This window comes from Spinacia oleracea, chromosome 3, assembly GCF_020520425.1.
Source record: "Spinacia oleracea cultivar Varoflay chromosome 3, BTI_SOV_V1, whole genome shotgun sequence".
Taxonomy (NCBI): domain Eukaryota; kingdom Viridiplantae; phylum Streptophyta; class Magnoliopsida; order Caryophyllales; family Amaranthaceae; genus Spinacia; species Spinacia oleracea.
This window is the reverse complement of record NC_079489.1, coordinates 63,838,702-63,908,768: the sequence shown is the minus strand read 5'-3', so window position 1 is coordinate 63,908,768 and position 70,067 is coordinate 63,838,702. Positions and strand designations below refer to the sequence as shown.

General features: G+C 36.2%; 2 protein-coding genes across 2 annotated transcripts; one reads left to right on the top strand and one right to left on the bottom strand.

The window, feature by feature from the left end:
- Positions 1-25,262: 25,262 nt before the first annotated feature.
- Positions 25,263-34,080, bottom strand: LOC110806218 (RCC1 domain-containing protein RUG3, mitochondrial). The gene is made up of 6 exons (XM_022011863.2): positions 33,428-34,080; positions 32,449-32,588; positions 29,690-29,884; positions 26,831-26,959; positions 26,583-26,738; positions 25,263-25,807 (listed from the first exon to the last, which is right to left on the bottom strand). Exons 1-6 carry the CDS (start codon positions 33,973-33,975, stop codon positions 25,608-25,610), a joined length of 1,368 nt encoding a protein of 455 aa, XP_021867555.1. The 5' UTR covers positions 33,976-34,080; the 3' UTR covers positions 25,263-25,607.
- A 6,063-nt stretch (positions 34,081-40,143) lies between these two features.
- On the top strand, positions 40,144-40,647 carry LOC110806220 (uncharacterized). The gene has a single exon (XM_022011864.1). The coding sequence runs from the start codon at positions 40,144-40,146 to the stop codon at positions 40,645-40,647; it is 504 nt and encodes a 167-aa protein (XP_021867556.1).
- The last annotated feature ends 29,420 nt before the right edge of the window (positions 40,648-70,067 follow it).

Here is a 70,067-nt window from a genome sequence, read left to right as displayed (position 1 = left end):
TTGTTTAAGACTTCATGTTAACATTTATTTATAAATTAATGTGAAGATATAAACCACAATTGGTAGTTGGTTAAGATGGTAATGAGAGCTATCATCCACACTTGAGATCTGGTGTCCGGACCTCATTGTGTTAATTTTTGGTTGACCAGGTCATGACATGACATAACATTTGACAAGTGTATGATGTACGTGGCACATAGACGTTTTTCACAACGCCTTTTAATATATTAGTATAGATGGCCTCATATATTATCTTTCTAAAATTTTCCTTAATTTTTCTCATCAATATCCACCCCCTCATCTTCCCATTAATATGAGCTATTGATTTTAAAATATATGATTTAGATACAATTTTAGCTTACGGTTACTGTAAAATGCCATCTTAAAAATTAAAATGACGGACACGTGAACGTGGAAAATGACAATAATAAAATAATATAATATAACAAAAAATATATAATCACAAATTCACAATCATTAATTAAAAAAAATGTCATAAATACAAAGTATTTTATCTTACTTCTCAATTCCAATCTTCTACAAAGTAACCCAATTCATTAATTGCACATACGAAGCTGCATATATCATAAATTCACTTTTTATATTTAAAAATACAAATACATGCTTACCAATTAAGACAAAGGAAACAACAAGAAGATGAGTTACAGATTTGAAGTGTGAAGTATTAACGGCTGAACCACAACAATTGAGAGTGTGAGAGTTTATGTCTTTAAGAATGAGTTTGTGGGTTTACAAAAACGCATTAGACCTTGGAAAAAATTGAGAAAAGAAAGTAAAAATCTGAAAACTTGACTAATATTGAATTATGTGTCCAAAATGTGTCCAACAAGTGTCCACCGCGTATCTGGTTCGTGTCCCCGTGTCCAAATATTTCAAAAAAAAAAAAAAGACTCTTGACTTCGCATGTGGGACACGTATTTTCGCTCCTCCACAAAGTATTTGTATCCAATACGTGTCCGACACGGGATACGCGAGTAAAATGACGTGTTTGTGCTACCTAGGTTGGCACGTAGTACAGTTTAGTAGTCCACAAACCAAAGATTAATGTTGGAGTCTTCCATTCTTCATCTTGTTAGTGTTTAAAATTTTACCAAGTCTTTAAAAAAAACATTTTGCTAAGATTTTGGAAAATTCTTGTGTGGGTCAGATCCACACTGTAGCTAGAGCTGACTTGAGGTCCACACGTGCAAGCTCCATGATATTTCCCTCTCGGCCCGAAATTCCCTCTCTCTCTCTCTGGGAAAGGGGGGGGGGGGAAGCAAACTTGCAGTTGGAGGAGGCTGTTGTTGGCTGAATTGCGAGTATATGGTAATATTATTGTTGTACATTCCTTGAGCTTTGTGAAGGAAATAATGCGCTTGGTCCAAGTATGCATATAATATTAAGTCTAATAAATGCGGTTCAGTATTAATTAACAAGTTAATAATTCAGTGAGATCAAGTGAGCTGAATGCCTAGCTAGAGGCCGCTTCAGTTCAAGTGGAATTAATTATATTAATCCACAGCTTACTCTTGACTGAACCCGTAGGGTCACACAAATAGTACGTAAACGGATCAAGTATTTAATGGCATTAAATACTCCATTTATGGATATTCGGAATCGACGGATCTTGGTTCCAGTGGGAGCTGAGATCGTCAAAGGCAAGAAATGAATACTCCGGAAACGATGATATTGCCGGAAACGGAAATATGGATCGTATCGGAAATATAAATATTATCCAAGTCGTAGATGTTGCCGGAAACGGAAACATGGTACGTATCGGAAAATATTATCGGAAATGGAAATATTGTCGGAATCTGAAATATTGTCGGAAACGGAAATACTGTCGGAATCTGAAATATTATTGGAATCGGAAAATAATTCCGGAAACGGAAATATTAAATATTTGTTCGAAACGGAAATTAATTCCGGAATCGGAAATGTTAAATATTGTTCGTATCGGAAATGAATTTCGGAATCGGGAAATTAATCGGAAGCGCGTCATACGAATTAGCATCGGACGAGACTTGCTAGACGAAGGCCCAGCACGAAGCCATGCCCGCGTCCAGCAAGCCTGCGCGCCACACAAGGCAGCCAAGGCCACGACAGGCCCAGCGCAAGGCCAGGCCCAGCAGGCCAAGGCGCGCGCACAAGTGGGCTGCGAGCTGCGCTGCTCGCGTGGGCCGCAAGGCTTGCGTGGGCTGAGCGCTCGCGAGGGTCGTGCTCGTGGGTGTTTGTGTCCGATACAAATCCTAAATCTAAAGGGGTTTGTTCAAAGATTAATTCCTAATCCTAATAGGATAAAATAGTTAATAAGAGTTTTAATATAATTCTAATTAAGCTAATTAGTATCCTAGTAGGATTCCAATTCTCTTTCCATACCCCTATAAATATGTGGCCTGGGTTCACAATTTATATACGAGTTTTTTAAGTATTCAAAGTGACATTTTGAGAGCAAAATTCAGTCATATTATTGCCCTATAATAGCCGAAAATTATAGTACCTTAAGGGCGATTCTAGTTGGTCAATCTTAAGGCGGATCCGGACGTGCTGTAACACCCCGACTATTCCCATTTTCTAAAATACCCCTTTTAAATATAACTGTAGGGAATTATCAAAGTATTATCGCCCGTGTGAAAACATAACGGCTTATTCAGAATTTTGCAGCGGAAAATATAAAACTAACTTTTAGGTTCATAAATAATCTTATTACATATTAGGTCCAAAACCAATTAACTGAAATAAGGAAATACGAATAGTACGACAAATTTCAAATTTAAGTCAACAAGCCAAATCACTTAATAAAGCAAATATAACTACAAGCTCTCTAATCCCGATCTCAATAATGCATCATCTTCAAACCTGTAGATGGGCAACGCTTATTGATCCTTAGAGATTGCTCACCAAAGATGGGTCATCACAAGATCAATAAGGCATAGCCATGATCAACACACACAAACAAAGCACGTAATCAGCAAAGCTGAGTACTACATACTAAAACAATAATAATCCTAACATGATACTATTAACGAACAACCCTAACATGATACTAATGAACATAAACAAGGGCAGACAAAACATGATAATTTGACGACCATACTTAACTAGACTAGGCTAGACTGGACTTTTATAACAATAATATTATTTTAGTTGAAATAGACAATGGACCGAGTTTTCTAGCTAGAGGCTTCACTAAGGAAGACGAGGTACGGGCGCGACTCCGTAACCTCAGTGACCTGCGATATCGAGGAACGTTTGAATAAAAATAGGACACGGTGATCAATCCGGTCCGAATTAAAGGCCATGGGCTACCACCATGAACCCCAACTCATGTTTGTCCGTCACTTTAGACGTGCACAGTCTAAAGCTATTGCTACTCAGTTTCACTTTACATGATTTACAAATTGACACTCTGTTATGACTCAACAATCACATAAGGCATACAATCCACATTTATTTACAACTGTTTTTATCTTGGAATTAAGTAAGTGATCACAAAGGCATCAAACAAGACTCATTCCAATTAACTCCAATCCTTCCTTTAATACTTATCAACCCTGTATATGGGTATAAGGTTTCAACTTACTAAATGAGGTCCTCGGCCCTCATAAAGTAGTGAAAAGCTAAAAGGGAACAACAATCCACTGATCTGAATTATATACAAAGTAATCTAGTGTTCCCAATCAAACATGTTTGTATCAATCATCCATACTAACATGCTATAATCCTCAAAATGCAATATAGGTTCAATATGTCTAACCAACAGTATTAAACATGCAATATTCAACCTGACTAAATTCATCAACGATATCAACATAACCAAGTTCATCAACAATTCAACATGGTTTCAACAATTAGCACACATTCCAAGCACACAGGTATGTACGTACCTTGTGTAAACAAAGTGATAGGCCACTTTAACACTTTCAAAAGTCGCCTAAAGAGAATTCTCCGCCTAAACAATCCAACAAGTAATCTCAATCAATTTCTAATCATTGACAACCACAATCAAGCATTCTAAATGCATCCTAAACATATTTAGAACTTTCCTAAATATCAAAACTTGAACATTTGCTTTCCTAGCATCATAATTATTGAACTAGTGGTTGAAATTCGTTGAAAACTTTTTGCAATCATCGTATTTTAAATTTTCAGCAATATAAACTCATTTGAAAACTTCACCAAGGTCCATCTACGTTCCTAGTACCTCAAAACAATGAATTTAATAATCCATACTCAACCTACCATGATTTACAATCATAAAAACCTTGAATTTCATACTTTAAACAATCAAAAATCGATATTTCAATGTAATTAGATAATCTGAAAATTAATAACTTTATTATATAATGCGTATAATCTGAAATCAATAATTTAAATCATAAAACTATAACTTTAATTCAAGAAAACGTAATTCGAATTAATAAAACATGATTAAACCCTAACTTATATTTTAATCAACCAAAACTGAAAATAATTCGTTTATAATCTCAAACCAAATCTGAAAATCATGTTCAAATCATAAAAATTATAAATTTAATATCAAGAACATAATTTAAATTAACAACTATAATTAATTTAAAATAATTAGTTACTTAGGGTTTAAGAAATAACCAAATAAGAGAGAACAAGGAGGATGGGCGGCGGTGCACGAGGCGGCAGCGGCGGTGGCTGGCTGCTGTCGTGGGCGGCGGTGCACGAGGCGGCAGCGGTGGTGCTGTCGAAAATCGAACAAAAAGGGAACGGAGTGAGGGAGGACGAACGAAAATGGCACGAAAAGAAAAGGGAGCGACGGAGAAAGGGGATGCGGTGGCTTACCGGCGTGACTGACGACGGTGGTCCGGCGGCCTTGGTGGCTGCAAGAAGACAGCACATTAAAGAGGAGGCAAAATCGCAAGGAAGAAAGAAAAACAGGGAGGGAAAAGGAAGACGAAGGAGAAGGTCGAAGGAAAGGGAAAGCAAGCTTACCGGCGGCGAGCTGTGGTCCGGTGGCTGGGCAAGTCGGCAGAGAGTCGGCGGCTGGGCAATGAACGTGAAGGGAGGAGAGAGAAGCAGCAGTGAGGAGTTACGTGAATTTGGTTTCACGTGAATTAGAAAAGGGGAGGGAGTATTGTTTTGGGTTTCATTGGTTTGGGCTTTACCTAATTGGGCTAGGAGTAGGATTTAGGTTGTTTGAATCCAAAACGGTTAGAATTGTTTTCCAAATTCGATCGAGCGCGTTTTCGTAATTCGAATTCTTTTCAATTTAAAATTCTAAAATTACTTTTAATTTCATAAATCGTTAAAATATTTAAAACGTAAATAAAATAAATATACATTAATTATATATTTATTACTAAAATTCATAAATTCTATTTAAATATAAATAATATATGTTAATATATATTTAATAAAATTTATAAATTTACGGGGGATTACAATCTACCCCTCTTAAAAGAAGTTTCGTCCCGAAACTTGACACGAAAATTCCCACATTTTCCCAAAAGATTTTAACTTATTCTCACTAGAGGAGTACTTGTGCCACCTATGTGCACTCTTTTGCCAACTCAAAGCTGTTTGTGTTACTCATGAACACCCTTTTCTTATGCGGAGAATCTATTTGCTTTACATCAACATGTATAAAATCACCATAAAAACAGGTAAAAAGCGCGAATTTCTATCGCATTCTACCCCTCTTAAAGAAAACGAGTTACGCCCTCGTAACTCATCTCAGGGAATAACTTTGGATAGTTTTCCTTCAACTAATTCTGTTCCCAATACAACATTTTCACGAAAATCATTCCAGCAAGTGGACTTCTACACTTCTTTCCATGCAATTCCTCAAAATGTGACATCGTAATGCTCGTATGGTAACTATTGATGAACGAAAATTCAATCAAATCTAAATGATCTCCCAACTTCTCTTCAAGGTCAATAGTACATGCTCTCAACATATTTTCCGTTAGTAATCTCAGTTTGTCCATCGATCGCAGGGTGGAAAGCAGTACTCATTTTCAATGTCGTCCCCAAGATTCATTAGACCTTTTTGCCAAAGTTCCAGACTTTTATGGTTGGTAAGGATCTCAAATGTTGCCCCATAAAGATAATGTCTCCAAATCATTCAAAGTGAACACAATAACAGCTGACTCTAGGTCATGGGTAGGGTAATTGATTTCATGAGGTTTCAATTGTCGCGACGACAGGTGCGCAGGTCAAACGCTCTTTTAAAATCTAGAAATCTTTCTCACATTTCTTACTCCACTCGAATTTTGATTCCTTTTTTTCGAAAAGTCTTTCACAAACCCCCTATAATAGTCAGCTAGGCCTAGGAAACTTCAGATATCAGACACGTTCCTTTGGAGTAGGTCACTCACTCACAGCTTGATTCTTAGTAGGATCTACAGAAACTCCTTATACTGAGCTTTCCCTTTCTAGTGAACCTCATTACGGCTTTCATGGATGTATATCTTGGGCTTAACTCTTAGCACTTTCACCAATTCATACATTCCCATCTTTTCAAGACAACAATTGATTTCAAACGATCCTGGACCACTCAAATCTTCTCTTAAATTTATTCCCTTACGTAACGTAGTTTCAAACAATTCAATCCTTCACTTTTCCGTCGGTGTCACTTACACACACATAACTTCAAGATTTGTATACTTCATTTAATAAAACTAGATTCTTTCTAAGCGTCTCCAAATAATCCTCAAGTGTTTGTCATGCTCTTTCTCATTCCTTGAATAAATCAGGATATCATCAATAACATAATAACGAACTTAATTCGGAATTCGTAGAAAATATTATTCCTCAAATCTATACTATGGAAGGTGCATTGGTTAACCCAAAAGGCATTTCTCTAAACCCATAATGACAATACGAATCCTAATGAGGTCTTAGGCCCTTATCAGCTATTCTCAATTGGTGGTACTTTAAACACAAATCAGTCTTCGAGAACACACTCGCCCAATTCAATTAATCCAACATGTCATCTATCCTAGGCAAATGGTACTTGTTCTTGATGGTGTTTAGTTCCCTAAATTCGATGCATAATTCCATACTCTTATCTTTCTCCTTAATAAACAACACAGGAGCTCCCCGCGGTGATGCACTAGGCATAATATATTCCTTGACCAAACAACTCTTGCAACTTTGTCTTAATTAGCTCATTTCAGGAGGTGTCATTCTATATGGTGTTCTAGATATATGCGTCATTCTGGGAACTAAGTCTATAGGGGACTCAACGGCTCTTAGCAAGTGGCATACCTGCAATCTCACTAGGAAACACATCCATGAATTCATTCACAATTGAAACATCCTCGATCTTCATTCCGACTTCTTAACTCACATCTAGCTCACACAACCGAAAAATAGTTCACAGGGCAAGTTCTTAAACAATTTGGTACACCTTATGGTTACAACAGTAGGAATACTAATGGGTAAATCAATCACCTCAAAATCTACTAACTTCGGACTTTTAATAAGAGGTGACGAAACAAAAGAATAAGCTTTCCCTGAATCAAATAACTTTCTAACTAGCACGGAGTTAATAGGAAAGTAACAGAAACTAAGTCAACAGGTCGTTCAGCTTCATCTCGACTTATCACATACAGTTTACCCGGGGCCTTGTTATGGTTGTTATTCTAATTAGCAGACTTATGGAGGTTTCCTTGGTTGTCTTGCGACCCTATAGGCTTCAAACTCTAATTTCTTGACTGGTTAAATCCCGACTTCACCTGGTTACCACTCTCATTACCATTTTGTTCCTTTTTCTGCTTAATAAAGCACTCATACTTCCTATGCCCCTTTTTCTGACAATAGTTACAGTTCATTAATTCTCCCTTACAATTCCTACCAGGATGGTTGTTATTGCACATCTTACAGTGATACACTCTCTCAGATTGGTTCCTATTGTTGTGCCCCTGTTTGTTCCTTCCTTGAAAGTTTCCATATCCATTCCCATTCCCATTTTCATTCATATTCCTCTGGAAATTCCTTTGGTTTTCCCCAGCATTAAACTCTTTTCTTTTCTCCCCAAGAACAATATTTTTCTTGTCCCTTCTAGACTGCAAACCATAAATATGAACAACTTTCCCATACACAATATCCAAAGATGTGTAGGTTTCCCCACCTAATCCTAATTGGATCTCCTCAGTCAAACCTTGCTTAAACCTCAGAGCCTTTAGCTCCTCTGTGGCTACAACCTCAGGTGCAAACCACGACAGTGCTATAAATTTGCTATAGTAATCGGCAATGGTCATGCTCCCCATACTAAGGTTTATGAATTCCTAAACTTTTTGCTTTCTCATAACAGGTAGGGTAAAACTTTCCCTTAAGGCAGTAACAATTGAATCCTAATTGAATCTCTCAGCAGTGCTAAGCCTAACTCTATTCTCTCTCCACCATAAATCAGCTTCATCTTTCAAATACATGACAACTTGACCCACTCTCATATTCTAAGGACAGTTCACAGCCTCAAACAATTTCTCAAACTCTCTAAACTAGTTCTCTAAAAAGTAAGATCAGTTTCCCCCTTAAAGTATGGTGACTTAACTTTTACTAGTCTCTCCAACATGTCCCCAGCAGAATCGGGACGCTCAGTTCTCTCTTGGATCAGCTTTTTCGCCAAGAGGCGAATAGCAACAACTAAATCATTATTGTTGGCCATTCTATAACAAGACCTGAAATTAATATACTCTATCTTAGGTTCTAAACATCACTTACATGCCATTCTATATCAAGCAATATTTGATTTGACCATAGAGATCGCCTCAATAAACAATATTCACGTAAAATCATTTACGAAGGTGCAACAATCATTGCAAAATAATTCTCCTCGATCATTCGCGAACGACATTCACATAAAGGACATCCGATCGAGGGAAACAAATCAAATGCAATCATCACAAATAATAATAATAAAAGAAATTATTCCTCTTCGCGTGCCCAAACTAAATCATTGACCACTTGGATAATTGAATATTTAACTTTAATTCCTCAAAAGAAACTTGTATTTCCTAAAAGAAACTTTTATTCCTCAAAACAATATTAATAACAATTTCTAAACCATAATAACGTACTTGTCCCAAAATAAAATAAAAGCGCTATGCAATAAATTTAAACAACCGTTGGGCGATTTGTCCCACATTATTCCCAACATAAATAAATAATGAAACGATCTTAGAGGGAAATATTATCAATCTTGTTCTTTGATTCCTTATAGCTTTCTAGAGTAAAAGGACTCGTATTTAAATTCATCATCATCCTCAGTATTAAAATATTAAGCTAGTTTTCTCTGCCTTGTGGATCTTCGTAGCCTTTGAGACTGAGGTCATCCTCTTCTGGCTCAGTATCACTACATTATAAATATCAACTCTAGTATGCCCTCTAACACGGTCAAACTCACGAATGACTTCCTCATCCCTATCATGATCTCCTGTTCTTAATATATGACGCATAGTGCGTTCAAAGCTGGTGTAACTATTAATGTCAGACTCATAATCCATTTCATTCTCATGATCACTTAATACAATTGAGTTGCTATTGAATCCTAGCAAGATATTCACATCTAAACACCACTTTCTTCACAAAAATATCAGTGATCTCTATATCGATCCTTCTCGAGAGATCCTATGTTGGTATACTTAGAAAGAAATATTTTATTTCTGAAATAAACAATTCCAGGTCTCACTAATGACTTCCTAACCAAATCATAATCAAAATTCGATAACACAATAAGTTTGGTGGAAGCAAACAATTTCTATTATGCACATATAATTACAACATTTAAACAATAAACACTTGCACGTACATAACAATTAATTTCTTATGCTAGCATTAACTAGCTACTAATGCACATGTAATTCTATCTTATATGCCCTTCTTATACTACCTATCTCTCGTAATAAATCAAAATAAGTAAACATTGAAACGCTTAAAATAAAACAAGAATGATTAATAAAAAAGAAATTTTTATTAAACGAATAAATAATAACGAATAAGGTCTTGTTTTTTTTTTTTTGAATATATTTAATTTAAATTCGAAAAGAAGAACGTACTTAATTCACATAAACGTAAAGTTTCGAATAAATAAATTAATTTCAAACTTAAATCAGAAATATTAATATACTTTTTAAACAAAATAAAATGAATTTGGTCCCCCAAAAAAAAAGTACGCATTTTTTAATGATATAATAAGTAGAAGCTCAATTCTAGGAAATTCGTTTTAGGAAACTAGCTAGTTTAGGCGCCTAAAAATCATTGAAGTAAAACCATAAGCTTCTAGATACTACTTTGTAACACCCCGACAATTCCCATTTTCTAAAATACCCCTTTTAAATATAACAGTAGGGAATTATCAAAGTATTATCGCCCGTGTGAAAACGTAACGGCTTATTCAGAATTTTGCAGCGGAAAATATAAAACTAACTTTTAGGTTCATAAATAATCTTATTACATATTAGGTCCAAAACCAATTAACTGAAATAAGGAAATACGAATAGTACGACAAATTTCAAATTTCAGTCAACAAGCCAAATCACTTAATAAAGCAAATATAACTACAAGCTCTCTAATCCCGATCCCAATGATGCATCATCTTCAAACCTGTAGATGGGCAACGCTTATTGATCCTTAGAGACTGCTCACCAAAAATGAGTCATCACAGGATCAATAAGGCATAGCCATGATCAACACACACAAACAAAGCACGTAATCAGCAAAGCTGAGTACTACATACTAAAACAATAATAATCCTAACATGATACTATTAACGAACAACCCTAACATGATACTAATGAACATAAACAAGGGCAGACAAAACATGATAATTTGACGACCATACTTAACTAGACTAGGCTAGACTGGACTTTTATAACAATAATATTATTTTAGTTGAAATAGACAATGGAACGTTTGAATAAAAATATGGACACGGTGATCAATCCGGTCCGAATTAAAGGCCATGGGCTACCACCATGAACCCCAACTCATGTTTGTCCGTCACTTTAGACGTGCACAGTCTAAAGCTATTGCTACTCAGTTTCACTTTACATGATTTACAAATTGACACTCTGTTATGACTCAACAATCACATAAGGCATACAATCCACATTTATTTACAACTGTTTTTATCTTGGAATTAAGTAAGTGATCACAAAGGCATCAAACAAGACTCATTCAAATTAACTCCAATCCTTCCTTTAATACTGATCAACCCTGTATATGGGTATAAGGTTTCAACTTACTAAATGAGGTCCTCGGCCCTCATAAAGTAGTGAAAAGCTAAAAGGGAACAACAATCCACTGATCTGAATTATATACAAAGTAATCTAGTGTTCCCAATCAAACATGTTTGTATCAATCATCCATACTAACATGCTATAATCCTCAAAATGCAATATAGGTTCAATATGTCTAACCAACAGTATTAAACATGCAATATTCAACCTGACTAAATTCATCAACGATATCAACATAACCAAGTTCATCAACAATTCAACATGGTTTCAACAATTAGCACACATTCCAAGCACACAGGTATGTACGTACCTTGTGTAAACAAAGTGATAGGCCACTTTAACACTTTCAAAAGTCGCCTAAAGAGAATTCTCCGCCTAAACAATCCAACAAGTAATCTCAATCAATTTCTAATCATTGACAACCACAATAAAGTATTCTAAATGCATCCTAAACATATTTAGAACTTTCCTAAATATCAAAACTTGAACATTTGCTTTCCTAGCATCATAATTATTGAACTAGTGGTTGAAATTCGTTGAAAACTTTTTGCAATCATCGTATTTTAAATTTTCAGCAATATAAACTCATTTGAAAACTTCACCAAGGTCCATCTACGTTCCTAGTACCTCAAAACAATGAATTTAATAATCCATACTCAACCTACCATGATTTACAATCATAAAAACCTTGAATTTCATACTTTAAACAATCAAAAATCGATATTTCAATGTAATTAGATAATCTGAAAATTAATAACTTTATTATATAATGCGTATAATCTGAAATCAATAATTTAAATCATAAAACTATAACTTTAATTCAAGAAAACGTAATTCGAATTAATAAAACATGATTAAACCCTAACTTATATTTTAATCAACCAAAACTGAAAATAATTCGTTTATAATCTCAAACCAAATCTGAAAATCATGTTCAAATCATAAAAATTATAAATTTAATATCAAGAACATAATTTAAATTAACAACTATAATTAATTTAAAATAATTAGTTACTTAGGGTTTAAGAAATAACCAAATAAGAGAGAACAAGGAGGCTGGGCGGCGGTGCACGAGGCGGCAGCGGCGGTGGCTGGCTGCTGTCGTGGGCGGCGGTGCACGAGGCGGCAGCGGTGGTGCTGTCGAAAATCGAACAAAAAGGGAACGGAGTGAGGGAGGACGAACGAAAATGGCACGAAAAGAAAAGGGAGCGACGGAGAAAGGGGATGCGGTGGCTTACCGGCGTGACTGACGACGGTGGTCCGGCGGCCTTGGTGGCTGCAAGAAGACAGCACATTAAGGAGGAGGCAAAATCGCAAGGAAGAAAGAAAAACAGGGAGGGAAAAGGAAGACGAAGGAGAAGGTCGAAGGAAAGGGAAAGCAAGCTTACCGGCGGCGAGCTGTGGTCCGGTGGCTGGGCAAGTCGGCAGAGAGTCGGCGGCTGGGCAATGAACGTGAAGGGAGGAGAGAGAAGCAGCAGTGAGGAGTTACGTGAATTTGGTTTCACGTGAATTAGAAAAGGGGAGGGAGTATTGTTTTGGGTTTCATTGGTTTGGGCTTTACCTAATTGGGCTAGGAGTAGGATTTAGGTTGTTTGAATCCAAAACGGTTAGAGTTGTTTTCCAAATTCGATCGAGCGCGTTTTCGTAATTCGAATTCTTTTCAACGTAAAATTCTAAAATTACTTTTAATTTCATAAATCGTTAAAATATTTAAAACGTAAATAAAATAAATATACGTTAATTATATATTTATTACTAAAATTCATAAATTCTATTAAAATATAAATAATATATGTTAAGATATATTTAATAAAATTTATAAATTTACGGGGGATTACACGTGCTGTGGACTATCTACGGAGGGACGACACTTGGAGTCCTAAAGACTTGTTCTTGTTCGGTTCGGGCGCAGCTAGGGAGGGCACACTACAAAGTGTATGCATCTAAATTATGCTATATGATTATGTGTAAATAATATGTTTCCTGGCATTATGGTTTTTCCGCATGATTTATGTTTATTCATATGTATCATAACCTAACAGTGGTATCAGAGCCTCTTATTATTTTCATAATCTAAATTGCATGAACATGGTTAAATTTTACAAATTTGCAAAGAATTAAAGGGGTGATTAATTTTCGTAATTAATTGCAAATTGCGTTTATTTAATTATATGTACGCAGTTTTTCGGCAGTTTCTTCGTTACTCATCCAAATCGAGTGATTTTTGTGTCAATTCCGCATGTAAAAGGCATTCTAAAATTTTGACAAAAATTGGATTTTTTGCCGAAACCCAGAATTCCCAAATTCGAAGCCTAACTATGAATTTTCGGAGGTTTTAGTTTTTCGAACGCAAAAGTTAGTAAATTTAAGATGTTAAATTGAATATTTGCGATTCTTGTTGATAAATCCTTAGTTTTTGATTGACCTACAGTATATGTTTAGCAACTTTGAATGCCTAGACTTGTTCATTATAGAACCTAATTTGTAATTATGATTAATTTGTTGAAATTCGAATGATTTAGAATTGATTTGTTTTTCATAATTAATTAATAATTTAATTAGGTATCCATGATTAAAATCCACCATAAAAATTGTTAATTTATGTTAAATTTTTAATTTTTATGACTTAGATTTGAATCCATATTAATCGGAAATTAATTGATTAATAAATTTTCGATTTTTCGCCCTAAAATTATGAAATTAATATGATTTATTAATTTGTCATTAAGTTTGAATTAAAAATTTTAAATTTTTATGAAAAACGCTCATAAATGTTGCACGCACAAAGCAATGGACGCTACGTGATACCCTTAAGGGGTGTTGTATAGTGCGGGACGCGACGACGATCAAGGGAGCTCGTCGCCCGTGCGGTAAGAATGCAGCGAGCAACATAGCATGGCGCGCGCGCGAATCAAAGGTTTTGGTCGTGTGTGCTATGCGATGGGCGAGGGCGACGATGCAAGGCACGAGCGACAAGCAAGACGCGTGTGGGCAGCGATGGTGCTGCGCCACAGCGCGCCTGGCTCTCCCAGCAAGCAAGCAGAACGCGCAAGCAGGGAGCGATCCCTCGCTCGGCGCGCGCTGGCCTGCGCAGCAGCAGACGCGACACAGCACAAGGCTGCGCGCAGCGTGGCCAGCAATGGCTCCATGTGCGTGTGGCGTGTGGCTGCCTGTGGCGTGTGGCTGTGTGTGCCTTGTGCAACGATCGATCGAGCGGGGCGCGCTGCCTCGTGGCTTGATGGAGCTTAGGCGCAAGCCCAAGTGCCTCGTCTTGCAACGATTGGTACGTTTTGATTTTAATTTTGAATATTATAATTATTATAAATTTTGATTTATTCTAATTATTTTACTAAAATTAAAAACCTTGAATTAATTTAAATTCAACTGAAAATAAATTAAATAAGTGGATTCAATTATAAATTTATATGAGCTTTAAATTTTAATTAAATTTGTATGTTTCCGGTTAGACTAGAAATACATTTTTATGTTTAAAATTAGTAAAGCATATGAATTTATTGGTTTAAGTGGGAGCAATTTTAGTCATAAACTCTTGATTAGGTCTACAAATCCTTTAAGGTTAAACAACTTGATTAGAATTAATAAGGACTGAATAATTGGTAGATTATTGGTGCCCTTGATTAATTGCTGCAAATATTTATGTAATACATAACGTGTTTTACTAACCAGCTATGTGGGCCATTCATGATAATGAATGGGTAAATGGTATATATTGTATATGTACTGTTTTGCAGGTTATGAAGTGACTAGTATGGCCCAAATAGGATAGAAAATATGGTCTGCGTGCCATTAATTTGAATGTAATTGGTCTAAAGCACCAAATTTATTTTTCAATTAAAATATGGTCTGCGTACCATCAAATAGTTGTAATTAGTTTAATTATAGCTTATCCTATTTGAAGAAAATGGCGCCTCCCACGGAGATTTTCAAGACGGACTTTGAAGTTGAAGCTTCAAGATGAAGTCGGGCCATACTAGATCACATTTATCTTATGCATGCTCTAAGTTATTTATTGCTTTTAAATATGTCTTAAATATGCATGAGATTGAAGCTTGATTATGTTGCATGATTAAGGATTTTAGTTCACTTAAAATCTAACCAACATAGTAAGAGCCTTAAGTTCCAAACTTAAAAATTGAGTTAAAAGGTGCCATGCCAAAATAACACTTACATGGATATCCTTTTTTCATCGATCTTAGTAATAGTTTTCCGCCATAGCGAGGTGTTACTTATCGATACTAAAGGGGTAAGGTACACAAATAATTGTGAGTACATGTTAGTTTTGGTGAAACTCAACGATATAAGTAAGGAGTCCTTTTATGTCGTGGCAAAATCGATAGGTTTACCTAATAAGCTCTTAGACGTACCTATCAACCAAGAGTAGTTTCTAGACTATTAGCAAAAGGCTTTTGCTTACCTAAAATATTTTAGAATTGAGTCAAAATACATAATGTGCTTAATTCTTCAATGATTTTAGGGTCTTGGAATCATTTTATTCACACCTGCCGGAACAATAAATTCGAATAAAATGCCAATGACTTGTTTAAATTGCATGATTTAATTTTCAAGTTATTATTCATGATAAATGTTTAGACTTTGCATGCTTCAATGTATGTTTTAATTATTGTTTATAATTAATATCTTGCACTGCAGTAAATCCTTTTAGAAAGGTAACAGTAAATTTCTTCGATTGGTAGTGAATCCAAGAACGATTCACGGAAATAAGAGATGTGAGCAATTTAAAATGTACGTTTCTTTTAGCGAATTTTATGGTTGTTTTCGAGTATCAAAGTCGAATGGCGAACCGATTGGTGCTTGTGAATTCAAAATACAATGTAGTTTTGAGATCATAAAGCATTGAGTTTAAACGCTCAGCTTTACCAATGGTTAACAACCTAAAATCTTTTTTCCATTTAATTCTCGAATGAGTCTAGTCCCTAGACATTCGAATAGATCGATGCTTAGAGAACTTTAGAAGCTTCTGGTAAGATCATCTAGTTGAAACAAAATATTAAACATAAATTAAAATGGTAAAGAACCTTGTTGGTGACATTGGACATGTCTAAACAAAGTATAAAAGTCAACACTAGAGAATTCAATTCTTAAGGCTATTAGGAAAGGTACAAGAAATAGGAAAACAAGGAACAAATGAAAGGAATTTACGATTCCGTTTCTACCTATAAGTTTATGTTTAAAGAGAAGTGACCTAGCAATCAAACTTCCTTGGTATCATATACTGCTTGAGGTTTTTACTTCGGTAATAACTCAAACAATGGAAGCTAGGCTACACTATTGACCTACAAGTGAGAAATGAAGCATGGCAATGCTACATTAGTTGTAGGGTCATCTAGTTTGTTTTAAGTCCTTTCAAAGGCTGGAACTTAATGGCTTTTTTGTTCCACAAACAGCATACCTAAATTTCTGTTTTCAAACACAGAAAGACTCACATTCAGAAGAACAAAAACAATGTTTGTTTGTTTATTTGAATGAAATGGTCATTTACGGGTTGAGTCAATATGCTTGATTAAAACAAACAACTCTTTAACAATTGAAACTTTACTAGGTTCAAATCAAACCCTTGATTTGAGTTCCACTAATATTTGGCATTGTTTCTTAGACCATATCAACAAGTTAACATTCATAAGCTCTGTTTTGAAGGACTTTTGAAAGTTGATTGATTTCTAGATCAATTCAAGACAAGCTAGTCTTACTTGTTGAAAGTAACAAAAGATATGAACTATTGTTAGAACGCCTAGACGATAGAGTTCAAAGCTAAAGAAAGGTTTTATGACACTATTATTTCACACAGATTTGAGTGAATATAGGTTTATTTACTCAATGTGATATAAGTTTGAATCTGTTTGGCTAGTTCAAAGATTCAGAAGTATAAATCCCACTTGGCAAGAAATCATAAAGATCTAGGTTAGATCATGTTGATGATTACTTAAGTCAAGAATGATCATCAATGATTGTGTGTAGTAAAATTCACAATCTAACTCCATAAGATATGGCATATCTAAGTTGGAATGATCGAATTCGATTAGTACTTGATTCGATCAATGATGGATCATAAAGACTTTTCCTATAATTTCTAAAACAAAATGCTCAACTACCACCAAACTAAACCAAATTCGTCAAAGCTATTGAAAAGTAATTTCAGAATATCTTTTCATAATATATCTACAGAGTTCCTAAACTCAGTGGGAGCTTAGTGTTTGTTATTCAACAAACTAAGACCCAAGTATAGATATATGTTTCATTGTGATTTATTCAAATGAGACACAAGGGTATTGTTTCTACCACGAATTTTTGAGAACATAATGTTTGTTTGCTCGAAATAATGTCCTTTTGGAGATTCATTTCCAAAATGACAAGTGGGAGAAAATAGACCTCGAAAGTCTTCGAGGCGAACAAAAAACATAAACGGACATTCCGGAGGCTTTTCGAAGTTCTTCAGAAAATCCGAACACTTATTCTTTAAGGACTTTAGAAGTGGCTTTAAAGAATAGACATCTCTTAGAAGACTTTACAAGTGCTTCAAGGGGAACAGAATATTCAAATGACTTTCAAGTGGCTATTGATATTCTATTGTTTGATGTTCTATACCCAAGTAGGCATAGAGTTCAAGTCACTGAAACTATGAGATTCTTCTATTAGATAGTGAAGAAACACGGAGTTTAGGTCACTGAAGCTATGCAATTCTTCTATTAGATAGTGAAGAAAACTACAACTTGCAGTCAAACTATTATGTAGATTAATGAGTTTGTGACCTGTAAGAAAGCTCTGACGAAACCCAGATTCCCTAAAATGGTTAGAGGCCATATATAAACTCAAATGTTTTAAATGGTTAGAGACCATAAAACATACTCAATGTTTTGATGACAAAATTGAAACTTTGTTGATTTGCAAGAATAGTTTCACACCTATTGGTTGCAAGTTTGTTTTAAGGATAAAAACCATCAAACATGAAATTGTGTTCACACACAAAGCTAGATTAGTTGCTAAAGGTTACAAGCAAATTCACGGTGTGGATTGTGTTGAAACCTCATGCATAATCGTAATGCTTAAGTCTATAATTCAAGTAATGATTGCATATTGGTACATATGACAATTGGATGACAAAACGTATTCCTCAATCAAATGTTGGAAGAAAACTATGTACATAGCATGTAATAGGATTTGTGGATCCAAATAATGCTTGAAATGAATGCTAGCTTATGAAATCTAAGTACAGATTTAAGCAAGCAATTGGGAATTGGAATTGTATTTTAGTGAAGCTAATAAGTATTTTAGTTTCATAAAATGTACATGATTCTTATAGATATATAAGAAGTTTAGTGGGAGTACATAACAACTTAATTGGTCCTATGTGTATCACACACATATCTCTCTATTGTGAAATAACATTCAAATGCTAATGACTTAGATTTGAAATTATTCATCAATGACGGACCAAGGCGAAACTTAGTACATACTGGGTATTAAGATCTATTTATAAAGATCTTATGATATTGTTTTGGATTAAGTAATGGCATTTACTAAATCAAACACGAAAGACTCCATTGGAGATATTTGACCCATATGAATAAATCTAAGTAAAAGATGTTTGAACTATGTATAAGCATTTACTAAGTTAAACATCAAAGAGTCTAAATGAGATTCTTAACCTATATTATAGAATTTAGCTGGAATTAGTATCTACTGAAACTAGATGAGATAAAGTTACATGAACAGAATTCAATTGGGAATTATTCTGCAAAAGAAATTATCATGTATGAATATGAGGATCGCCAAAAACGTATCGTATGGCTTTAGGCATGACGAACATATACCAGTCTCTATTGATCTAAGTGAAGATCAACTAGATTGAGATCAAGAAAAACTTATGGTACTTGAAAAGGTACATAGGAATAGTTCTTGATTCAAGGAAATAAAGATATGCTAAATATTGATGCTACACGCATAAACACTAGGCAAAGGATCAAGCAAGATCCCTTGGAGTTAACCATTGACAAGGACGAGCTAAAGAGCATCGTGTTTTGAAATGGCAACATGGATTGGAGACCATGATTTGTTGCGTGGGAAATTAAAATAATAATTTCTATGTTCTAAGATATAGTTGGAAAGTCTTCCACATATCTGTGAACTGCTTGGATAAGGAAATCCAAACAAAGCATCACTAGCAACCTAAACAGTTGAAGTAAAAGTACTTATTGCCTAAGAAGCAATAAAACAGGGTTGTTTACGTTAAAGAGCTCTTCATTGAACTTGGGTAGATCACATGTCTGCTGAGTTGATAGTTCTTCATTGCAAAATGCGGAGAACCACTAATGTAGCAAAGAAAGACTAGATCACAAAATAAACATACTCAAAAGATCTTATCATCATATCTCGAAGAACATTCGATGAAAAGGATATTAAGATTGGCAAAGCATGATAACTAAACCTATGCAACAAGTGAGAAGCAACACTCACGTTGTAGCACTGGAAATCAAGCATAGCTTTGAATTCAATGAACTGTTTTAAAGATGGGTTTGAGGCCCATGGTTGTAAAACATTAGGGTTGAACATTTATCATATATGAAATGTATTTTCATATTCCATTTAATCTTGGTTTAGTATTAAATGATGAGTCCCTTCAATTTGACGAACTATTCAAGATAGACTGTCAGGACCAGTCCTGTGACTAAGAAATGTCTATCAAGTGAACTTGAATGTCAAAAGTTGAAAATGGTCCCTGGTCGGAGTTTTCTATAAATATGGACGCATAGAAAATGTTAGACGACTAGAATGCAAGATGACTAGTAGTTCTGTTTCTTGAACTATGTGGATATGGCAATGTCGTAATCATTTGCATAGATACTTACTTTGGGAAGACTAGTATCGGACAGACCTATGAAACTTTACTGTAAGAGATGAAAATATGTCATAAGTAAATTTCATTAAAATTATTAGACACTAAATCCTCAATACCTGAGTGATTTGAGATTACTTGTTTGAGAACTGGTTACTTTGACGTTGACCAACCGTCGCACCGTAAAATGAGGCTATAAAGGCAACACTCAGGTAATCACCTATCAAACGAAGTCTAATCTCAAGATCGCAAGATTGGGATTGTCCTCCCATAAATCGGGATGAGATGCTTAAAAGTTGTACAAGGCCACTCGGAGAGCTAGAAACTGTAAAATGCATGGCCGTGCTCATATGAATCATAGGTTATGATTATCTGTTTATTTGATCAGTTGAACTCTGAAACCGAGAAACACCTCTGGACATAATAAGGATGACAACTCTTACCTTATGTTCAAGAGCAAGCATCGTGCGACAAAGGAATTAGGTAATGCACACTTGTCCCTAAGGACAAGTGGGAGACTGAAGGAAATAATGCCCTTGGTCCAAGTATGCATATAATATTAAGTCTAATAAATGCGGTTCAGTATTAATTAACAAGTTAATAATTCAGTGAGATCAAGTGAGCTGAATGCCTAGCTAGAGGCCGCTTCAGTTCAAGTGGAATTAATGATATTAATCCACAGCTTACTCTTGACTGAACCCATAGGGTCACACAAATAGTACGTAAACGGATCAAGTATTTAATGGCATTAAATACTCCATCTATGGATATTCGGAATCGACGGATCTTGGTTCCAGTGGGAGCTGAGAACGTCAAAGGCAAGAAATGAATACTCCGGAAACGATGATATTGCCGGAAACGGAAATATGGATCGTATCGGAAATATAAATATTATCCAAGTCGTAGATGTTGCCGGAAACGGAAACATGGTACGTATCGGAAAATATTATCGGAAATGGAAATATTGCCGGAATCTGAAATATTGCCGGAAACGGAAATATTGTCGGAATCGAAAATATTATTGGAATCGGAAAATAATTCCGGAAACGGAAATATTAAATATTTGTTCGAAACGGAAATTAATTCCGGAATCGGAAATGTTAAATATTGTTCGTATCGGAAATGAATTCCGGAATCGGGAAATTAATCGGAAGCGCGTCGTACGAATTAGCATCGGACGAGACTTGCTAGACGAAGGCCCAGCACGAAGCCAGGCCCGCGTCCAGCAAGCCTGCGCGCCACACAAGACAGCCAAGGCCACGCCAGGCCCAGCGCAAGGCCAGGCCCAGCAGGCCAAGGCGCGCGCACGAGTGGGCTGCGAGCTGCGCTGCTCGCGTGGGCCGCAAGGCTTGCGTGGGCTGAGCGCTCGCGAGGGTCGTGTTCGTGGGTGTTTGTGTCCGATACAAATCCTAAATCTAAAGGGGTTTGTTCAAAGATTAAATTCCTAATCCTAATAGGATAAAATAGTTAATAAGAGTTTTAATATAATTCTAATTAAGCTAATTAGTATCCTAGTAGGATTCCAATTCTCTTTCCATACCCCTATAAATATGTGGCCTGGGTTCACAATTTATATACGAGTTTTTTAAGTATTCAAAGTGACATTTTGAGAGCAAAATTCAGTCATATTATTGCCCTATAATAGCCGAAAATTATAGTACCTTAAGGGCGATTCTAGTTGGTCAATCTTAAGGCGGATCCGGACGTGCTGTGGACTATCTACGGAGGGACGACACTTGGAGTCCTAAAGACTTGTTCTTGTTCGGTTCGGGCGCAGCTAGGGAGGGCACGCTACAAAGTGTATGCTTCTAAATTATGCTATATGATTATGTGTAAATAATATGTTTCCTGGCATTATGGTTTTTCCTCATGATTTATGTTTATTCATATGTATCATAACCTAACACTTTGACCACCCGAGGGAGGAGGAGGAGAAGGAGAAGAATACGATGAATCAGGTGGAGGTGGTGGTGGCTGAAAAGAGTATTGTTCTGATTGTTGTTGAGGTGGTGGTGGGGTTGGTTGGTCTTGGTGAGCAACCAAATTATATCATGAAGGGAAAAGATTCGCAAAAGGAATTAAGAAAAATCAAGATTTTGTCCCCCTGAGTTCGTCTAATTCCTCGAATTTTTACTCTAAATCCGTGATTAAGAAATTACCCAGAAATTGCAATAAGATTTAGAAGGCCATTGATTACTTCCCTTTTGTTCTTATTCTCTGTTCTTCAAAAGCAACAATTTGTTGCTTCAATTTGAATATTGAGTGAGTTGAAAATTTGAAGGTTTTGATTGTTGTCGAAAATGTAGTGGTGAGTAGCTGAATTTTCGATTTGTGTGAGTACTTTTTTATTAAAAAAAAGGTTAATTATTCTTTTTTCCAAATTCATTTAATTGGGAAGGAAATTGGTTGGAATTATAATTATAACATCACTTCCCGAGCCGTACGCTGGAATCTGACCCGAAGGTGTAATTTAAAGCCGGAGATTAAGTTTTTTGTTGTAATTAAAAAAAATACAAGTTTAAGGTTGTAATTCGTAAAGAGGGAGAGGGTTGTATTTGGCAAATTTCCTGTTTTTATAATGCATTTTGCTTCTTTTTTTACTTCGCATTATATTGTCGTTTCTATTTATTTCCCTTTTTTTTTACTCTTATGTCATTTCCATTTTCTTTCTTGATTTTTCTTATACCTCCCTTTATGAAAATTCAAATCATTCAATCAAAGATTAATACATTGTTATAAATTAAATACAGAATTCAAACCATTCAATCAAGTATTGTAGTTAACCTTCTTTTTTAAAAATTGATTGAGAATTTTAGTTGTTTTCTTATTATTTGATCGTTAACTGCTCCATATATGTTTGTATGTTTAATTTGGGAAAAGGTTGTGGACTTATATTTCCGATTTAATGTTTTTTTTTACAACCACAGGGTATTTAGTAATTTTGAAAAACATGTATAATAATCTTGAAGTAACTATGGTTGTAAATTGAATATTTTTCATTTTTGGATATTTTTCTTTTGCTTTTTATTTTAAAATTCATGCATTAGTTATTGATTAGTATTAGGTTTGCGGATTTTGGTGACACACCACCCGTAAAATCTTGAATACGTCACTGTTTGTGGATTACTGGCCGACATCAAGTAGGTCGTTGTGATAAAATAACCTAATACTCCATACTACAACATCAATGCTACTAATGTTGAACACTAATTACTTATTTGTGATATACACATAATTTTGACATCTCAGTCCATTTCAATTATTTAGAATCTTTTTACTCTTTTAAGTTTTAATTTTTGCAAACAACGTACTACTTTTGCTTTTATTTTTTGTAAACAACTATCATTAAAGTTTGAAATTTTGCACCAACTTTCTTTTATAGCCTTTTAAGTTTGGTAAGTTAAGGCTCGTTTAATTTATGAAGCTCAAATAAAGCTTGTTCAAACTCAAAATACAAACGAATATATTCGTGAGCAAGGGTCTAAGAACGAGTGCAAAATTTTAAAGCTTTTCCAAGCTCGAATTAGCTCAAACACAAATAATCCTTATTGTAAGAAATATGACTACAAACAAGAGGAAATAGAACTTCAACAATATTATGGCGTGAAAACAATCACTGCCCTAAAGTCGAATTTGCTCTGCTAAGTACACGCGGACTTGTAGAAACCGACCCCAGGGATACATGACTCCAACCTTTCGGTGCACGACGAAGAATCAGATTAATAACACCCTTACGAATGCCAAGAACAATGGTGTATTTGTAATATCAAATAATACGAGTAAAATTATATCTTGACCAGCTATATGATTATATTTTGGCGTGTGACTATGTGTTGAGATAGATTATTAAGAGTATTAAGTAAACTAGTATAACCTTACGTAGGACTAATTAGCAATCCTTTATTAGAGTAACTGTAGGAGTCAACTACTTGTAATATACGATGTATATAGGTACTTGCTTGAATAAGTTATTATGATTATGAAATTATTTGAGTTAAAGCAAAAGATTCTCCATTTTCTATTGGCAAATTTGCCAAAAAGGACGAGATTTTCCGGCCATTTACTTGCACGTGAGCAGCACATGTGGCTTACGATGGCTAAATACATTGATTTTCCCGAGCCTTGAATTTTCAAACTTGATATTTTTTTTCGATTTTTTTTTGAACTTTAGGTTTAAAAGCTTAGAATTTTGGAGGAAAATTGGATGTGATTAGCAAAATAAAGTCACACGTGCTTCTCACGTGCAAGTCAATGGCCGAAAAAGCTCAGTCAATGCCGGAAATTTACTTTTGGTCGTCTTTCGCAAAATAAAATTACGTTAAGGTGTAATTTCCCAAAAAAAAAATATATATATATATATATATAAGGTCCTTTCTCGCAAAAAAATTTACATTAAGGTGTGATTTCACAAAAAAAAAAAAAATAAGGTTATTTCTCGCAAAATTTGAGTTATAAAATGTCCTTTTTAACAAATTTGCCTTTTCTATTTAATAATTATTTGAGTCAACGTTGGATGTGACTAACTAGTACGAGTTAAAACAAATAATTACTCCGTATTTGAGTCAACGTGGAATTCATTTTTTATTAATTAATTACCTAGGGATATTTTAGTAATTTTAATTTTTGCATAAAGAAAATCTTTTCCGCATTTAGAAGCTATGAAAAAATAGAGAACAATGTTAAAAACCAACATTGGGAAATATGATAAAGAAAAGGAGAAAGAGTGAAAAATGAAAAAAAATATTCACAAATATTCAGCTATGGGAATTCAAATCCCGGCTGCCAAATATCAAATAGAATTCAACCAACCAGGCCACCAACATTTCATCCTTATTATTTGTGTTTATAATGTATTTAGCTTATAACTCAGTTGAATATTTTGAGGCCCCGTTCCTTTGAGGACCCTGGGCAACCGCCCCTCAATTTAACCCCCAGGGCCGGGCCTGGTTGCCACCATCTTTTGTGGTGGTGCACACCAAGGGGGTGGAGGTGATTTAGGCAAAGGGATGAAATTGGTGGTGACAGAGGGGAGATGAAGGCGGGGGATACAAGTAGTGACCACGGGGGTCGAATAGCGTGGCACAAAATTTAAAGGGAAGAGTATAGTACTCCACTCCGTAATTCCATAGTGGAGTAGCAAAACAGCGTATCGCAAACCTGCAAAATCCGAATTGTGGGAGTACTCAAAAGATTTCATTACAGTTTACAGTTAAAAGTGTGCACATTACAACAACTGCCCTCAAAAATCTGTCGCTTGGTTGCTTCTCCAATCACACACAGTAAGATTGTAAAAAGCCGAAAATCGGATTACAGATAAAAACAAGGGGGGGAAAGCAAGGCAGAAAACTGAAAGACAAAGGTCATGAATCATGACTGACTTATGCTTCACTTCTCCTAAGCAGTAACAACTCTTCTTTTTACATCAAGGAACCTACATATTGCCTGGATTATATGGAGTTTTGCTACTTATATTTGCGCTTCATTGTAATCAAATTTATTTTACTATAGTTCGTATGTCATTCTGTGCAGCTTGATCTCGAAATTAAACACATAGCATGCGATGCACCAACGGCAACAGAGAGAACATTATGAGGCCCCAAGCCATCGTCTTCCATCAGAAGGTTCACTTCAACCGGAGAAGGATTTATCTCAGGCAACCCAGGAACCCCTAACTGAGAATCCTTCGAGTTTCCCCACATGTACAACTTCCCTGTCTCTGTTTGAAAAGAACATGTCAGTTTCAGTTTCAGTTTCAGTTTCACCAACGCAAACAACATGTAATGCTAAACGGTCTTTGTAGCTGATTATTACATGGTGCAGACAAACTTGACTAAAAGTTGGAGTTTCCCATTGGAGCCAGTCAGGCAGTCACTGACCTAACTCCTAATTGGGCCATTTCCACTTCTCCCCATCACTCAATCTCAGTAGAGAGCCTAGGGACATCTTGGGAAATCCGAAATCCAATCAAAGATCACAACTACTCCCTCCGTCCCATAATGTTTTTCCCATTTGGACTTTTTCAAATTCATCAAGGAGCTTGGAACATTGCATAATTTGCAATTATTATTATTATACATTTGTAATTGTACTTTTATTGGAAAGTACACAATTTAGGGCCTGGTAGAGAAAATAATAAATGAATAACTCGTACTAGAATTGGAAAAGCAAAAAAGTGAAAAACACTTTCCCATGCATATTTTAGGATAAATATGTCATTAAAAAAAATTATAAGGGTATTTTAGGGAAACAATATAAATATAACAAGGAAAAAGTTGAAATAGAAAGATCATTTTGGGACACCATAAAAGGAAATAGGAAAAACATTATGGGAAGGAGGGAGTATTTTTAAGAAAGTAACTACAGCCAAGCTTCCCTAAGTATTACATGTGAGTACTACTATTTCCGGACGAAAGTGAGTATTAGAATAGGTCTCCCCCCCCCCCTTCTCCCAAGTCGCAACACATGGAAAGAGAAAATAAGCAAGCTATAACCTGTCACAGCTGCTGAAGCTGAACCTCCACAGGCAATTGAGACAACACACTCATCAGCCAGAGCCTCGATCATTGTAGGCACCTTTTGATTTTGAATAGAAGAATGACCCAATTGACCATGTCCACCATGTCCCCATGAAAGCACCTTACCGTCCTCTAAGATCAAAACCTCCATTTATTAGATACAATCAAGCAATAAGTAAGCAAACAATAACCAAATTCTAGCAGCATAAGATTCTTGAACTAACCAGTCAGAGCTAGAGAATGATATCCTCCACAAGCTATTTGAACTAAACGAACGTCTTCAAGGCTAGAAATTAGTTTTGGTTGCCACCCACCAACTTTATCACCCGTTCCGAGCTCATAGTTGGAATTGGCTGTCAGAATAAAACAAAAACAAAATGTAATCCAAAGATACAACATTATAACGGTAGCAGAAACATAGATTTGTGAGCATATTATAGCCTTATACTTATTTAGATCATTCATTACAAAGAATGAGCATTCAAATAACTTGTACTCCGTAACATCCAAAATTTTGCAAATCATTCAGTTCTTTTATTCCTTACTTCCTTAAAAGAGGAAAAAATTGGCGTAAAATAATTTTATATTCTTCCCTTTCCAATTAGAGTGATGGTTAAGAAATTCAACAATGCAAACTAATTTTTATGGAAAAAGCATGTAAAACAGAATTCTAATCTTAGACGTCCCAAAAGATGGCGAACAACAGAGTAAGGAATCACCCCAATCCCAGCATCTGATTACAGATTTTACTTGTCAAGTAAAAATTCATCGGTTTTTTCATAAAATGCCCCCGAGGTTTCGCGTAATGCACCAAATACCCACTAAGTTTTCAAAATACACCAAATACCCTTATTTTTTCAGAAATTCACCAAATGCCCTTCTGGACTAACGGTGTTAACGACTGTTAGTCATTAACCCATAACTAAATTAATTAACCCTAATTTAACTCTAATTAAACCTAATTCATCCTGACTCCGTTAGTCTTTTAACTTTCTCTTTTTTCTTTTCTCTCCATCCCTTCCCTTCTATTTTCCTGGACCATCTTCTCCAGTGCCCTTCACCGGAACTCTCTCTCTCTCCTTCCCTTCTCTTTTCATTAGACACCACCACCGCAACACCATAACACAGTCACACCTCAGCTTGCCCCTTCCGTTGCTGCCAACACCACAGTCTTCGCTTCTGTTCGCCCTAACATCTCTCCTTCCCTTTAATCTCGTCTTCCCTCAACCACTACCCCTGCCAACCATCACTGCCTAAGCCTATAGCTTGTAAAACATATTGTGCTCCACCCCTCCATAATTAAATATGCAATAAATTATTTCCAAAGTCAAAATTAAGCTTCAAAATAAGCAGGTGAAATTCATTTTGAGCAAATGCCTTTCATTTATTCTGTATTGATGCAATTTATTGATTTGAAGATCAACTGGAGCTAATTGTTGGATTTGAGCTCAATTGTAAGTGGAGAGAGAAAGCAGGAGAGGAGAGAGAAACGGCGGCGAGGAGAAGGCCCGGATGGTCAAATGAGGTCGACATTCTGATATCCTCCACCTCCCTTAACCGGATATGATGCTGAATGCTCGCCGCCACTGTCGGTGTTGGTATTGATTTTTTTTGTTGTTGCTGTTGTTATTATTGATTTGTTCTTATTGTTGTTAGACCAGGTAGAATGAGAGGAGGAGAGAGAAAGGGGGTCGCGATAGGGAGGATGAAAGGGCCTTAAGGGTGTAGGTGGTGGTAATTGGTAAAGGAGGAGTTGTGGAGGAGAGAAATGGTGAAGGATTCATTCCTGGTCACGGCGAGTGCGAAGATAGCAGGAGAGAGAAAGGAGTGGTTGTTGGGATGGTGGCTAGGCATAATCTCAAGACCACCATGGAAGCTCCAACACAAGAACTAATTCCCAGAAAACGTAACAGAGGAAAGGGAATAGAATGGGAGTGGGGAGAGAAAAGGGAAATTAAAATGAATATTAAAATGGGTTAATGTTAAAAAATGGAGTGGGGAGAGAAAAGGGAAATTAAAATGGGAGTGGGGACTGGGGAGAGAAAAGGGAAATCAAGGGTTAATGTTAACAAAGTTAAACTTCCGTTAAAAATTTGTGTATTTGGTGAATTTCTGAAAATGTAGGGGTATTTGGTGTATTTTGGAAAATTAGTGGGTATTTGGTGCTTCACGCGAAACCTTGAGGGCATTTTATGAAACAACAGAAAAAACATTTATACCCTATCTGAAGAAAATAAGACAAGGAATACAGAGATTCATAGCTTTGCGTTTTTGCAGCACACACTCCATACTTTAAGTTATACCGTAATGCAATGACATAGACTTCAGAAAGGGCACCGGCACCAATTGTAAGATAGGGAGGCTCATGTATTCTAATTCCGGCTTCAGAGGAACAACAACATGAGTTCATGACTACTGTTTCTTCGCGTGATCCATCAAGGTGATTCCACCATACTTTCAAAGGTGTGGTAATGCAATTGCACAGGATATCATAGATTCATAGATTGAGGCCACAGCCTAAGACATAGAATAGCAAAGATGGAAGAGATAGGAACAGTGTACATTGATTCCTGTTTAACAACAAAGGGTGGGATATGCAATATCAGAAGCAGATGCACACTGATATCAGGCAACAGTTTAATTACTAGCAGAAGATTTTATTAGGACAGAACCAGTTGAAGGGATAGGACAATAAAGTGAAGTTGAACACTCAAGTAACAGGCATAACAGCAGAATCCACTGCACAAACCCTACAGTGCCTTTAAACCAAATTATAGATATATTAATGCCATTACTGCAATTAAACGGTAACTGGAATCAGCAGCGAGTGAAATCAGGAGCAAACAATGGTTTTACTTAGCAATTTGAATTGGGAACTAATAACAGAAGCTACCAGCAGCTACTAGTAGCGGAGTGAACCCCTGGATCATAAATCTTAGACGGGTATGAGTCCAAAGTCCAAACTAATCGCATCTGACTGTCATGACTCATGAGAATTTACACAATTCTATCTAAAACAAATTGTGTACCACAATAGCTTCCAGTGGAGATCTATAGATAAAATTTAGAAAGAAAAAAGGTACCTCCCCAGTTCCATAGTTTGCCGTCTTCAGTAAGTGCCATTGTGAAAAAACCTCCACAAGCCACAGCAGCTACAGGAACAGGCAATGCTTTTACTTTGCTTGGAACACTAAGCCCACCTGTCTGGTCAGGGCCACGTCCAGGACCAAGACCTAATCTGCCGTCCCCTTCTTCTCGACCCCAAGTGTACACCTCACCTGTAATCAAGAATGAACATCGAGGAGAACACATGAGACTTTAAGTACAATGACACCTTCCTTACCAATAGAAGGGAAGCAAATCACTTTCAGCTGATTCAATATCTAAAGAGAAACAAATTCATCATTCACTACGGAACACTTTGATCCAGATCAAGATAAACACAGAAAGTGCTTCACTGGTTTTATGTGTAAGTGGAACATCTTGAAAGATCGTATGGCTTCCGCGTTCAAAAAAAGTCATCAGAAGAAGGAATGAGAACCTATTGCAATAGCTTAAATACTTAAAATCTATAATATGATCAAGTCCGCCAAGATATCATGCGAAACTCAAACCTAAGGTATCTCCCCCAACACACACACGCGCACATACACAGAAGGAAAGACAAGAGAAGTGGGACTTTGCAGAAAATCAAAGTAGCAATTTGCCTGCCTATTTCCATCTTTTTTTGGGGGGGGGGGGGGGGGGGGGGGGGGGGTTACAATAATCTTTTGGGTTAAAGCTCCTTAATTTCTTTAAATTAAGCCAGAAAAAGAATTTCTGTCCGCTATAATAATTAATTTCCTCAAACTTAAAACAAAAAGGTGTCACCTCAAGAGTGAGCATCAACTGTACTAGACTCTTCATGTAGTTCTATAGATCATGCAATATGAAATTGACATTCAGGTAAAGACATACTGCAGGTAACTGCACCTTCCCCTTAACTATCATGACATCATTTCTTGTGAACAGAAGTTATGTATCTTCATTTTTGAAACTTCACATTAAGCTCGTGTGAATTTACATATTCATCTCATTCTTCCTACTTAATGAGCAGGATGCTTAAATGGCACAATAAAAAGCCATACAAAACCAATCTCTTATTTTGTGAAGAGACCTACCGAGCCTGGTTGATTCTAAGCTTCCTTCAGTATAAGCCAACATGAGTTAGGGATACATTTAGATAAGACAAATTTGTGAACAAGTACCTATAATGACCCAGTTTATGTAAACAACTACCTAATATGTTTTCCTCAAAAAAAAAAAAAAAAAAAAACTAAAAACTACGTAATATGTGTGTATTTGTAAATAACTACCATGATACATTTTTGGTAGCACCACCAAATCACAATTTCCGTCAAGATTTCCGTTTGTAGGGCCCACAACAAACCCCTTCCGTCCCTTTCACCCTTTCTCTGCCGTCTTCCTCCCTTTCATAAAACCATTTTCTATGGTTGTCGCAATTAAAATCTTCAACCATCTCTTTCTTTGGAATACGTTTTGCAACAATTTCATGTGATGATTGGTGATGATGATACACCAATCCCCAACCATTTCAACTCAACCGGTACAACGTCAACCGGCGACAACACGTCAATTGTTGAAGTTGACTTGGTGAAATGAGTTTTGGCTGCTTTGATTAGCCCTTCATCTCATCAACATGGGAAAAGAGAAGATGAGATTTTCAGCCAAGATAAAGAAGGTTACCAATGATGTCGCATGGTCAAAATTCTAGTGAGTTAGGGTTTTTTAATTCTTGAAAATTTTGGGGGAATTTTCTTATAATGTTCAAGATTTCTGGCGATTCAAATAATTGCCGCAACTGCGACAGTCGAAGAAAATTAACAAGGACATGGACAAATTGAGAAAATGTGCGTATATAGTATAGACTTATACTGGTATGACAGTACAATTACAATATGATCGGACAAAGAAAAAAATTCTTGAAGGATTTTGGAACAGTTAAACAAGGACTACTTTAAGATTTTAGGAAACTAACTTAATCTTTGACAAATTCCACTCAACTTTTTGGTAGGTTAAGACTTAAGAGAGTTCTTCAATTTTTGTTACTCGGAAGTCGAAATAATCGAAAACTCAGGGAAATGAAACTAGAATGGGAGGGAAAAGATAGAGGAAGGGAGGAAGGGTTGCATGTGGGCCCTACAAATGGCAATTTGGACGGAAATCATGATTTGGTAGAGTGGCCAAAAAATATAATATTAGGTAGTAATTCATAAAAACGCACATATTAGGTAGTTAATTACAATAATGTTATTCAAAAATTTGCCTTTAGAATTTAGATAATCATTCAGACCAATAGCTAATAAAGATAAAATTGTCATTTGCATTTTTTCTGCTTCTTAAATCTGGTAGTTAAAAGTACACAAAAGTTAAAATGCATATAGATCTTTTTTACTAACTCCTCAAAATAATTGGTCTCTTCCTGCCACAGAGCCACCACCGCCCACCTACCAGGCTGCAATACTATATTGCCGGAATTTTTATTTTTTTTCTGTTTGTACATTTGTGCGTGAAACTATCTGTATGTGAGTGCACGAGAAGGCACTTTTTCAGGATTTGGTAATTGCAGGCTTTGTTTTCAAGATTTACTTTCCAGATCATGAACATCCAAACAGTTACTGTAAATAAGGTTTGCACGAACTGCATCCCACCAAGACACCATTAAAGTTTTCTTCCTAAAACATGGACGGAAAAGTACAAACAGAGGTACTAAATTTCGAAAAAGTCACATCAATTTAAGGACGTTACGCTAGGAAAATGTTTCTGCAAGCAATCAACACACCTGATTCAGTGACAGCAGCAGTATGTGTTCCACTAGTCGTAATATGTTTAATTTTCTCTGTCCATGAACCTTCAACTAGCCTAGGAACCAACTCCCTTGTGAAAACAGTATGACCAAGAGCACCAAAACCACCATAGCCCCTGCAAACTTCATTTTTCAATGATAAAACCATCAAGCTTTGTAGAAAATAACACACATTCATTTCGAGTTAAAAACTCAAAACCATACACTGCACAAAACACTTATTCTCTTTCTTTAGTGATAATTTTGTCCTTTTACCACTTGGATGACTCGATGATCCCCATCCATTTCAAACATAGCCAAAGAATAATCTTTGGCGCCATATTATAATGGACTTAATCAAAATAGCATGGTGAACTATTTGCACTTCTTAACTAGCATGAAGTAATAACGGGTTGATCCATTTCAAATCAAAGTCAATTGGAATTTGTAAATCAACCTCACTACTGTCACAAGAATAAAGTTCCACACATTCAACGCAATCTACCCCAACACCTCTACCATGCTATCCCCACAGAGGCAGGACTCAAAAGCCTACTTGGAGGCATCGCGATAATGCTGAAGACATCACATGTGATGATGTGATCGATATCTCACTCACATAATAAGATAACATCCTTTAAACTTAACCGCCTAAAGATGCATAGTATGAGTAATCAATAACCATCACACAACCATTCAATATTTTGAATTTTAGTCTTCACACCATGATCCTACACAAGTACTAATACTTGATGGTACTGGCTTTCATCAAAGAAAAACATGATCTAAGAATCAAACTAATAAATACAACAAACCATTAAGAAAAACTGAACAAACTTCAGTTATTAACTAAAGGTAAATGTAGCTCCGGCCAACCAGGTAAATGTCAGCTAGCTTAGCAGGTAAACTTTAGGGGGGAAGTGACACCATCATTGATTATACAAGAAAAAGATGAGAGAGAGGGGAGGAAACTGACCAGCTAAAGACTTGGCCGAGAGAAGTGAGACCAACAGAATGAAGCCCACCTAGTGCCAAAGACTTGACACTGCCCAAATGAGGATTCAAAGTGGGTACAAACACAGTGTTTTCATGACCTAACCCCAATCTTCCGCCATCACCTTTACCCCAAACCCAGAACTGTCCATCAATCAACGCCGCAGAATGAAACAACCCACATGAGATTCCCACCTCCATCGTCGATTTTTCTGGCGAGGGAGAAGAGAGAGAGCCGGGTGATGGAGAGAGGCGAAATGAGGGAGGGACGAGGAGGGAGAAAACTGGGGTTGGGTAAAGACGAGTTAGCTCGTTTCCGCTGCCGAGTTGACCCGATGAACCTCGACCCCATGAGAGGAGTTGCAGGGAAACGGCGTCGTTTGAGGAGGAAGAATCGTTGGGTTTCCAGAGAAGAGGGGGTTTGTTGGTCACGGTTTTGGTGGTGGGCGGTTTTGAAGCGGTGGAGGACTTGAAGGTGAAGAAGGTGCGGACACCCGTCATACGGCGGCAGAGGGTGGTGGAAATTGTCATTTGCGTTTGCGTTTTCAGTTTTGTTGTGTAGACTGTAAAACGGAGTGAACTAGCCCAAAGATATGTTCGTTAGTTCGTAGACTATCGTTCGTAGACTGTCAGTTATCACGAACGATAGGTTCATACCGGGGTTTTGGAAAGGTTTATAAGTTTAAACAAATTTACCAATTGCCTGTTAATTCAGCAACGCTCAGATTGTGCAGGGGTGTGCATGGTGCTCTTGGTGCACCTGTCCCAAAACGCACATAAATAACAATAAAACGCAACAAAAATAAAAACCGCAAAAAAAAAGAACATTAACAAAAGAACATTAACAAAAAGAACATTAACAAAAAGAACACTAACAAAAAGAACACTAATATTGACAAATCAGACAAAAAGTACAAATATAAAAAGCAGTTATATTTTTTCTTGTTCTTTTAAGTTCTGGAAATGTTCTTTTCCAACCAATTTACAGTATGTTCTAATTAAAAAATAAAACGACGAACCTTTGATGAACTTTAAAACCAGATTTATAATTTTTCTTGTTCTTTTAAGTTCTGGAAATGTTCTTTTCCAACCAATTTATGTTCTAATTAAAAAATAAAACGACGAACCTTTGATGAACTTTAAAACCAGATCTATATTTTTTTCTTGTTCTTTTAAGTTCTGGAAATGTTCTTTTTCAACCAATTTATGTTCTAATTCCGTTATTTTATTTATCAAAAGATATCTGAAAACAACACTATAAACATGTAAAAAGAACAATTGCTGATTCTAAAAAAGAACACACTGTTTTGATGCCACAGAAATAGAAAGTTATAAGAAAAGAACATTAAAACTTAAAAAGAACATAGAATTAAGAACGAGAAAATTTACCTTAATCACCCGATGCACCTTCATCAACAGCATAAACCTCTTTGAATGAATAAAAAAATTCAAAAAATAGCGAAATTGAAATAGTATTTCGCTTAATAAACTAGTTTTTTGTAAACGTAATTCAATTAAAATCACATTTCAGAGAAAGAAGGAGGAGAAAATTTGTTTTGAACTTTCTCTCTCATAAAATCTCTCTTTTGTTGGGAGAAACTAAAAGCACTCCTCTTTCTCTCTCAAGAATGTGTTTCTAAAATGATAATTTATGAATCCAATAGGAGAAATATTATATATATAGAAAATGAAAAATAAAAAAAATAAAAAAAAAAGAGGGGGAAGGAGAAGAAATACAAGCCATGTTCATGATAAGAACGGTGCACTTGTTTTTTTTTTTTTTTGGGTTTTGTTGTTCTGTTCTTTTATGTTTATTAGATATAAATCTTAATGTTCTTTTATGTTTGTTCTTTTTTCAAAAGTACAGTATTGAAGAGCAAATGAAGCTTTTACTTGACCCGCAACAAATGATGTTAAATCTTCAAAAACAGCTGAAAGAACAAGAAGAAAGGCTGAATAGACAGAGCAATTCCTCAAAAGAACAAAAAGAGGATGAACCTAAAAGAACATTATAAATAAAGAAAAAGAACATATCATGTAGAACACTTATTTTAACCATGTAAAACAACATTACCAATAAAAAAACGAACAACAATAGAGCATAAAAGAACATAATAAAGTAAAGAAAAAGAACATTAAAAATATCAGAAAAGAACATATCATGTAGAACACTTATTTTAACCATGTGAAAAAAGAACAACAAAAAAAATAAAAGAACAACAAAAATGGTAAAAGAACAATTTGATCTGAAGTGTGTAATATCAAAAGAACAACAAGTTAAAGCAAAAAAGAACAAAGAACAACAACCTAAAGCAAAAAAGAACAACATGTTCAATAATTATTTTCTGTATTATTACAATCTCTTAATACATATATGAGAACCAATATATAAAAGAACAAAAGATAAGAATAAAAGAACATATAAAATCGAAAAAAGAACAGAAATCAAAATCATCAGAAATATATAATCAAGATACATTAATCATCAAAATTATCAAAATATAGAATCAAAATACATTAATCAAGGTTATTGAGAAATGCAGAAATCGAAATGATCAAAAAAATCAAAATAAATTTGAAATGATGAAAATAATGAACATGGAAATCAAAATCATCATAAATAAGTAATTCGTTTTAAAAAATTGAAAAATTACCTTCACAAATCGAATTATCAGCAGAGGAATTCAAATTTGAAGAAGAAGAATCAATAGAATTTGATATTGAAGTAGAAAAATCAACCAATATCTGAGAATTTTCCATTACTTTCTCTCTCCTCTTCACAGTTTCTCTCTCCTTTCCATAGTTTTTCTCTCTCCTCTTCACAAATTCTGATTTGAAAATTATAAAAAAGAAGGTATATATACCAGAAAAATAGAGTGAAAAACAAAAGAATGAAAAAAAAGGGACAGAGCAGTCATTGTTCTTTTTTTTAACAAAAGAACAACGTTTGTTCTTTTTTTTAACAAAAGAACAACGTTTGTTCTTTTTTTATCAGAAAAACAACGTTTGTTCTTTTCTTCTCCGGATTCAACAAGATATCCGCGTTTTATATTTATTGCATGTCGTTTGGGCACCAGTGCACCAAGAGCACTGTGCACACCCCTGCACCATCATAGTGGGATTGAGGCTGAACTTGGTAGGAAGGACCTCGTGTTCGATCCCCGCAACAACAATTGGGAGGGGACTGGAACCTATCCACTCAGAACTCGCCCCGAATCCGGATTAGCCCTAAGGGTGAACCGGATGGTACACCAAAAAATAAGTTTAAACAAATTTGTCAAAAATGACCTTTTATAATTTAAATTTTACGAGAAATGACCTTATATAATTTTTTTTGTGAAAACACACCTTAAAGTAATTTTTTTTTGCGAGAAATGACCTAAGGGAAGTTTCCGGCATTGACTGAGTTTTTCCAGCCATTGACTTGCACATTAGCAGCAAGTGTGGCTTAAGTTGGCTAAAGACATTGATTTTCCCGAGTCTTGAATTTTCAAACTTGATTTTATTTCGATTTTTTTTTTCAACTTTAGGTTTTGAACCTTAGAATTTTGGAGGAAAATTGGGTGTGAGTAGTAAAATAAAGTCACACGTGCTTCTCACGTGCAAGTCAATGGCCGAAAAAACTCAGTCAATGCCGGAAATTTACTTTTGGTTGTCTTTCGCAAAAAAAATTACATTAAGGTGTGATTTCACAAAAAAAAAATTATATAAGGTCCTTTCTCGCAAAAAAATTACATTAAGGTGTGATTTCACAAAAAAAAATTATATAAGGTACTTTCTCGCAAAATTTGGGTTATAAAAGGTCCTTTATAACAAATTTGCCATAAGTTTATTGTCCTCTTATTTTTTTAGAAAACTTATGATCAATTTGGTTGAAAGGTGCATTTATGATATGAATATTAAATTTGCATTATCTAAAGTAAAGATAGATAAGTATCATTAATATAGAGCTTATAGATAATCTTCTTATTAAATCTAATAATGGTTAGATCTGTTACTTTGCCATTTCATTTGTTATTTATTTAAAAATTTGAAAAAAAAATATGGGTATGTAAATAAATTTACTTTCTTCCCCTTTCATCACTTGTTTCAAGCATAAAGTTATTCTCGTCTGCTCTTTACTTCAATAGTATTATACCCACTTAATACTCCCCCCATCATACAAATCATTACTCGGATCATGTAACACTAAGCCCCACCATATATACTTTAATCAACTATTGATAATTTCGAATCGGGGTGGCGTTGGTCCCTAAATTCTCGCATCCTCTGCCCGCCACCACGATAGGTACGGTACTCATTCATGTCCTAATCCGCGCCTCCCAGGCGGAAACAAATTTATCCATATTCTATTACCGTTTGTGTATCCACACCCTCCTCAAACCTAGCTTTAGACCTGGGGGAGGAGCTACTGTTTAAGATGTGGGGTCATTAATTTGACACCATTTGAATGTAGATGTTTGATAAAAAAAATTAAAAATTAGAAAATTTGTAGTTTTTCAATAATAAAAGCAATTTTGGCAATTTGCACCAACTAATATTGTATCCCTATATTTCTCTATTGCCCTTCTAGCTAGTATAGATGTGAGATAAACATTATCTAAACTCATCATTTCTACAATAACCTCCGTTCATGCACTTAAGATCTTTACGCTTTATGTTTTAGTCATTTCCTAAAAGTTCTTTCCACTCTGGTTTGTTCCATTGTAGGCATATAAATTTTACATCCATTCCCTCATTTTCCCACCACAACATACAACTTACAATATTTTATTATAGGAGTACGTGAACCACAAATTATTCACTCACAATACTTTAATATTAGTTTTCACTCACTTGCATTGTTGATTCATTTAGGCTCCATTTTATTCAACTTATTTTGTATGAACTTATATTATTTGAACTTATATGAACTCATATGAACTTAACTTAACTCACTGAACTTATCCGAACTGAAAAAACTTATTTTGTCTGAAATAAAATTATTTGTGTGAAAATGTATGAAAAGACTTAGTTTTATTAACTTATCTTAATTGGGTTTATCTTAATTGAACTTATATTATCTACAATAAGTCAAAATAAGTCGAACAAAACAGAGCCTTTTAGTCACTCATTTTCCTATTTGTTACCCGCATATATCATCACATAGTCACCAAAGTTCTTTAATTGTGGTTCATATAGTTAACGTAAAGATCATTCGGGAACGGAGGTAGGAATATGAAGTATGTCTAATTCAAATAAAAGTATATACTTATTGAAGAAAAATGTAATTTGAGTTATATAAATCTGTTGGTCCTTGTAAATAAATAAACATACTCATTTGTTTCAAAATAATTATACAGTCACATGTCATAATAAATAGAGTATGTTAATTATTCCGTAATAATTATTCTATCTTTTTCTTATTAAGTGGATTAACATATAAAGTAGTGAGGCTTTTTGAGTTTTTGGAAAAATAGTAGATGTAGAATATATATTTTTGGTAGATAAGAGATAGAATATTTAACATAATATATAACATAATTATGGTGCAATTATTTAACGTAAAGATCATTCGGGAGCGGAAGTAGGAAGACGAAGTATGTCCATTAAAAGTATATATTGATTTAAGGAAAGTTTAAATTGGGTTAGATAATATGTTGGTCTTTGTAAATAAATAAACATACTTCATTGTTTCAAAATAATTGATACAAACACATGTCATTGTTTGTTATTCCGTAATAGTTATTCCAATTTTTTTTATTTAATCGAGTAACATATAAAGTAGTCAGACTTTTAGTTTTAGGAAAAATAACAGAGATAGAATATGTTTATATTTGGTAAATAAGAGATAGAATATTTAACATATTATATGAATGTTTAAAAATAAAAATATACTGGTAATTTAATTTTTTACGTAAACTTTTTAGGATATTTATTATTAACAAGATCTTTAAGAATAGTGAATACTACTTTCATGGTGTATATTTTTCCTTATATAAGACAAAGTAAATTTAAATTACTTATTTTAATTATTTTTTATATTAAAACAGAGGCGAATCATAAGGTGACATTTTTCATCACCACATTAATTTCATAATATAAGAGATAGAATATTATTATTTAGTATAATATTAATATTTCATAATAAGGGGACCCTCATTAATGGAGTTCAGTGATGATTAATGGAGTTCCATCCAAACTCATTCATCCAAGAAGAAGATTAAGGAAAGGGGACCCTCTCTCCCCCTTGCTCTTTACCTTGTATATGGAGTACTTCTCAAGAACTATGAAATCTGTAGGTGATTGTCCAGGATTTAAATTCCACTCTAGATGCAGATGCTTGAGGTTGAATCATTTATGTTTTGTAGATGATCTGCTGATGTTTTGTAAGGGGGATTAGGGGGTGATCAACATGATGATGGAGGGGTTTGAAATCTTCTCCAAAACCACAGGTCTTGTGGTTAATGTTTCTAAATCTTCCCTCTACTGTTGTGGCATATCTGACCTGGAGATTGAAACCATACCCTCTCAACTGGTTTTACTCAGGGGAGTCTCCCTTTCAAGTATTTGGGTGTGTCTGTTAGTCCATGAAAATTAAAAGCAAGTGACTGTGGGCAATTGGTGGACAAAATGAAACAAGAGTGAGACACTGGAGCTCTAGACATCTGTCTTTTGCTGGTAGAGTACAATTGATTAACTCAGTGCTGATGAGAGTATATGTGTATACTCAGTGCTGATGTATGGAATAGACTGACTATTCCAAAGCACAGGTTCATTCTCTGGCTCACAATGCTAGATAGACTTAAAACAAAGGAGAGACTTCACAAGGTGGGGATAACTCCTGATGATCTATGTCCCATTTGTTTTACTCAAGTAGAGAAGATTAATCATCTTTTCTTTACCTGTGAGTTTAGCAAGCAATGCAGACAACTTCTTATGAATTGGCTTGGGGTTCACTTAAACAGAACCACTATTACTGGTCTACTCAAAGGGGTGCAAAGACACAGTAGAGGCAAAAGCAAAAAAGCAATCATCTTTACTATTATAGCCAGACTGGTTTATAATATAGGGAAGGCTAGAAATGCTGCAGTGTGGTCTGCTAAGGTTCCTACTGTTCAAGCTACTGTGGCTTGTATCAAGGCAGAGGTGAAAGGGAGGGTCCATAACCTTCTTAGCAAGAAGTCTAGTTCCAGTGATCTCAACTGGTTCAATGGTTTGTAATGAGGGGAGTGATTGCTTCTCCTTTGTGTTTTTTAGGCTAGGTGCTCTTAGCCTGCTTGTTTTGGGTTCTGTTGCTGTCTGCTAGGGGTTTGCAATTTGTCATGGTTGTAAAACCGTGTTTGTGCTAATCAATATATTCTTATTTGCTTGCCAAAAAAATAAATCATAATAAGAGATAGAATATTATTATTTTAGTACAATATTAATATTATTTTTATTACTCTTTTAGTATAATATTTTTTTTTTGGTAAATAAGAGATAGAATATTACATAATACATAACATTTAATTATGGTGCAAATAGCTAACGTAAAGATCATTCGGGAGCGGAAGTAGGAATGCGAAGTATGTCAACTTCAACTAAAAGTATATATTGATTTAAGAAAAATATAAATTGGGTTAGATAATATGTTGGTCCTTGTAAATAAATAAACATACTTCATTTTTGATACAGTCACATGTCATAATAAATAGAGTATGTTTGTTATTCCGTAATAATTATTCTTTTTATTTTATTTAATCGAGTAACATATAAAGTAGTCAGACTTTTAGTTTTAGAAAAAAGCAGATATAGTATATTTTTATATTTGGTAAATAAAAGATAGAATATTTAACATAATATATGAATGTTTAAGAATAAAAATATATTGGTAATTTAATCTTTCATTTGTTTCAAAATAATTGATACAGTTACATGTCATAATAAATAGAGTATGTTTGTTATTCCGTAATAATTATTCTTTTTTTTATTTAATCAAGTAACATATAAAGTAGTCAGACTTTTAGTTTTAGGAAAAATAGCAGAGATAGAATATTTTTATATTTGGTAAATAAGAGATATAATATTTAACATAATATATGAATGTTAAGAATAAAAATATATTGGTAATTTAATCTTATTCTATATTTGGAACCATAAGATCTTAATATTCTATTGTAGATTATATTTAAATATCATATGTATATTCTATATTAGATTGCTAACTATATTCTAACATATCTAATAATGTAAATATATAAACAATTTAGTTTTAAAAAAATAAATATTTTTTTTATACAGGGACACTTGTTAGCTCCAAACTGTGCTCCCTGTGTTTTAGTAGAGTATATAGATATAGATTGTAACTAGTTGTTGGACCCCAAGGGATAATAACAAATGTCATAAAAGTCGTACGGAGAAAGCCTAGGGAAAATTACGAGGGTAATTTCCTAGAATACTAAAACTATCGCCTAATGGATGTAAATTGTCCAAGTACTATAGTTAGTATTCTAGGAAAATTACGAGGGTAATTTCCTAGAATACTAAAACTATCGCCTAATGGATGTAAATTGTCCAAGTACTATAGTTAATGATGCATAAATGGTTAATAACAATTAAACAGCTGGTCAGGGGGAATCCACCTGAAAAGAACAAACCAGGTTTAACTAATTGGGTCCGACGGCAGATAACTATGAAGCTATAAAACGGAATTAATTCCTCATTAACATTCCGTGACGGAGCTTTAATACTAAAATACTTCTCTTCATCTTTCCTCTCCATGGATATAGAATAGCCAAAGAATAACCAAATGGAGCAATACCTGAAATAAAATAGTTTGTCTTGAAAGATACAACAATATCCACCTAGTTTAAGCTTGAATAATTAGGTGAGGATAGTTGTAGTGATGCTTCTCCTCCGATTCTGAGCAAAGAAGGTGTAACTGAATTAGTTGGGGTAGATTTAGTTTTGAAGGAAATATGTGAAGGAAATAATGCCCTTGGTCCAAGTATGCATTCTATGTTAAGTCTAATAAATGCGGTTCAGTATTAATTAACAAGTTAATAATTCAGTGAGATCAAGTGAGCTGAATGCCTAGCTAGAGGCCGCTTCAGTTCAAGTGGAATTAATGATATTAATCCACAGCTTACTCTTGACTGAACCCGTAGGGTCACACAAATAGTACGTAAACGGATCAAGTATTTAATGGCATTAAATACTCCATCTATGAATATTCGGAACCGACGGATCTTGTTTTCAGTGGGAGCTAAGATCGTCACAGGCAAGAAATGAATACTCCGGAAACGATGATATTGCCGGAAACGGAAATATGGATCGTATCGGAAATATGAATATTATCCAAGTCGTAGATGTTGCCGGAAACGGAAACATGGTACGTATCGGAAAATATTATTGGAAATGGAAATATTACCAGAATCGGAAATATTACCGGAAACGGAAATATTGTCAGAATCGGAAATATTGCCGGAATCGGAAAATAATTCCGGAAACGGAAATATTAAATATTTGTTCGAAACGGAAATTAATTCCGGAATCGGAAATATTAAATATTGTTCGTATCGGAAATAGATTCCGGAAATGGAAATTTAATCGGAAGCGTATCGTACGAATTAGCATCGGACGAGGCTTGCCGGACGAAGGCCCAGCACGAAGCCGGGGCCATCGCCCAGCAAGCATGCGCGCCACAAGCCCAGCCAAGGCAGCGCCCAGGCCTACCGCAAGGCAGGCCCAGCGCGCGCCAAGGGCCACGGCTGCGTGGGCCGTGCTACGCGGGCTGCTGCTCGCACGCGCATGGGCAGCCCTTGTGGCTGCCGTGTGTGTGTGTGAGTTTGTGCTCATGCGTGATTCCTAAATCTACAAGAGTCAGTGTATGATTAAATTTCTATTCCTAATTGGATAAATTAATTAAATAGAATTCATGTAGGATTCTAATTTCAATTAATTCGTATCCTACTAGGATTACGATTCCTTTTCCATAACTCTATAAATAAAGGCCTAGGGGTCATAATTTATATACAAGTTTCAAAGTATTCAAAAGTGAGTTTTTTGAGAAAATTAAAACACACATCTTGCTCATAAAGTGCCGAAATTTTCTAGTACCTTAAGGGCGATTCTAGTTGGTCAATCTTAAGGCGGATCCGGACGTGCTGTGGACTATCTACGGAGGGACGACACTTGGAGTCCTAAAAGACTTGTTCTTGTTCGGTTCGGGCGCAGCTAGGGAGGGCACGCAACAAAGAGTATGCATCTAAATTATGCTATATGATTATGTGTAAATAATATGTTGTCCTGGGTTAATGGTTGTTTCCGCATGATCTATGTAGTGTCATATGTATCATAACCTAACAGTGGTATCACGAGCCCCTTATTATTTTCATAATCTAAATTGCATGAACATGGTTAAATATTACAATTTTGCAAGAATTAAAAGGGGTGATTAATTTTCGTAATTGTTAATTAATTGCAAATTGCGTTTATTTAATTATACGTACGCAGTTTTTCGGCAGTTTCTTCGTTACTCATCCAAATTGAGTGATTTTTGTTCTAATTCCGCATGTAAAAGGCATTCTAAAATTTTGACAAAAATAATATTTTTCTGCCGAACCCAGAATTCTCAAATTCGAAGCCTAACTATGACTTTTCGAAGGTTTTAGTTTTTCGAATGCAAAATTTCGTAAATTTAAGATGTTAAATTAAATATTTGCGATTCTTGTTGATAAATCTTGAATTTTTGATTGACCTACTGCATATGTTTAACAAGTTTGAATGCCTAGTCTTGTTAATTATGCAATCTAATTTGTAATTATGATTAATTTGTTGAAAATTAGAATAATTTAGAATTAATTTGATTTTCATAATTAATTGTAATTTAATTAGAAACCTATGATTAAAAACCACCATAAAAATTGTAAATTTACGATAAATTTTAGATTTTTATGACCTAGACTTGAATCCATATCAATCGGAAATCAATTGGATAATAAATTTTCGATTTTTTCGCCCTAAAATTATGAAATTAATATTATTTATTAATTTGTCATTAATTTTAAGTATAAATTTTAAATTTTTATGCGATTCGTTCAAATAACTTGCACGCACGAAGCAATGGACGCTTCGTGTTACCCTTAAGGGGTGTTGTATAATGCGGGCATGCGACGACGAGCAAGGGAGCTCGTCGCCCGTGCGGCACGAATGCAATGAGCAAGGGCGTAGTGCACGAGCACAAGGCAGCAGCCCTGCCTTGTGTCGTGTGCCACGAGCAATGAACGAATGGGCATGGGCGAGGGGCGAGCCAAGGCAGTCGCGTGTGGGCAGCAAGCGAGCTGCGCCACAAAGCGCGCTGCCTCGCACAAGTGCGCGCAGCCTCGCGCGCAGCGAGCGCAAGCTCGCGTGCCACGAGCGCTGCGCCCAGCACTGCTCGCGCGCACAGCGCGCGATGTCGCTCGCCCAGCGAGCGATGTCGCGCCCCAGCGAGCGATGGCTCGCGCGCACAGCGCGCGATGTCGCCCGCCCAGCGAGCGATGTCGCGCCCCAGCGAGCGATGGCTCGCGCGCACAGCGAGCGAGCCAGCGCGCCCAGCGAGCGATGTCGCGCGCCCAGCGAGCGATCTCGCGCGCGCGCACTGCGAGCGATAGCTCGCGTGCGATGGGGCGCTGTGCGGAGGCTTGCGATAGGACAGCAGCAGCTATGCGACGAGCGCATGGGCTGCGCGCACATGGCCAGCAATGGCTGTGTGCGTGCGGCCCATGGGCGTGCAACGCGTAGGGTGTTTGCGTTACGATTAGATCGTTTTGAATGTTTAATTTGAAAATTTCAGTTCACGTAATTTTAATTAATTTTAAAATTAATAATTTGAATTAATTTCTTGGATTTTAATTTTGAATATTATAATTATAATAAATGGAATTTATTCTAATTATTTTACTAAAATTAAAATCATGAATTAATTTAAATGCGACTGAAATTAAATTAAATTTTTTTTGGATTCAATTATAAATTTATATGAGCTTTAAATTTTAATTAAATTTGTATGTTTCCGGTTAGACTAGAAATACAATTTTATGTTTAAAATTAGTAAAGCATATGAATTTATTGGTTTGAGTGGGAGCGCTTTTTAGTCATAAACTCTTGATTAGGTCTACAAATCCTTAAGGTTAAAACAACTCGATTAGAATTAATAAGGACTGAATAATTGGTAGATTATTGGTGCCCTTGATTAATTGCTGCAAATGTTTACGTGATGCATAATGTGTTTTACTAACCAGCTATGTGGGCCATTCATGATAATGAATGGGTGAATGGTATATATTGTATATGTACTGTTTTGCAGGTTATGAAGTGACTAGTATGGCCCAAATAGGATAGAAAATATGGTCTGCGTACCATTAATTTGAATGTAATTGGTCTAAAGTACCAAAGTTATTTTTCAATTCAAATATGGTCTGCGAACCATCAAATAGTTGTAATTAGTTATAGCTTATCCTATTTGAAGAAAATGGTGCCTCCCACGGAGATTTTCAAGACGGACTTTGAAGTCAAAGCTTCAAGATGAAGTCGGGCCATACTAGATCACAAATATCTTATGCATGTTTTAAGTTATTTATTGTTTTAAATATGTCTTAAAATGCATGAGATCAAAAGCTTGATTATGTTGCATGATTAAGGATTTTAGTTCACTTAAAATCTAACCAACATAGTAAGAGCCTTAAGTTCCAAACTTAAAAATTGAGTTAAAAGGTGCCATGCCAAAATATACACTTGCTTGGATATCCTTTACATCAATCTAGTAATAGTTTTCGCTCAGCGAGGTGTTACTTATTGGTCCTAAAGGGGCAAGGTACACAAATAATTGTGAGTACATGTTAGTTTTGGTGAAACTCAACGATATAAGTAAGGAGTCCTTTTATGTCGTGGCAAATTCGATAGGTTTACCTAATAAGTTCTTAGACGTACCTATCAACCAAGAGTAGTTTCTAGACTATTAGCAAAAGGCTTTTGCTTACCTAAGATGTTTTAGGATTAAGTCGACAAACTGTGCTTAGTTCTTCAATGATTTTAGGATCTTGGAATCATTTTATTCACACCTGCCGGAACAATAAATTCGAATAAAATGCTAATAACTTGTTGAAATTGCATGATTGCTTTAATTTTCAAGTTATTATTCATGATAAATGTTTAGACTTTGCATGCTTCAATGTATGTTTTAATTATTGTTTATAATTAAATATCTTGCACTGCAATAAATCCTTTTAGAAAGGTAACAGTAAATTTCCTCGATTGGTAGTGAATCCAAGAACGATTCACGGAAAAGAGAGAAAGTGAGCAATTTAAAATGTACGTTTCTTATATCGACTTTTATGGTTGTTTTCGAATATCAAAATCGAATGGCAAACCAATTGGTGCTTGTGAATTCAAAATACAATGTAGTTTTGAGATCATAAAGCATTGAGTTTAATACGCTCAGCTTTACCAATGGTTAACAACCTAATATCTTTGTCCATTTAATTCTCGAATGAGTCTAGTCCCTAGACATTCGAATAGATCGATACTTAGAGAACTTTAGAAGCTTCTGGTAAGATCATCTAGTTGAAACTTAATATTCAACATAAATTAAATGTTAAGAACCTTGTTGGGGTGACATTGGACATGTCTAACAAGTATAAAAGTCAACACTAAAGAATTCAATTCTTAAGACTATAAGAAAGGGTACAAGAAATAGGAAACAAGGAACAAATGAAAGGAATTTACGATTCCGTTTCTACCTATAAGTTTATGTTTAAAGAGAAGTGACCTAGCAATCAAACTTCCTTGGTATCATATACCGCTTGAGGTTCTTACTTCGGTAATAACTCAAACAATGGAAGCTAGGATACACTAATGACCTACAAGTGGGAAATGAAGCATGGCAATGCTACATTAGTTGTAGGGTCATCTAGTTTGTTTTAAGTCCTTTCAAAGGCTGGAACTTAATGGCTATTTTGTTCCATAATCAGCATACCTAAATTTCTGCTTCAGACACAGAAAGACTCACATTCAGAAGAACAAAAACAATGCTTGATTGTTTGTTCATTTGAATGAAATGGTCATTTACAGAATGAGTCAATATGCTTGATTAAAACAAACAACTCTTTAAAGAACTTTACTAGGTTCAAATCAACCCCTTGATTTGAGTTCCACTAATCTTTGGCATTGTTGCTTAGACTATATCAACAAGTTAACATTCAAAAGCTCTATTTTAATGGACTTTTGAAAGTTGGTTGATTTCTAGATCAACTTAAGACAAGCTAGTCTTACTTGTTGAAAGTAACAAAAGATATGAACTATTGTTAGAACGCCTAGACGATAGAGTTCAAAGCTAAAGAAAGATTTTATGACTTTATTATTTCACATGGATTTGAGTGAATATAGGTTTATTTACTCAAATGTGATATAAGTTGAATCTGTTTGGCTAGTTCAAAGATTCAGAAGTATAAAATCCACTTGGCAAGAAATCATAAAGATCTAGGTTAGATCATGTTGATGATTACTTGAGACCAAATATGATCATCAATGATTGTGTGTTGTAATTTCACAATCTAGCTCCATAAGATATGGCATATCTAAGTTGGAATGATCGAAGTCAATTAGTACTTGATTCGATCAATGATGAATCATAAAGACTTTTCCTATAATTTCTAAAACAAAATGCTCAACTACCACCAAACTAAACCAAATTCGTCAAAGCTATTGAAAAGTAATTTCAGAATAACTTTTCATAAAATATATCTAGAGAGTTGCAAAACTCAGTGGGAGCTTAGTGTTTGTCATTCGACAAACTAAGGCCCAAGTATAGATATATGTTTCATTGTGATTTATTCAAATGAGACACAAGGGTATTGTTTCTACCACGAATTTTTGAGAACATAATGTTTGTTTGCTCGAAATAATGTCCTTTTTGGAGATTCGTTTCCAAAATGACAAGTGGGAGAAAATAGACCTCGAAAGTTTTCGAGGCGAACAACAAACATAAACGGACATTCCGGAGGCTTTTCGAAGTGCTTCAGAAAATCCGAACTTATTCTTTAAGGACTTTAGAAGTGGCTTTAAAGAATAGATATCTCTTAGAAGACTTTACAAGTGCTTCAAGGAGAACAGAATATTCAAAGGACTTTCAAGTGGCTATTGATATTCTATTGTTTGATGTTCTATACCCAAGTAGGCATAGAATTCAAGTCACTGAAACTATGAGATTCTTCTATTAGATAGTGAAGAAACATAGAGATCAGGTCAATGAAACTATGAGATTCTTCTATTAAATAGTGAAGAAACCTACAACTTGCAGTCAAACTATTATCATGTAGATTAATGAGTTTGTGACTTGTAAGAAAGCTATGACGAAACCCAGATTCCCTAAAATGGTTAGAGGCCATATATAGACTCAAATGTTTTAAATGGTTAGAGGCCATAAAACATACTCAATGTTTTGATGACAAAATTGAAATTTTGTTGATTTGCAAGAATAGTTTCACACCTATTGGTTGCAAGTTTGTTTTAAGGATAAAAACCATCAAACATGGAATTGTGTTCACACACAAAGCTAGATTAGTTGCTAAAGGTTACAAGCAAATTCATGGTGTGAATTGTGTTGAAACCTCATGCATAATCGTAATGCTCAAGTCTATAATTCAAGCAATGATTGCATATTGGTACATATAGCAATTGGATGACAAAACGTATTCCTCAGTCAAATGTTGGAATAAACTATGTACATGGTATGTCATAGGATTTGTGGATCCAAATAAATGCTTGAAAAAGAAAGCTAGCTTACGAAATCTAAGTACAGATTTAAGCAAGCAATTGGGAGTTGGAACTGTATTTTAGTGAAGCTAATAAGTATTTTAGTTTCATAAAATGTACATGATTCTTATAGATGTATAAGAAGTTTAGTGGGAGTACATAAAAACTTATTTGGTCCTATGTGTATCACACACATATCTCTCTATTGTGAAATAACATTCAAATGCTAATGACTTAGATTTGAAATTATTCATCAATGATGGACCATGGCGAAACTTAGTACATATTGGGTATTAAGATCTATTTACAAAGATCTTATAATATTGTTTTAGATTAAGTAATGGCATTTACTAAATCAAACACGAAAGTCTCCATTGGAGATATTCGACCCATGTGAATAAATCTAAGTAAAGAATGTTTGAACTATGTATAAGCATTTACTAAGTTAAACATCAAAGAGTCTAAATGAGATTCTTAACCTATATTATATGTCAAAGAATTTAGCTGGATTCAGTATCTACTAAAATTGAATGAGCTAAAGTTACATGAATAGAATTCAATTGGGAATTATTCTGCAAAAGAATTTATCATGTATGATATAATATGAGGATCGCCAAAAACGTATCGTATGACTTTAGGCATGACGAACATATACCAGTCTCTATTGATCTAAGTGAAGATCAACTAGATTGAGATCAAGAATACTTATGGTACTTGAAAAGGTACATAGGAATAGTTCTTGATTCAAGGAAATAAAGATATGCTAAATATTGATGCTACACGCATAAACACTGGCAAAGGATCAAGCAAGACCCTTTGGAGTTAACCATTGATAAGGACGAGCTATAGAGCATCGTGTTTTGAAATGGCAACATGGATTGGAGACCATGAGTTGTTGCGTGGGAAATTAAAATATTAATTTCTATGTTCTAAGATATAGTTGGAGAGTCTTCCACATATCTATGAACTGCTTGGATAGGTAAATCCAAACAAAGCATCACTAGCAACCTATACAGTTGAAGTAAAAGTAATTATTGCCTAAGAAGCAATAAAACAGGGTTGTTTATGTTAGGTTATGATACATATGACATTTACATAGATCATGCGGAAACAACCATTAACCCAGGAAACATATTATTTACACATAATCATATAGCATAATTAGATGCATACTCTTTGTTGCGTGCCTTCCCTAGCTGCGCCCGAACCGAACAAGAACAAGTCTTTTAGGACTCCAAGTGTCGTCCCTCCGTAGAAAGTCCACAGCACGTCCGGATCCGCCTTAAGATTGACCAACTAGAATCGCCCTTAAGGTACTCAGAAAATTCGGCACTTTTGGGGCAAGATGGGTGTTTGAATTTTCTCTCAAAAACCTCACTTTTGAATACTTTGAAACTTGTGTATAAATTATGACCCCTAGGCCTTTATTTATAGAGTTATGGAAAAGGAATCGTAATCCTAGTAGGATGCGAATTAATTGGAATTAGAATTCTACATGAATTCTACTTAATCAATTTATCCAATAGGAATAGACATTTAATCATACACTGACTCTTGCAGATTCAGGAATCTCGCATGAGCTCAAACTCACACACACACGGCAGCCACAAGGGCTGCCCACGCATGCGAGCAGCAGCCCACGCAGCGCGGCCCACGCATGCGCGGCCTTGTGCGCGCTGGGCTGTGGCGTGCGTGCTTGCTGGGCGATGGCCTGGCTTCGTGCTGGGCCTTCGTCCGGCAGGCCTCGTCCGATGCTAATTCGTACGATACGCTTCCGATTAAATTTCCATTTCCGGAATCTATTTCCGATACGAACAATATTTAATATTTCCGATTCCGGAATTAATTTCCGTTTCGAACAAATATTTAATATTTCCGTTTCCGGAATTATTTTCCGATTCCGGTAATATTTCCGATTCTGACAATATTTCCGTTTCCGGCAATATTTCCGATTCTGGTAATATTTCCATTTCCAATAATATTTTCCGATACGTACCATGTTTCCGTTTCCGGCAACATCTACGACTTGGATAATATTCATATTTCCGATACGATCCATATTTCCGTTTCCGGCAATATCATCGTTTCCGGAGTATTCATTTCTTGCCTGTGACGATCTTAGCTCCCACTGAAACCAAGATCCGTCGGTTCCGAATATTCATAGATGGAGTATTTAATGCCATTAAATACTTGATCCGTTTACGTACTATTTGTGTGACCCTACGGGTTCAGTCAAGAGTAAGCTGTGGATTAATATCATTAATTCCACTTGAACTGAAGCGGCCTCTAGCTAGGCATTCAGCTCACTTGATCTCACTGAATTATTAACTTGTTAATTAATACTGAACCGCATTTATTAGACTTAACATAGAATGCATACTTGGACCAAGGGCATTATTTCCTTCAGTCTCCCACTTGTCCTTAGGGACAAGTGTGCATTTCCTAATTCCTTTGTCGCTCGATGCTTGCTCTTGAACATAAGGTAAGAGTTGTCATCCTTATTATGTCCAGAGGTGTTCCTCGGTTTCAGAGTTCAACTGATCAAATAAACAGATAATCATAGCCTATGATTCATCCGAGCACGGCCATGCATTTCACAGTTTCTAGCTCTCCGAGTGGCCTTGTACAACTTTTAAGCATCTCATCCCGATTTATGGGAGGACAATCCCAATCTTGCGATCTTGAGATTAGACTTCGTTTGATAGGTGATTACCTGAGCGTTGCCTTTATAGCCTCCTTTTACGGTGCGACGGTTGGTCAACGTCAAAGCAACCAGTTCTCAAACAAGTAATCTCAAATCACTCAGGTATTGAGGATTTAGTGTCTAATAATTTAATGAAATTTACTTATGACAGACTTTCATCTCTTACAGTAAAGTTTCATAGGTCTTGTCCGATACTAGTCTTCCCAAAGTAAGTATCTATGCAAATGATTATGACATTGCCATGTCCACATAGTTCAAGAAACAGAACTACTAGTCATCTTGCATTCTAATCGTCTAACGTTTTCTATGCGTCCAATTTTATAGAAAACTCCGACTAGGGACCATTTTCAACCTTTGACATTCAAGTTCACTTGATAGACATTTCTTAGTCACAGGACTGGTCCTGACAGTCTATCTTGAATATATCGTCAAGTTGAAGGGACTCATCATTTAATAAACCACAAATTAAATGGAAAAATGAATTCCTTTCATTTATTGTGAATGATTAACCAATAATGTTTTACAAAGATTTAAACTCTAAAACTTTAAAACATTAAACAGAGACATCAAAGCCATTCTCCAACATGCTTGATTCCCATAGCTGCAGTGTGCGAGTTGTGCTTCGCTTGCGGCAGAGGTTTAGTTAATGGATCTGATATGTTGTCATCAGTTCCAATTTTGCTTATCTCGACTTCTTTTCTTTCAACGAACTCTCGTAGAAGGTGAAATCTACGAAGTACATGCTTGACTCTCTGGTGGTGTCTAGGCTCTTTTGCCTGTGCAATAGCTCCGTTATTATCACAATACAGGGCTATTGGTCCTTTAATGGAGGGGACTACACCAAGTTCTCCTATGAACTTCCTTAGCCATATAGCTTCCTTTGCTGCTTCATGTGCAGCAATGTACTCCGCTTCAGTTGTAGAATCCGCAATGGTGCTTTGCTTAGCACTTTTCCAGCTTACTGCTCCTCCGTTGAGGCAGAAGACAAACCCAGACTGTGATCTGAAATCATCTTTGTCGGTTTGGAAACTTGCGTCCGTATAGCCTTTAACAATTAATTCATCATCTCCACCATAGACCAGGAAGTCATCTTTGTGCCTTTTCAGGTACTTCAGAATATTCTTGGCAGCAGTCCAATGCGCCTCTCCTGGGTCTGACTGGTATCTGCTCGTAGCACTGAGTGCGTACGCAACATCCGGGCGTGTACATATCATAGCATACATTATTGAACCAATCAATGATGCATATGGAATCCCATTCATTCGTCTACGCTCATCAAGTGTTTTTGGGCACTGAGTCTTGCTTAGAGTCATTCCATGAGACATGGGTAGGTAGCCTCGCTTGGAGTCCGCCATCTTGAACCTATCAAGCACCTTATTGATATAAGTGCTTTGACTAAGTCCAATCATCTTTTTAGATCTATCTCTGTAAATCTTGATGCCCAATATGTACTGTGCTTCTCCTAGATCCTTCATCGAAAAACATTTCCCAAGCCAAATCTTGACAGAGTTCAACATAGGAATGTCATTTCCGATAAGCAATATGTCGTCGACATATAATACTAGGAAAGCAATTTTGCTCCCACTGACCTTCTTGTATACACAAGATTCGTCCGCGTTCTTGATGAAACCAAAGTCACTGACTGCTTCATCAAAACGTATATTCCAGCTCCTGGATGCCTGCTTCAATCCGTAGATTGACTTCTTTAGCTTGCATACCTTTTTAGCATTCTTTGGATCCTCAAAACCTTCAGGCTGTGTCATAAACACAGTTTCTGTTAAAACGCCGTTTAAGAAAGCAGTTTTGACATCCATCTGCCATATTTCGTAATCGTAATATGCAGCGATTGCTAACATTATTCGAATAGACTTTAGCATTGCAACTGGTGAAAAGGTTTCATCGTAATCCACACCGTGGACTTGCCTGTAACCTTTCGCAACCAATCTAGCTTTGAAAACTTCAAGTTTCCCATCCTTGTCCTTTTTCAGTTTGAAAACCCATTTGCTTCCAATGGCTTGGTAGCCATCTGGCAAATCGACCAAATCCCATACTTGGTTTTCAGACATGGAGTCTAATTCAGATTGCATGGCTTCTTGCCATTGCTTGGAGCTAGGGCTCGTCATAGCTTGCTTGTAAGTCGCAGGTTCATCACTTTCAAGTAATAGAACGTCATAGCTCTCGTTCGTCAAAATACCTAAGTACCTTTCCGGTTGAGATCTATATCTTTGCGATCTACGCGGGGTAACATTTCTAGATTGACCATGATTCTCACCAGATTCTTCTAAAGATCTCTGAGTTTCATCCTGAATGTCATCTTGAGCATTCTCTAGAGTTTGTTGTTCGACTCGAATTTCTTCGAGGTCTACTTTTCTCCCACTTGTCATTTTGGAAATGTGATCTTTCTCCAAAAAGACACCATCTCGAGCAACAAACACTTTGTTCTCAGATGTATTGTAGAAGTAATACCCCTTTGTTTCCTTTGGATAGCCCACAAGGATACATTTGTCAGATTTTGGATGAAGTTTGTCTGAAATTAATCGTTTGACGTATACTTCACATCCCCAAATCTTAAGAAAAGACACATTTGGAGGCTTTCCAAACCATAATTCGTATGGAGTCTTTTCGACAGCTTTAGACGGAGCTCTATTTATAGTGAGTGCAGCTGTATTTAGTGCATGTCCCCAAAATTCTAATGGAAGTTCGGCCTGACCCATCATTGACCTGACCATGTCTAGCAAGGTTCTGTTCCTCCGTTCTGACACACCGTTCCATTGTGGTGTTCCAGGAGGAGTCAATTCTGATAGAATTCCATATTCTTTCAGATGGTCATCAAATTCATAGCTCAGATATTCACCGCCTCTATCAGACCGCAGTGCCTTGATCTTCTTGCCTAATTGATTCTCTACTTCACTCTGAAATTCCTTGAATTTGTCAAAGGATTCAGACTTATGCTTCATTAGGTAGACATAACCATACCTACTGAAGTCATCAGTGAAAGTGATAAAGTAGCTGAAACCACCTCTAGCATTTGTACTCATTGGTCCACATACATCTGTATGGATTAAACCCAATAGTTCATTTGCTCTTTCTCCAACTTTAGAGAAAGGTTGCTTTGTCATTTTGCCAAGTAAACATGATTCGCATTTACCATAATCCTCTAAGTCAAATGGTTCTAGAATTCCTTCCCTTTGAAGTCTTTCTAAGCGTTTCAAGTTTATATGGCCTAATCGACAATGCCACAGATAGGTGAGATCTGAATCATCCTTTTTGGCCTTTTTGGTATTTATGTTATATACTTGTTTGTCGTGATCTAATAAATAAAGTCCATTGACTAATCTAGCAGATCCATAAAACATCTCTTTAAAATAAAACGAACAACTATTGTCTTTTATTATAAAGGAAAATCCCTTAGCATCTAAGCAAGAAACTGAAATGATGTTTTTAGTAAGACTTGGAACATGGAAACATTCTTCCAGTTCCAAAACTAGCCCGGAGGGCAACGACAAATAGTAAGTTCCTACGGCTAATGCAGCAATCCGTGCTCCATTTCCCACTCGTAGGTCGACTTCACCCTTGCTTAACTTTCTACTTCTTCTTAGTCCCTGTGGATTGGAACATAAGTGTGAGCCACAACCTGTATCTAATACCCAAGAAGTTGAATTAGCAAGTATACAGTCTATAACGAAAATACCTGAAGATGGAACGACTGTTCCGTTCTTCTGATCTTCCTTTAGCTTCAAGCAATCTCTCTTCCAATGCCCCTTCTTCTTGCAGTAGAAGCATTCGGATTCAGAAGTGGGTTGACTGACCTTCCTCTTTGCAGATTTGGCGCCAGTTTGCTTAGTTGGGCTGGCCTTGTTGCCACCTTTCTTAGCATTCCTCTTCTTTCCAGATTTCTTGAACTTGCCCCCACGCACCATAAGCACATCTTGCTTATCACTTTTGAGCGTCTTTTCAGCGGTCTTCAGCATACCGTGAAGCTCAGTGAGCGTTTTGTCCAGACTATTCATACTGTAGTTCAGTTTAAACTGATCATACCCGCTATGAAGAGAATGGAGGATGGTGTCTATAGCCATTTCCTGAGAAAATTGCTGATCCAGCCGACTCATATTCTCAATGAGTCCAATCATTTTGAGAACATGTGGACTTACGGGCTCGCCTTTCTTAAGCTTGGTCTCAAGAATTTGCCTATGAGTCTCGAATCTTTCGACTCGAGCCAGATCTTGGAACATGTTCTTCAACTCACTGATGATTGTGAAAGCATCTGAGTTGATGAACGTTTTCTGCAGATCCGCACTCATGGTGGCGAGCATTAGACATTTCACATCCTTGTTGGCATCAATCCAACGATTGAGGGCTGCCTGAGTGATCCCGTCGCCTGGAGCTTCGGGCATCGCCTCATCTAGGACATACTCCTTTTCTTCCTGCATAAGAACTATTTGCAAGTTCCTTTGCCAGTCAAGGAAGTTTTTCCCGTTCAACTTCTCCTTTTCGAGAATTGATCGAATGTTGAATGAATTGTTGTTTGCCATATTAAAAAACTACAATTGAAAAGAATAAACAAATAAATAACCATTCACAGTTTCTCTTAATAAACTTAAATTCTAGCATACATGCATAATTCAATGTTTATTAAGCATTTTATTCAAGTTATGTGTTCCGGCAGGTGTGAATAAAATGATTCCAAGATCCTAAAATCATTGAAGAACTAAGCACAGTTTGTCGACTTAATCCTAGAACATCTTAGGTAAGCAAAAGCCTTTTGCTAATAGTCTAGAAACTATTCTTGGTTGATAGGTACGTCTAAGAACTTATTAGGTAAACCTATCGAATTTGCCACGACATAAAAGGACTCCTTACTTATATCGTTGAGTTTCACCAAAACTAACATGTACTCACAATTATTTGTGTACCTTGCCCCTTTAGGACCAATAAGTAACACCTCGCTGAGCGAAAACTATTACTAGATTGATGTAAAGGATATCCAAGCAAGTGTATATTTTGGCATGGCACCTTTTAACTCAATTTTTAAGTTTGGAACTTAAGGCTCTTACTATGTTGGTTAGATTTTAAGTGAACTAAAATCCTTAATCATGCAACATAATCAAGCTTTTGATCTCATGCATTTTAAGACATATTTAAAGCAATAAATAACTTAAAACATGCATAAGATATTTGTGATCTAGTATGGCCCGACTTCATCTTGAAGCTTTGACTTCAAAGTCCGTCTTGAAAATCTCCGTGGGAGGCACCATTTTCTTCAAATAGGATAAGTTATAACTAATTACAACTATTTGATGGTACGCAGACCATATTTGAATTGAAAAACAACTTTGGTACTTTAGACCAATTACATTCAAATTAATGGTACGCAGACCATATTTTCTATCCTATTTGGGCCATACTAGTCACTTCATAACCTGCAAAACAGTACATATACAATATATACCATTCACCCATTCATTATCATGAATGGCCCACATAGCTGGTTAGTTAAACACATTATGCATCACGTAAACATTTGCAGCAATTAATCAAGGGCACCAATAATCTACCAATTATTCAGTCCTTATTAATTCTAATCGAGTTGTTTTAACCTTAAGGATTTGTAGACCTAATCAAGAGTTTATGACTAAAAAGGGCTCCCACTCAAACCAATAAATTCATATGCTTTACTAATTTTAAACATAAAATTGTATTTCTAGTCTAACCGGAAACATACAAATTTAATTAAAATTTAAAGCTCATATAAATTTATAATTGAATCCAAAATTTAATTTAATTTCAGTCGCATTTAAATTAATTCATGATTTTAATTTTAGTAAAATAATTAGAATAAATTCCATTTATTATAATTATAATATTCAAAATTAAAATCCAAGAAATTAATTCAAATTATTAATTTTAAAATTAATTAAAATTACGTGAACTGAAATTTTCAAATTAAACATTCAAAACGATCTAATCGAAACGCAAACACCCTACGCGTTGCACGCCCATGGGCCGTACGCACACAGCCATTGCTGGCCATGTGCGCGCAGCCCATGCGCTCGTCGCATAGCTGCTGCTGTCCTATCCGCAAGCCTCCGCACAGCGCCCACCGCACGCGAGCTATCGCTCGCAGCGCGCGCGCGTTACCGCGCTCGCTGGTGCGCGAGATCGCTCGCTGGTGCGCGCGAGCCATCGCTCGCTGGGGCGCTGCATCGCTCGCTGGTGCGCGAGATCGCTCGCTGCGCGCGCGCGAGCCATCGCTCGCTGGTGCGCGACATCGCTCGCTGGGCGGGCGACGTCGCGCGCTGTGCGCGCGAGTGATGCTGTGCGCAGCGCTCGTGGCACGCGAGCTTGCGCTCGCTGCGCACGAGGTTGCGCGCTGTTGTGCGAGGCAGCGCGCGCTGTGGCGCAGCTCGCTTGCTGCCCACACGCGACTGCCTTGGCTCGCCTCTCGCCCATGCCCATCCGTTCATTGCTCGTGGCACACGACACAAGGCAGGGCTGCTGCCTTGCGCTCGTGCACTACGCCCTTGCTCATTGCATTCGTGCCGCACGGGCGACGAGCTCCCTTGCTCGTCGTCGCATGCCCGCATTATACAACACCCCTTAAGGGTAACACGAAGCGTCCATTGCTTCGTGCGTGCAAGTTATTTGAACGAATCGCATAAAAATTTAAAATTTATATTTAAAATTAATGACAAATTAATAAATATTATTAATTTCATAATTTTAGGGCGAAAAATCGAAAATTTATTATCCAATTGATTTCCGATTGATATGGATTCAAGTCTAGGTCATAAAAATTTAAAATTTATCGTAAATTTACAATTTTTATGGTGGTTTTTAATCATAGGTTTCTAATTAAATTACAATTAATTATGAAAATCAAATTAATTCTAAATTATTCTAATTTTCAACAAATTAATCATAATTACAAATTAGATTGCATAATTAACAAGACTAGGCATTCAAACTTGTTAAACATATGCAGTAGGTCAATCAAAATTCAAGATTTATCAACAGGAATCGCAAATATTTAATTTAACATCTTAAATTTACGAAATTTTGCATCCGAAAAACTAAAACCTTCGAAAAGTCATAGTTAGGCTTCGAATTTGAGAATTCTGGGTTCGGCAGAAAAATACTATTTTTGTCAAAATTTTAGAATGCCTTTTACATGCGGAATTGACACAAAAATCACTCAATTCGGATGAGTAATGAAGAAACTGCCGAAAAACTGCGTACATATAATTAAATAAACGCAATTTGCAATTAATTAACAATTACGAAAATTAATCACCCCTTTTAATTCTTGCAAATTTGTAATATTTAACCATGTTCATGCAATTTAGATTATGAAAATAATAAGGGGCTCGTGATACCACTGTTAGGTTATGATACATATGACATTTACATAGATCATGCGGAAACAACCATTAACCCAGGAAACATATTATTTACACATAATCATATAGCATAATTAGATGCATACTCTTTGTTGCGTGCCTTCCCTAGCTGCGCCCGAACCGAACAAGAACAAGTCTTTTAGGACTCCAAGTGTCGTCCCTCCGTAGAAAGTCCACAGCACGTCCGGATCCGCCTTAAGATTGACCAACTAGAATCGCCCTTAAGGTACTCAGAAAATTCGGCACTTTTGGGGCAAGATGGGTGTTTGAATTTTCTCTCAAAAACCTCACTTTTGAATACTTTGAAACTTGTGTATAAATTATGACCCCTAGGCCTTTATTTATAGAGTTATGGAAAAGGAATCGTAATCCTAGTAGGATGCGAATTAATTGGAATTAGAATTCTACATGAATTCTACTTAATCAATTTATCCAATAGGAATAGACATTTAATCATACACTGACTCTTGCAGATTCAGGAATCTCGCATGAGCTCAAACTCACACACACACGGCAGCCACAAGGGCTGCCCACGCATGCGAGCAGCAGCCCACGCAGCGCGGCCCACGCATGCGCGGCCTTGTGCGCGCTGGGCTGTGGCGTGCGTGCTTGCTGGGCGATGGCCTGGCTTCGTGCTGGGCCTTCGTCCGGCAGGCCTCGTCCGATGCTAATTCGTACGATACGCTTCCGATTAAATTTCCATTTCCGGAATCTATTTCCGATACGAACAATATTTAATATTTCCGATTCCGGAATTAATTTCCGTTTCGAACAAATATTTAATATTTCCGTTTCCGGAATTATTTTCCGATTCCGGTAATATTTCCGATTCTGACAATATTTCCGTTTCCGGCAATATTTCCGATTCTGGTAATATTTCCATTTCCAATAATATTTTCCGATACGTACCATGTTTCCGTTTCCGGCAACATCTACGACTTGGATAATATTCATATTTCCGATACGATCCATATTTCCGTTTCCGGCAATATCATCGTTTCCGGAGTATTCATTTCTTGCCTGTGACGATCTTAGCTCCCACTGAAACCAAGATCCGTCGGTTCCGAATATTCATAGATGGAGTATTTAATGCCATTAAATACTTGATCCGTTTACGTACTATTTGTGTGACCCTACGGGTTCAGTCAAGAGTAAGCTGTGGATTAATATCATTAATTCCACTTGAACTGAAGCGGCCTCTAGCTAGGCATTCAGCTCACTTGATCTCACTGAATTATTAACTTGTTAATTAATACTGAACCGCATTTATTAGACTTAACATAGAATGCATACTTGGACCAAGGGCATTATTTCCTTCAGTTTAAAGTTCTTCACTGAACTTGGGTAGATCACCTGTCTGCTGGCTCGATGGTTCTTCATTGAAAAATGCGTAGAACCACTCTTGAAGCAAGAAAAACGTCTGCTAACTTGATGGTTCTTCATTGCAAAATGAGTAATACCACCATCGAAGTAAGAAAGACTAGATCACATAATAAACAAACTCGAAAAGATCTTATCATCATATCTCGAAGAACATTCGATGAAAAGGATATTAAGATTGGCAAAGCATGATAACTAAACCTATGCAACAAGTGAGAAGCAACACTCACGTTGTAGCACTGGAAATCAAGCATAGCTTTGAATTCCATGAATTGTTTTAGAAAATGGGTTTGAGGCCCATGGTTGTAAAACATTGGGGTTGAACATTTATCATATATGAAATGTATTTTCATATTCCATTTAATCTTGGTTTAGTATTAAATGATGAGTCCCTTCAAATTTGACGAAATATTCAAGATAGACTGTCAGGACCAGTCCTGTGACTAAGAAATGTCTATCAAGTGAACTTGAATGTCAAAGGTTGAAAATGGTCCCTAGTCGGAGTTTTCTATAAAATTGGACGCATAGAAAACGTTAGACGACTAGAATGCAAGATGACTAGTAGTTCTGTTTCTTGAACTATGTGGACATGGCAATGTCATAATCATTTGCGTAGATACTTACTTTGGGAAGACTAGTATCGGACAAGACCTATGAAACTTTACTGTAAGAGATGAAAGTCTGTCATAAGTAAATTTCATTAAATTATTAGACACTAAATCCTCAATACCTGAGTGATTTGAGATTACTTGTTTGAGAACTGGTTGCTTTGACGTTGACCAACCGTCGCACCGTAAAAGGAGGCTATAAAGGCAACGATCAGGTAATCACCTATCAAACGAAGTCTAATCTCAAGATCGCAAGATTGGGATTGTCCTCCCATAAATCGGGATGAGATGCTTAAAAGTTGTACAAGGCCACTCGGAGAGCTAGAAACTGTGAAATGCATGGCCGTGCTCGGATGAATCATAGGCTATGATTATCTGTTTATTTGATCAGTTGAACTCTGAAACCGAGGAACACCTCTGGACATAATAAGGATGACAACTCTTACCTTATGTTCAAGAGCAAGCATCGAGCGACAAAGGAATTAGGAAATGCACACTTGTCCCTAAGGACAAGTGGGAGACTGAAGGAAATAATGCCCTTGGTCCAAGTATGCATTCTATGTTAAGTCTAATAAATGCGGTTCAGTATTAATTAACAAGTTAATAATTCAGTGAGATCAAGTGAGCTGAATGCCTAGCTAGAGGCCGCTTCAGTTCAAGTGGAATTAATGATATTAATCCACAGCTTACTCTTGACTGAACCCGTAGGGTCACACAAATAGTACGTAAACGGATCAAGTATTTAATGGCATTAAATACTCCATCTATGAATATTCGGAACCGACGGATCTTGTTTTCAGTGGGAGCTAAGATCGTCACAGGCAAGAAATGAATACTCCGGAAACGATGATATTGCCGGAAACGGAAATATGGATCGTATCGGAAATATGAATATTATCCAAGTCGTAGATGTTGCCGGAAACGGAAACATGGTACGTATCGGAAAATATTATTGGAAATGGAAATATTACCAGAATCGGAAATATTACCGGAAACGGAAATATTGTCAGAATCGGAAATATTGCCGGAATCGGAAAATAATTCCGGAAACGGAAATATTAAATATTTGTTCGAAACGGAAATTAATTCCGGAATCGGAAATATTAAATATTGTTCGTATCGGAAATAGATTCCGGAAATGGAAATTTAATCGGAAGCGTAACGTACGAATTAGCATCGGACGAGGCTTGCCGGACGAAGGCCCAGCACGAAGCCGGGGCCATCGCCCAGCAAGCATGCGCGCCACAAGCCCAGCCAAGGCAGCGCCCAGGCCTACCGCAAGGCAGGCCCAGCGCGCGCCAAGGGCCACGGCTGCGTGGGCCGTGCTACGCGGGCTGCTGCTCGCACGCGCATGGGCAGCCCTTGTGGCTGCCGTGTGTGTGTGTGAGTTTGTGCTCATGCGTGATTCCTAAATCTACAAGAGTCAGTGTATGATTAAATTTCTATTCCTAATTGGATAAATTAATTAAATAGAATTCATGTAGGATTCTAATTTCAATTAATTCGTATCCTACTAGGATTACGATTCCTTTTCCATAACTCTATAAATAAAGGCCTAGGGGTCATAATTTATATACAAGTTTCAAAGTATTCAAAAGTGAGTTTTTTGAGAAAATTAAAACACACATCTTGCTCATAAAGTGCCGAAATTTTCTAGTACCTTAAGGGCGATTCTAGTTGGTCAATCTTAAGGCGGATCCGGACGTGCTGTGGACTATCTACGGAGGGACGACACTTGGAGTCCTAAAAGACTTGTTCTTGTTCGGTTCGGGCGCAGCTAGGGAGGGCACGCAACAAAGAGTATGCATCTAAATTATGCTATATGATTATGTGTAAATAATATGTTGTCCTGGGTTAATGGTTGTTTCCGCATGATCTATGTAGTGTCATATGTATCATAACCTAACAATATGTCCTTCACCCAAGGTGCATTAAGTCTAATACCAAGGTTCAGATTAATTGCGAACAATTAATTCAGTGAGATCAAGTGATCGGAACAGCTAGCTGGAGCAATGCTTCCGATCAGTGAGTTCTAATGGATATTGAATTCACAACTTACTCTTGACTGAACCTACAAGGTCACACCAATGACACGTAACAGATCACCGGATTAAATGAATCGAAAATTCATTTAATAGCTTTTCGGGAAATAGTTGGAAACGTATTATACGATACGACCTTTGTCGGAATCGTATATCGTATCGCGAATATTCGTAAGCTGGGCGACACGAATAAATCGTATCGTACGACGGTGATTCGTCGTATACGAAACGATAAATAATATATCGGAAATATATTAAATCGCGAATACGAAGGGCATCGGAGTTGCCGGCCCGTCGAGCCAAGCACGTAAGCGTGCAAGGACCAACGAGCCAGCAAGCTCGCGAGCAAGCAAGGCAAGCCCATTGGGCGCGAGCACGCAACAGCACGCATAGCGCAGCAGCAGCGACGAGCGAGCAAGGCTCACGGCCCAGCTGCTCGGCGCGCGCGCTGTGGGCTTCGGCCTGCAGTGTGTCGCTGGGCGCGGGCGTGTGTCCATTGCTTGGCTCGCACGGCTTGCTAGCCGGCCTTGCTTCTTGCTTGGTCGGTTAGTAAGGTTAAGGATATAACCTTACAACCTAGTTTCCAACACACAACACAATTCATACACTCAAACCCTAGAGACACAGGGAACCCTAATTCTCTCTGTGCCTCCAAAGTGAGTTCTTCCCAAAAAGCAAGGTATCTTGATCAATTGTCTAAGCTACGATTATCAAGACGGATCTGACATATCGGTGAACCAAGTAGAGGAACGACAAGTGGAGTTCTTTGTTCGTGTTCGTTGACGGATTAACGTGGAAAACACGCTTCGAATGTAAGTTTGCTTAATCTGTGCTTTATACATGTTTTCTGGCTTTGGGGATTGTTCCGCACATGTTATTATGTTTAACTGTATTCCCCTAAAGTGGTATCATAGCCTTATGTATTCAAAGCATGAATTAGCATGATTATTATTGTTTTTGCATTGTCGAAATTTTTGGAATATTTGTTGATTTTTCGGAATTTTTTCGAATTATGGGATTAATTGCGAAATTGGCAGTTCCGAAATCAAAAATATTCACTTTTTCGATTTTTAAAACCCTAATCTGATGGAAAACGATTTTCTAAGATCAACTCATGAGAATAGAATTGCGAAAACAGGCCTCGAAGCATCGTTTTTTTGGGCATTTTTGTTAATTTTTCATTAAAAATTAAAAGTGTCGGACACAATGTTTCTGGGTACATGCTTGATCTATGGTAAAAATTTCAGATTTTTCCGTTAAGTATAAACCCTAATTTTGCCTTTCCCCAATTCGTAAAATTTACAACCCTAATTGAATTTTAATTAATTTTGGTTTAATAATTCGGTTAATTGAGGAAGGGGGTATAATTTCATGGGTCAGTGGCTAATTTTAAAAATTATTGGATTAAAATTTTGATTGGTTTCGTTAATTTTAATCGCACTTAAACCAAATTATTAATAATCTGAAATTTACACTACTAGAAAATGTATATATAACGACAAGATGTTAACGATGGAGTCAATACTCTGTCGTTAATCACATAAGCGCACCAACATATGACGACCGGGAAATAAGGTCATCGTAATTAGTGAAAAAAGAAATAATAAAAACCTAAATATAAAAAACTGACCGTCGTTGTTTATCTTTTCATTAGCGCAATTCCCCTTCAAAGCCTGTCTTTAATTTCACTTCCCCTTCAACTAAAACCCTCGATGGCTCGATTGAACTAGCCTCCAATTGCGATTGACCAATTGCGATTCTCAAATTATACTCGACTCTAGTACTTATAATTCTTGATGGGATAAAGGGTTTGATTTATCCTCTTTGTTTAATTGATTGACGGAATTGGGTTCAGATTAAGATTTCAAATTCGAATATCGAATCAGTTCCGGTAAGTTCCCTATTTTCTTTGATTTGTACAATTAATTCAAAGCGATAGTTGTTGTTAATTGAACTAATACTTTAATTTAAATTCTTATTCAATTGTTATTGCGGCTTCAAATTTATTTATCAAAATTCAAGGCGAAAATAGGTTATTTGATCTCAGTTGGGTTATTGAATTTCTACTGTCTGATGTTGTTATTTATTGTCTATTTGCTTGCTCTGTTTATGCTTTTTTTTGCTTGTTAACTTTTCCCCCCTTTTGATATTGTAACGCCATATCAGCCTTCGAAACGCATGTTATGACGACTTGCAGGAATGCTAATATTAAGTATTTGAATTAGGATTTTGTTTGAATTTCTACTGTCTGATGTTGTTATGTTATGACGGCTTGCAGGCCTGCGATTAGCTCTTCAAGTAAGGAGGAGTTAGGATTTTGTTTTGAATGTAAAGGTAGAATTGAATTGTTATCATCCCTGATTTACTATTTTTACTTATCTGAATGCAATTTAAAATATGTGATAAAATTTGAACGGAAAGTCCCATCTAGAATCCCTTTGTAATGATGCTTATGGAAGAATGGTGTTGCTTGGTATGCTGCGTACGTTGAAACATTTGGTTCGCAATGGAAGCTTCTGTCTTTTGTATAGTATTGGTAAAATTCTAGTATCCTCTGTGCAGTTTGTAATTCTCTTGCTATCTTTATTTAGATTCTTTTTATTCTATATCTCAATGCTAGTATGCAGGACTCCATTTCTTTGGTCTTCTTCTGAATCTACAGTTAGTTAACTGAAAAACAGGATTGCGTTCAACCTAAAACAGGATTGTGTTCAACCTGTTAAGCTTCTAAATTCAGCTAGTGCAGACCTTGAGCGAGTAGTAATTTGATGGACCTATTTAATGTTATATATGCTAGTGCTAAAAAATCTCTTGTTCCAGATGCATAAAACTAATTTAGGTGTTTGCAGATGTAGACAAATTCAGACTGGTTATTCATTTACAGAGGCAGTCGCCGCTCCAAGTAGTTTATTTGGATTTGATATAGAAAACATATCCGTACCTGTCACATTATCTAGGGAAGGTTATTCATTTACTTCACTCTTTTTTAATCTGCGGTATCTGTTACAAATCTCGTCGACCCCTTTTACACGAATCTTGCTAGCATTTGATCAGTATTTTATGCATACGGTATTTATCTAAAGTCTAAACATTACCATGTTATTTTCTCGAAACCTATTGTTTCCTTTCCTACCCTAGAAGTTTGATTTACAAATTAAAGATAGGGGGCCTCTTGGTGATTCAAGACTCCCTCTTCCGTGCTGCTATGATAATAGATTCTCGATGTGTTAGACTAATCTGAACTTCCACAATGTATGTGAAACTGTATACACATGATATATGGAGGCTGAAGCTAAATAATATGTTGAATGACTTTGTACATGAAAGTGAGTGAAAAAACCAATGCTATAGTTGCTTGGTTAAGTATTATGTCCCTTAGTGTGAGTATTGTAGCTTCACTTTTCCCTGCACCTGAAGAGCTATTTTCAGAAAAATAAACATATATAGATGTTATCTCTCATCACATTTCTGATTCTGATTTGGTCATAAACTGATCTGAAGTTTGAGTTTACTTATTCTTTTAAGGAAGCTAATTTGTTACGGAGTATTTATGTAACCGAAATATATTTAGCACACAATTCCTCTACAATTTACTAAGCTAGTTCTTTTGTTGCTTTTCATAAAGCATTAGACCTTGTTATGACAGGGTTGCATGTGTTGATGTAGTGTTTTCGTTCTTTCTGTTGCTAAACCTAGTAGTCTTGTTATAGTTTTGGAACTGGGAGCTCTATGTATTAACTATAGAGTTTTCATTCATATATTTGTATAGTTTTTCCCACACAAGAAAGCATAAAGGCTTATACAAGCTTTTAAAAGTCTCATATAGTCGTATGAGTTCTGCTCTTTGTTTTAGTGTCTCAGGCATGTTGCAGGTTTGATCTTTGTAGATTTCTGCTCAGCTGGTCAGCAGGTTCTGCTCAGGTCAACAGACTCCGTGGTACTCGGTCTCTTGCTGGTATGCAGAGTTGATGAAGTGTTGTAGTAGCTAGTTTGGGTGTTCATGGTGGGCTTGTTCTGGTATGCAGTACAAAGGTTGTTTGGCTGCTGGTTATGGCTTGTTCTAGTTTAGGTGGAAGTTGGTTAGTTATCTTAATATCAGTTGCAACGCTGCCAGGATAAGTGTCTTTAAAGACAAGCTGACTTTCCTACAAGAACCTGATGTTATATCTGTTAATTTTTACGGGTGAATATTCCTTGTCACTAACTAAAATTCTTTACCTGTGTGTGATATGATTTTATTTTTCTTCTTTTGGGAAGCCCCAGCTATAACATAACTATGACTCAGATTCTAATAGTATCATCCCTCATGGACATTGAATTTACTGCTCTCTTTTTTAATCTATGATATCTTTTAAATATCTGTGTGATGCTGGCTTATCTGATTTGTGGTTTTGTTATAGTTGATGAAAGTTTCAGAATTGGCACTCTAAAGAGGGAATGGTTTATGAAGAACAGGCCATGCCAACACATGAGGCACTTCGAAGGTCAACATATATATGAAATGGTATTGTCTTTAAAAGGGTGAGTAAGGGTCATGCTACAAACACGGGTGGCCAATATGGCTATGTGCCAGATTCAGATAATTCAGATGCTATTAGTTCTCAGAGCCCTTTTAGAACTCTACCTTCATTATCATATCAATATGACAAGGTAAAAAATTTCTGTTCTTTGATCTCTGTCTCTTTGAATTTATGTTTTTTGTCAATTGGTGATTTGGTGTAGGCAGAAAATCCCTGATCAAGTTTCGAATTTGTTGCAGATTTCCAATGACCTACAGTTGATAATCTTAATGATCTTAATGCATTTAAAGAAGTGTTTCTACAACGCTTTTCAAGAGATGGCACTCCAAGAGAGAACACTTCAACTAGTTATATTTTATTTTGTTCTTTTAGATTGAAGAATTACTTATATTTTAGTTTTTAAGAATTTAAGGACGAGGGGATGTGATTTTTTGTTTCACATAACTTGAAATTCTATTGTCAAACATATTTTGAGTAATGAAATTTTCATTTGTTTATGATTGATTTATAGTTATCAATATTGTTTCACAGGGAAAATGTAGGTGCTTTTAAGGACGCAAATAATAATGTTATGAGTGCAATATTAATGACATAATAGTTGATCGTTATTGCAAAAATTTCAAACTTTTTGACAGTTACGGAAGGACATTTTACAAAGGATTTGTTGGTCGTTATTGTTTAATTAATAATCGTGAATAAGTATCTAACGACGGATTACCGTTTCGTCGTTAATAATTAACGATGGATTATTGTTTCGTCGTTAACTTTTAACGATGAAATTGTAACTCCGTCGTTAATAAATAACGACGAATTATGATTTCGTCGTTAAAAGTTAACGATGAAACGATAATCTGTCGTTAATGCTTAACGACGAAACGGTAATTCGTCGTTAATAAACATTAATTATTAACGACGAACATCGTCGTTAAAGCCAATAACGACGGAACATGTTACAACGAACATCATGACCGTCGTTAAAGGTTTTAACGACGAAAAGTAAGGCTTTTAACGACGAAATTGTTCGTCGTTAAATGTCATTTTTCTAGTAGTGTTAATTGTTTATGAACGATATAAAGTTTCGGATTTTATTAATTAAAAGTTCAAACTTTAAAGTTGATTCGATCGTTCTTGAAAGTTTGAATATTGTTAGCCCTTGATTTATTAATTTTACGAAATTGGATTGTCGTTAAAGTTTATTAAATCGTTAAAAATCGTTGTTTTTCGAAAATTAAATCGTAACTTTTTTGAAAAATAAAATTAATGCAAGTTCGTGAATTAAATTTAATTTTAATTAAGTTGGTCCGTTTTACGAACCAAAAACACGAACATGGGCATGATGGAAGTATGGCTCGTCGAGCCATACGAGGCCATTGTGCTCGCCGAGCCATGCGACACGGGCAGCAGCAACAAGGCTGCGTGCCTCGTGCGCGCTAGGCAAGGAAGGGGCAGGCGAGGGCGCTTGCGGGGCTGCGACGAAGCAAGGGCAAGCCTTGCGACGTCCAGCACACTCGATGCACAACACACGCAACGCAGGGGCAGCATGGCTGCGGGTACGCGGTGCGCATGCGGTGCGATGGGGCTGGGGGCGCGCGGGCATTGCTCATGTGCTCTTGGGCCTCACGCACGATGGGGCTGGGGCGCGCGGGCAATGCTCGTGTGCTCTTGGGCTTCACGCAAGGCGGGGCTGGGCGCAAGCCTAGCCCGATTCAGCAATTAGACTTTTTTTAATCGTTTAATTCGTTGGGCTTCGTATATTTGCATTAATTTGGGCTAACGGGATATTTAATTTAATATTTTATTTGCTTGGGCCGGGCCGCGAGTTTTAATTTAATATTTTATAATTAATTATCCGGAATAATTATTGGTTTGAGTGGGAGCCACTAAATGAAATTAAAATGAAATAATTATTTTAATTATTTCGTAGGTCGCATTATTTTAATTAAATTCAATTTTAATTAGAATAAAGTCTAAGGATTAATAATTTGGAAATTGATTAATCATTTAGGACGCGTTTATGTGAACGTGAATTTTAATTAATTCACGTAAATACTTGCATATTTACATGGGCCATTCGTTTTAGCATACGAATGGATGAATGCGTAGAATATATATTTTATGCAATGAAGGTACTCCAAGTGACTAGTATGGCCAATTTAGGATAGTTAAATACGGTCTGCGCACCGTTCTATCTTTGAATGTAAAGTTTTAAATATGGT

What these genes read in the sequence shown, in the direction of transcription:
- LOC110806218 (XM_022011863.2), bottom strand. Translation starts at nt 33,975, where the DNA reads ATGACAATTTCCACCACCCTCTGCCGCCGTATGACGGGTGTCCGCACC. An exon ending in TGCTGCTGTCACTGAATCAG is followed by an intron (nt 29,885 to 32,448) that starts GTGTGTTGATTG and finishes TCTTGATTACAG; the next exon opens with GTGAGGTGTACACTTGGGGT. An exon ending in CAAACTATGGAACTGGGGAG is followed by an intron (nt 26,960 to 29,689) that starts GTACCTTTTTTC and finishes TTATTCTGACAG; the next exon opens with CCAATTCCAACTATGAGCTC.
- LOC110806220 (XM_022011864.1), top strand. Translation starts at nt 40,144, where the DNA reads ATGTGTATACTCAGTGCTGATGTATGGAATAGACTGACTATTCCAAAG.